Genomic DNA, 72089 nt, shown 5'->3' with positions numbered 1-72089 from the left:
GTAGTAACCAGCTAGTCCTAAAAACTGGCGTATGTGTTTCGGAGTTTTCGGGGTTTCCCACTTTTCAACAGTTTCTATCTTTGCCGGATCCACCTTAATACCTTCTTTGTTCACTATGTGACCGAGGAATTGAACTTCTTCCAACCAAAATGCACACTTTGAAAACTTAGCGTACAATTCTTCCTTCCTCAATACTTCTAACACCTTTCTCAAATGTTCACCGTGTTCTTGGTCATTCTTTGAGTAAATAAGTATGTCATCAATGAAAACAATGGCAAACTTGTCAAGGTATGGTCCACACACTCGGTTCATAAGGTCCATGAACACAGCTGGTGCATTAGTTAAACCAAATGGCATGACCATAAACTCGTAATGACCGTAACGTGTTCTGAAAGCAGTCTTTGGAATATCATCTTCTTTCACCCGCATTTGATGATACCCGAAACGTAAGTCAATCTTTGAATAAATAGACGAGCCTTGTAGTTGATCAAATAAGTCGTCGATTTTCGGTAGTGGGTAGCGGTTCTTGATGGTAAGTTTGTTCAACTCTCAGTAGTCGATACACAACCTGAATGTACCATCTTTCTTCTTGACAAACAAAACAGGAGCTCCCCACGGTGATGTGCTTGGTCGAATGAAACCACGCTCTAAAAGTTCTTGTAATTGGCTTTGCAGTTCTTTCATCTCGCTGGGTGCGAGTCTGTAAGGAGCACGAGCTATTGGTGCAGCTCCTGGTACAAGATCTATTTGAAATTCAACGGATCGATGTGGGGGTAATCCCGGTAATTCTTTCGGAAATACATCGGGAAATTCTTTTGCAATGGGAACATCATTGATGCTCTTTTCTTCAGTTTGTACTTTCTCGACGTGTGCTAGAACAGCATAGCAACCTTTTCTTATTAGTTTTTGTGCCTTCAAATTACTAATAAGATGTAGCTTCGTGTTGCCCTTTTCTCCGTACACCATTAAGGGTTTTCCTTTTTCTCGTATAATGCGAATTGCATTTTTGTAACAAACGATCTCTGCTTTCACTTCTTTCAACCAGTCCATACCGATTATCACATCAAAACTCCCTAACTCTACTGGTATCAAATCAATCTTAAATGTTTCGCTAACCAGTTTAATTTCTCGATTTCGACATATATTATCTGCTGAAATTAATTTACCATTTGCTAATTCGAGTAAAAATTTACTATCCAAAGGCTTCAATGGACAACTTAATTTAGCACAAAAATCTCTACTCATATAGCTTCTATCCGCACCCGAATCAAATAAAACGTAAGCAGATTTATTGTCAATAAGAAACGTACCCGTGACAAGCTCCGGGTCTTCCTGTGCCTCTGCCGCATTAATATTGAAAACTCTTCCGCGGCCTTGTCCATTCGTGTTCTCCTGGTTCGGGCAATTTCTAATAATGTGGCCCGGTTTTCCACATTTATAACAAACTACATTGGCATAACTTGCTCCGACACTACTTACTCCGCCATTACTCGTTCCGACACCATTTGTTCCTTTCGTTCTATTAACCCCTGGTCCGTAGACCTCACACTTCGCCGCGCTATGACCATTTCTTTTACACTTGTTGCAAAATTTGGTGTAGAACCCCGAGTGATACTTTTCACACCTTTGGCATAGCTGCTTCTGATTGTTGTTGTTGTTGTTGCGGTTATTATTGTTGTTGGGATGATTGTTGTAGTTGCTGTTGTTGTTGTTGTTGTTGTTGTTGTTGTTGTTGTTGTTGTTGTTGTTGTTGTTGGCCGTTTGTTGTAGTTGCGATTGATGTTGCGATTGTTGGGATAATTGTTGCGATTATTGTTGTAATTGTTGTTGTTGTTGTATTGGTGATTCTTATCACCGTTTTCCTCCCACTTTCTTTTGACTTGCTTCACATTGGCCTCTTCAGCAGTCTGTTCTTTAATTCTTACTTCAATCTGGTTCACTAGTTTGTGAGCGATTCTACATGCCTGTTGTATGGAAGCGGGCTCGTGTGAACTTATATCTTCTTAGATTCTTTCCGGTAATCCTTTCACAAACGCGTCGATCTTCTCTTCCTCATCTTCGAATGCTCCCGGACACAATAGGCACAATTCTGTGAATCGTCTTTCGTACGTGGTAATATCAAATCCTTGGGTTCGTAACCCTCTAAGTTCTGTCTTGAGCTTATTGACCTCGGTTCTGGGACGGTACTTCTCGTTCATCAAGTGCTTGAATGCTGACCACGGTAGTGCGTACGCATCGTCTTGTCCCACTTGCTCTAGATAGGTATTCCACCATGTTAACGCAGAACCTGTGAAGGTATGTGTAGCGTACTTTACTCTGTCCTCTTCAGTACACTTACTTATGGAAAACACCGATTCGACCTTCTCGGTCCACCGTTTCAATCCGATCGGTCCTTCGGTTCCATCAAATTCCAAAGGTTTGCAGGCAGTGAATTCTTTGTAGGTGCATCCTACACGATTTCCTGTACTGCTAGATCCAAGGTTATTGTTGGTATGTAGCGCAGCCTGTACTGTGGCTATGTTTGAAGCTAGAAAAGTACAGAATTCCTCTTCATTCATATTCACGGTGTGTCGAGTAGTCGGTGCCATTTCCTTCAAAATAGTCAAATGGAACAAGTTAATCATACAGAATATTAAGAGTAGTTAATAGTATTTCGTAGCATAATATGAACTCATTTATAAAAGCTTTTTCTTCATATTAGCGTTTTATAAGTTTAAATTCGGGTAGTACCTACCTGTTAAGTTCATACTTAGTAGCTAATATACAATTCAACTACTACAATTCTATATGAAAAACTGATTATAATAATATTTCGCGTTCAAACTTTTATACAATATTTTACAAACTTACAATACCGCTTATTTTACATAAAGCATGAAATATAGCACACAATAACTTTGATACAAGATAGTTGTGAAGATAATTCTAGCTAGTACACAAGTCGTTCAGTAAAGGCAATAAAGACACGTAATTCATACGTCCAGAAACAAGTCATGCATTCTGGTTTTACTAGGACTACTTCCCATCCTTGGTCTTGTGGAACATAACCGTTATGGCCGTTGATAAGACAGCGTGTTGTAACGTCGTCAAAGGGACGAGGGTTACGTAATGTCCAACAGTCCCGTAATAATCTAAAAACCTCATTTCTTACCCCAATAACCGACTCCGTCACTTGTGGGAACGTTTTGTTTAACAGTTGTAGCCCGATGTTCTTGTTCTCACTTTGGTGAGAAGCGAACATTACTAATCCGTAAGCATAACATGCTTCTTTATGTTGCATGTTAGCCGCTTTTTCTAAATCACGAAGTCCAATATTCAGATATATTGAGTCAAAATAATTTCTTAACCCATTGCGTAAAATAGCATTTGGGTTCCCCGCAATATATGCGTCAAAGTAAACACATCGTAACTTATGGATTTCCCAATGTGATATCCCCCATCTTTCGAACGAAAGCCTTTTATAAACCAAGGCATTCTTGGAACGTTCTTCGAATGTCTTACAAACTGATCTCGCCTTAAATAGTTGTGCCGAAGAATTCTGACCGACTCTAGACAAGATTTCATCAATCATGTCTCTGGGTAGGTCTCTTAAAATATTGGGTTGTCTATCCATTTTGTGTTTTTATACTGTAAAATAGACAAGAGTTAGATTCATAAAAAAAATTACTTATTAATACAAGCAATTTTTACATATATCATAAAGCATAAGCACACTATATTACATATATTACACCACACGAATACAACTATCTTATTCCGACTCGCTTGTTTCTTCTTCTTCGGTTTTGGTTCGTTTTGCCAAGTTTCTAGGGATATATGATGTTCCCCTAATACGAGCCGTCGTTTTCCACATTGGTTTAGAAAAACCTGGTGGTTTAGAGGTTCCCGGGTCATTGTTACAACTTAAGGACTTCGAGGGTTGACGATACATATAAAGTTCATCGGGGTTGGAATTAGATTTCTCTATTTTTATGCCCTTTCCCTTATTATTTTCTTTTGCCTTTTTAAATTCAGTTGGGGTAATTTCTATAACATCATCGGAATTCTCGTCAGAATCCGATTCAACGGAGAATTGGTAATCCTCCCAATATTTTGCTTCCTTAGCGGAAACACCATTGACCATAATTAACCTTGGTCGGTTGGTTGAGAATTTTCTTTTACTTAACCGTTTTATTATTTCCCCCACCGGTTCTATTTCTTCATCCGGTTCCGATTCTTCTTCCGGTTCCGATTCTTCTTCCGGTTCCGACTCTTCTTCGGGTTCCTCTTCGGGAACTTGTGAATCAGTCCACGAATCATTCCAATTTACATTTGACTCTTCATTATTATTAGGTGAGTCAATGGGACTTGTTCTGGAGGTAGACATCTATCACATAATATCAAACGCGTTAAGAGATTAATATATCACATAATATTCACATGTTAAAAATATATAGTTTCCAACAAAATTTGTTAAGCAATCATTTTTCAAGTAAACATGGTCGAAGTCCAGACTCACTAATGCATCCTAACAAACTCGATAAGACACACTAATGCAAAATTCTGGTTCTCTAAGACCAACGCTCGGATACCAACTGAAATGTCCCGTTCTTATTGATTAAAAACGTTCCATATTAATTGATTTCGTTGCGAGGTTTTGACCTCTATATGAAACGTTTTTCAAAGACTGCATTCATTTTTAAAACAAATTATAACCTTTGTTTCATAGATAAAGGTTTTAAAAAGCTTTACGTAGATTATCAAATAATGATAATCTAAAATATCCTGTTTACACACGACCATTACATAATGGTTTACAATACAAATATGTTACAACAAAATAAGTTTCTTGAATGCAGTTTTTACACATTATCATACAAGCATGGACTCCAAATCTCGTCCTTATTTAAGTATGCGACAGCGGAAGCTCTTAATAATCACCTGAGAATAAACATGCTTAAAACGTCAACAAAAATGTTGGTGAGTTATAAGTTTAACCTATATATATCAAATCATAATAATAGACCACAAGATTTCATATTTCAATACACATCCCATACATAGAGATAAAAATTATTCATATGGTGAACACCTGGTAACCGACATTAACAAGATGCATATATAAGAATATCCCCATCATTCCGGGACACCCTTCGGATATGATATAAATTTCGAAGTACTAAAGCATCTGGTACTTTGGATGGGGTTTGTTAGGCCCAATAGATCTATCTTTAGGATTCGCGTCAATTAGGGTGTCTGTTCCCTAATTCTTAGATTACCAGACTTAATAAAAAGGGGCATATTCGATTTCGATAATTCAACCATAGAATTTAGTTTCACGTACTTGTGTCTATTTTGTAAATCATTTATAAAACCTGCATGTATTCTCATCCCAAAAATATTAGATTTTAAAAGTGGGACTATAACTCACTTTCACAGATTTTTACTTCGTCGGGAAGTAAGACTTGGCCACTGGTTGATTCACGAACCTATAACAATATATACATATATATCAAAGTATGTTCAAAATATATTTACAACACTTTTAATATATCTTGATGTTTTAAGTTTATTAAGTCAGCTGTCCTCGTTAGTAACCTTCAACTAGTTGTCCACAGTTAGATGTACAGAAATAAATCGATAAATATTATCTTGAATTAATCCACGACCCAGTGTATACGTATCTCAGTATTGATCACAACTCAAACTATATATATTTTGGAATCAACCTCAACCCTGTATAGCTAACTCCAACATTCACATATAGAGTGTCTATGGTTGTTCCGAAATATATATAGATGTGTCGACATGATAGGTCGAAACATTGTATACATGTCTATGGTATCTCAAGATTACATAATATACAATACAAGTTGATTAAGTTATGGTTGGAATAGATTTGTTACCAATTTTCACGTAGCTAAAATGAGAAAAATTATCCAACCTTGTTTTACCCATAACTTCTTCATTTTAAATCCGTTTTGAGTGAATCAAATTGCTATGGTTTCATATTGAACTCTATTTTATGAATCTAAATAGAAAAGTATAGATTTATAGTCGGAAAAATAAGTTACAAGTCGTTTTTGTAAAGGTAGTCATTTCAGTCAAAAGAACGACGTCTAGATGACCATTTTAGAAAACATACTTCCACTTTGAGTTTAACCATAATTTTTGGATAATTTTTGGATATAGTTTCATGTTCATAATAAAAATCATTTTCCCAGAATAACAACTTTTAAATCAAAGTTTATCATAGTTTTTAATTAACTAACCCAAAACAGTCTGCGGTGTTACTACGACGGCGTAAATTCGGTTTTACAGTGTTTTTCATGTTTCCAGGTTTTAAATCATTAAGTTAGCATATCATATAGATATAGAACATGTGTTTATTTGATTTTAAAAGTCAAGTTAGAAGGATTAACTTTTGTTTGCGAACAAGTTTAGAATTAACTAAACTATGTTCTAGTGATTACAAGTTTAAACCTTCGAATAAGATAGCTTTATATGTATGAATCGAATGATGTTATGAACATCATTACTACCTTAAGTTCCTTGGATAAACCTACTGGAAAAGAGAAAAATGGATCTAGCTTCAACGGATCCTTGGATGGCTCGAAGTTCTTGAAGCAGAATCATGACACGAAAACAAGTTCAAGTAAGATCATCACTTGAAATAAGATTGTTATAGTTATAGAAATTGAACCAAAGTTTGAATATGATTATTATCTTGTATTAGAATGATAACCTACTGTAAGAAACAAAGATTTCTTGAGGTTGGATGATCACCTTACAAGATTGGAAGTGAGCTAGCAAACTTGAAAGTATTCTTGATTTTATGTAACTAGAACTTGTAGAATTTATGAAGAACACTTAGAACTTGAAGATAGAACTTGAGAGAGATCAATTAGATGAAGAAAATTGAAGAATGAAAGTGTTTGTAGGTGTTTTTGGTCATTGGTGTATGGATTAGATATAAAGGATATGTAATTTTGTTTTCATGTAAATAAGTCATGAATGATTACTCATATTTTTGTAATTTTATGAGATATTTCATGCTAGTTGCCAAATGATGGTTTCCACATGTGTTAGGTGACTCACATGGGCTGCTAAGAGCTGATAATTGGAGTGTATATACCAATAGTACATACATCTAAAAGCTGTGTATTGTACGAGTACGAATACGGGTGCATACGAGTAGAATTGTTGATGAAACTGAACGAGGATGTAATTGTAAGCATTTTTGTTAAGTAGAAGTATTTTGATAAGTGTATTGAAGTCTTTAAAAAGTGTATAAATACATATTAAAACACTACATGTATATACATTTTAACTGAGTCGTTAAGTCATCGTTAGTCGTTACATGTAAGTGTTGTTTTGAAACCTTTAGGTTAACGATCTTGTTAAATGTTGTTAACCCAATGTTTATAATATCAAATGAGATTTTAAATTATTATATTATCATGATATTATCATGTATGAATATCTCTTAATATGATATATATACATTAAATGCCTTTACAACGATAATCGTTACATATATGTCTCGTTTAAAAATCATTAAGTTAGTAGTCTTGTTTTTACATATGTAGTTCATTGTTAATATACTTAATGATATGTTTACTTATCATAATATCATGTTAACTATATATATATATCCATATATATGTCATCATATAGTTTTTACAAGTTTTAACGTTCGTGAATCACCGGTCAACTTGGTTGGTCAATTGTTTATATGAAACATAATTTAATTAATCAAGTCTTAACAAGTTTGATTGCTTAACATGTTGGAAACATTTAATCATGTAAATATCAATCTCAATTAATATATATAAACATGGAAAAGTTCGGGTCACTACACTGTAGATACCAAAAAATACCAACAACAACAAACGATGAAGTATTAATTCATGACTTAATCGAAGAAATATTCTGCAGAGAATATGTAGTTTCTAAAAGTTTTATAGATTATATATTCTAGTGCAAATTGTAAATTAGATGAGTGGGCGGATAGAAATAATGAAGTGAAACCCTGACAGGAATAGTGCGCGATTTACAAGCTAGACTTGTTATACAAGCAGCATCAACAGTGCCGTCAGCATCACCAGCACGTCAGTACTATCAGCATCTTTAGCACTAGCAGCACCAATAACATCACAAGCTCTGCCAGTTCCATAATCACCAACATCATCACAAATCAACAACGCGTATATTGTATCAACGAGTTATGAAGTATTAACTCATTTCCCCTGAAGAAATTATATGTATATTATATATATATATATATATATATATATATATATATATATATATATATATATATATATGAATTTTGAAATCAAAATAAATCTTTTCGTACTAATGTAACAACCCTGATTTTTCCGTTACTTCCGTTAACCTTCCGTTAGGTTATTTAACGGCAATTATTTAACTTTTATGTGTTTATGTATAATAAATGCATACTTGACCTTTGGAGGGTGATAATAATTAATATGGGTTGATATTAATTCAAATAAATATTTCGGATGATGAAATACGATTAAAACGATACGATTTTGATAATAACTTTTTGAGCAACGAAACGCTCGGGTTTATTTTAATAATTAATTTTATTAATTATTAACTTTTTAAAATATTTAATTTATTGGGTTTTTAATAAATTAAGCGATTGGTTGCGTTTAACGATCGGGTTAGCGTTCCGGGACTTCAGTACGACTAAATGACACTTAAAATGGACCACGATTACACGGAATTGCAAAACGAGAGCCCGGGCACTCCCCTTGGGCCCCATTCAGCCGACCCCCTCCCCACCCCCTTTTATTTTAATTTTTGTAACTTTAGGGACTTATGTGTTAATTGTGGATTTTAGGGCTTGATATAAATTAGAAGGTAAACCTAATTTTGGCATAACCCTCACAAGAAAAAAACTGCAGTCGATCTCCTCTCCCTCCTCTGCTGCCTTCGACCATCACCCACACACACACACACTCAATTTTAATTTTTTGATAAAACCTTGAACACGAACGTTGCAATTCTCGATCTCCTCTACGCGTTGGTATAATTCTTTTAGAGATCTAAGGTATATTTACATGAACCTTAATTTGTAAAATCTGATTTTTATGAGAGTTTCATAGTTATGTTGTCAATTGCTCAAGTCTATACGCGTACGTGTTAATCGTTATCGTTATTTTGATTGTTTGATGCGCTAGGGTTTAAAAACGAATTTGTTTTTGCTTGATCAGAAAAATTAAGTTTTTCAAATATTAATTATTATGTTATAATCAGATTCCTTACAAAAAAAATATTGAGTTTAGGCTTTGGATTCGCTTGATTTCGTTTCCGTATGATTAAGTTATGTCAATTTGAATTATCGTTATGTTTTTGTTGCTTGATCGGAAATCTGGAATTGTTAGACAACGAATTGGCATGTGAAACTTATACCAATAGAAATATAATTTAAAAACACTCAATTTAGACTAGGATATCATGTCGTTTGCTTATGTATAACCCGAGATATGCTTGAATTAGTGTAAAAGTAGTTTTATACAGCACTTGCATGAAAATAACCTTTTGTGATAAAATGTGTTAACTTCTGTGATTAAAGCTTTGCATATTTGAAAAGTATACAAAAATTAATTCAATTTTCATGTGGATATCATAGGCTAATTGTATCTAGATCTTCGGATAATCGCGTGCGAATGTGACTAGCTAAATGAGAATCGAATCTTCAAATTGCTCACTTTTTTGTACTCTGTGGATTGTGTTTACTGATTGAGCATGTATGCTTTTGGAAAACGAAACTTAACATGATATGTGACTTATTTTTAGTTTATGTCAATATCTAAAACCTTATGCATTGGGCACAATAGAGCCATACTTTATGTGGATTCTGATTTGAGCTGAAAACTGAATGTTCAACTTGCACGAATAAACTGTACAAATTGGCTAAAGAAAAGTTGCTGGATTTTGATATGTGTTACTTTGATTTGTCTTTGAACTATGTCCACTGGTCTTGTATCAATTTCATGTTCCTAACTCTGGTTATAATCAAAACAAAATCAGTGCGCGGTCAGAAACTGACTTGGCAAACCCCAAATGTATCCCTTCTGATTCCTGACTTGTAATTGTTGTATGAGACCCTGGCCGGACTTTATGGAATCGATTTTAAGTATATTTTTGATCTGGAGTTTTTCATATTTACTTGAATTTCTTACTATGAGATAATTTGCTAAGTATGCTACGTGTTCATGAACTTTGTGCATAACGATAAACTGAAATTGTGAAAATGATCATTCATGACCTAAAACGTATTGTTTGACTTAGGTTTGACATGTTGACCAATATTTGACATGAACCTACTGATGTTGACTTTAGTTGACCACATTGACCAAGTTTGACTTTCGGTTTGACTTCGGTTGACTTTGTTTGACTTGCATGATATAGTTGACTTTTACTTTGAAACGCGTCGAGTCGAGCAATAAGACAACCTACACTATGAAACCACACTTATTTAAGATAAATATATTGACCAACCTAAATACGTATACTTAGGTTGCATTACTCGACTATAAACCGTACAAGTTAATTGTCCACTTTTCAATCCGAGCTTTATTCAAAGGTGAGTCTACAGTCCCACTTTTTACATGTTTTCAGGGATGAGAATACACGCTGTTATACTTACATTTTCAAATGCTTTTGTATTGACATGAGTATTATATATGCATATTGAGTTTGTTCAAAAAGCCTCTAGCTTGAATACTTTTAATACCATCGGTGTAAGCACAATTTAGATGGACGGATCCGTTAGGTTGACAACCTCACCCACTATAAAAACTGTGGTGCATTTACTTTGAACATTAAATACATTTGAACAAGTGTATAACATTTTAGGAGGTAAAGGCGGGTATAGTGGCTTCTATACTCAGGTCATTGCTAGTATTCAGGTGCTCATATTATGCAAATGTTTTACGACTTTGTGTTGTACTTGTAAAATCTCGTGGTCAAGGAAATTAAACTATTTTTTTGATAACTGCTTTTCAGATACTGTTATACTTTTAAACCTGTAGATTCACCAACACTATTTGTTGACCTATTTTTGCGTGTTGTTATTCTCAGGTCCTTAAGAGGTATGCTTCCGCTGTGTTTGCTGCATGACTGGCCGTGGAGTTAGCATTTGATTTTAAAGAACATTATTTACTTTCGCATTTAAAACTTTTATACTGTTTAAATACTGTTGGCTTGGGTTACGATCACAACAGTGTTTCTATTTTAGGATTATTGACTTGTGCTTTTGAAAGTTAATTTTTCATAAAATTAAATGCGATTGATTTAAACGTCTCATATAGAGGGCGTAACTGTTAACTGTGGGACCTGGATTAACACGCCATCAGATGGTAATTTGGCGGGGTGTTATAGTTTGTCACGACCCGGAAAATTTCGACTAATTTCGAACCAAACTCTCGATACGATTTAATATTTTTAACACGATAAGTAAAGTCTGTTAGGTTGAGTCTCAAAAATTGTGAACTGTTTCATATATTCAATTACCCTTTGACTGCTCTCGACGATTCACGAACAATTACTTGCAAATAAATATGTATATGTATATATATATGTGTATATGATAATTTGAAATAAAATATGATTTAATTATTAGAATTAAAGATGTAAAATATTATATGAAATAATAAAATTGTTAATAAAATGGGTCTATATATATAATGTATATTAAATGAAATTATTAAATGATTGTAACCCTCGTTGATCATTCGATTATTATTTAGGTAAACTTAATTCCAACTTATGTGATTTTAAAAAGATAAACGATGATCCATAAGTAAGATATATAAAGTTTGGGATCATTAAAAATATTTTTTACTTTGAAGAGTTGAGTTTTAGTACTCCGTATATATTACTTGGAACTAAAAATAAATTATAGACGAACATTTTTGATCAGGTTTCAAACAGTTAATGAGTGAAATAAATAAATATATTTAATCTAAAAATTTGGGATTTTTAGGAACAACTTTATACATTAACTGTTTAGCAATGGACACGATATAACACCCCTAATAGGACAAAGCTCCAGCTGCTGAACTGCTTATTGTTTATTACTGTATCTTACTGTTTCCTTGTGACTTCCTTTACAATTATAATAATAAAATATCTATCATCTATCTATTGTCTATCTATATATAAATTCATATGCATATATATATATATATACATATATGTAGACATGCTCGATCAACCAACCTTGATCACCATGGTACACCACCACCGTATACACCACTGCCACAGTCCACTGCCACCACCGAACCTCCATCAACAACAATCACAATCGCCATTAACCACCACAAACGGCCACTACCTCCCATCATCGACCAAACCACCACCACCTTCATCACCTTCGTTGAAATACCACCGAATCCATAACCACCGTGAGAACCTAGTACCATCCTTACACCACCACGCACACTCATCGACACCCCGTCTCTTTTCTCTCTCTCTCTATTATTATTTTTTTCTCTCTCACTACAACCATGAAACACCACCGCTGCTTGTTACTGTTTACGGTCGCTGCTACCACCTTAGTGTTTCCGTTTTAACCGCCGTCGAGCAACCATTTAAAACCTAAAGAAGATCCACTTGCAACTCGCTACTGTTGCTACAACCATTCAAGGGGTCTGTTTGATTTTCACTATGATCAACCGAGAGCAACCGGAAAACCACTCCACACCATTACCCAATTCAATCATCAAGTTGTTAGAAGAACACCAGCGATTAATATTGTTTATATTTTGAGTCTGGATGATGAAGAGTGTAAGATCACGTTTTCAAAGCTCAACATTTTGGTCCAATAAAGAACGATAATAGAACCAATATATATATTTTTGGGCTTTATTTCTTTTTATATATTTGGATTACCGGGTTAGGTTATAATTGGGCTTAGATAATTATGGCCCAATATCTTCTTGTTACAACAAAAATCGAGTTACCTCAATTTTGTGCTGAGCTTGAAAACCTGAAAGGTTAACAAAGAGGATGTCGACAAAGATGAGGAAGATCACGATGTATGATTATGATGATCCGTAATGTTTATGATAATGATGAAGTTTTGAGAAAAATGATAACTGTTCGTATATATTAAGTAGTTAAAAACGAGAATGATCACAAGAACTCACGAGTGCTTCAGTGGTTAGAAGTGTTGTGTTTAAGCGAGAGGTCTTGGGTTCGATCCCGGCAGTGGTGGTTATTTTTTTCTTTTAAGAACTCATTACATGGAGGTAGTATTATTATGCTATTTATTATTGTTGTTATAATTATTATTAGTGGTATCATTAAAATTATCATTCCTATAAAAATTATCATTTTTTTATTGCTATTAACAAAAGTATTTTTATTAAAATTCGCATTTTTATTATTATTATAAGTATTATCATTTTCATTATTATTAATATTATTTTACATTATTATTATTATTATTATTATTATTATTATTATTATTATTATTATTAAAAGTATCATTAAAATTATCATATTTATTAAAAGTATCATAGTAATACAAATTATCATTCTTATTAAAATTAACACTTTTATTAAAAATTATTAATATTATTATTATCATTATTTGTAGTATCATTATTTTTACTATTATAAGTATTATTATTTTTATTATTATTATTATTAGAGTATCGTAACAAATAAACCTTTCTATGAATATATATATTATAAGATATTAGTATAATTATGTATAAAAACACGAATACATTGTAGTGTATAACATATAAAAGTAAATATATTCAAATTAACAATTAATATAACATAAAATTTGTCGTTCGATTACAAGTATATGTGTTAATATATATATACTTAATATAGGTTCGTGAATCCGAGGTCAACCCTACACTTATTAAATGACGTCATATGTATTTTTACTACAAAATACAGTATGGTGAGTTTCATTTGCTCCCTTTTTAATTGCTTTTGCAATATATATTTTTGGGCTGAGAATACATGCGCTGTTTTTATAAATGTTTACGAAATAGACACAAGTACTTAAAAATAAATTCTACGTTGAGTTGTACCACTGGCATATTTTCCTGTAGCTTGGTAACTACTATTTACATGGGTATTGTAAACGCGAATCCTGTTGATAGATCTATCGGGCCTGACAACCCCAACCGGACTGGACGACCAGTATTCAACGGTTGCACAGTTCTTCATTTTGTAGGCTACACTTGGTACAATGTAGTGAGATTTCATAATAAAGGGAATATGCGACGTTGATTAATAGTTAAGTATGGTTACCAATTGCTCAACCACTTAAAATGCTTTACATACACTTGCGAGTGTATTATGTTTATGATTATGAAATCTTGTGGTCTATTAATATATTGAAATAATTGTTATGATAAACCTATGAACTCACCAACCTTTTGGTTGACTCTTTTAAGCATGTTTATTCTCAGGTACGAATTAAGTCTTCCGCTGTGCATTTGCTCAATTGAAAGATATTATTTGGAGTCATTCATGGCATATTTAGGTCAGTACCTCGCAATGGGACCAAATGTTGATGACTTCGTCCAGGGGGATAAGGACGGGTCCTCACAGGTGGTATCAGAGCGGTGGTCATAGCGAACCAGGTCTTGCATTAGTGTGTCTAACTAGGAGTTGTTAGGATGCATTAATGAGTCTGTACTTCGACCTAGTAGTTGTTAGGTTATATTAATGTGTCTAGACTAGAACCTGGTCTGCATGTTAAAAGTGTTTGCTTACCACCAATTGTCAAAAAATATCTACTTGTCATTTTCAGTCTCGACGCGTCTTATTGCAATTATTGTATAGACGGTGTACAGACAAATTCACATCTCATCACATTAAGTCTTGTTTGACACGTTTCCAAAATTCTCTTCGTAATCTACGAGATCTTCTGTACTACACATAGATATTCTATGTAATTAGAATATCATCCGATATTCGAAATTCATTTCATACCAAAAACTCTTTATCTAACCGAGCAAAATGGAACTCACCATTAGTTCAAGCCTCTCGGATTCCGATATGAAGTCCCACTCAAGCTCCGAAAGCAGTATGACCGGAATGGACCAACCAATTCATCTGATGGGTTCGTAGTCGACAGAATCATTGGAGGTAAGAAGAAGGTGATCCTTTCCACCAACCGAATTCACATCTTGGCTAAGAACCTGAAGCACTTACCGGCAAATCAGTTCGAAACATCATTTTCACCCTCATTTCCTGAATATCTCGTCATGATTATATTCTATCTAAAATTCTAAACCTTATTCATCCGTACGTTTCGACCGATAATCATCCCGGAATAATAGAAGAAGTCAACGAACTTCGCGCTCGAGTAATCAATTTGAGAAATATGGTGCAAAACCTACCAGCTTCAGCAACATCACCGGCACCAACAACACCACCAACATCAACACCAGTACCACCAACAACCTAAGTTTCAACACCACGTGCCTCAACATCTCATTCTGTACCTCGAGCATAATCATCGCTCTACGTATCGTTCTACCTACTTTATCTTCGTTCTACATATCGTTTTACATCGATTATCTTCGCTCGACATGGCGATTATGTAATTTCTAAAGTTTTAGAGATTATGTAATCTAGTACTAACGATAAATCAAATGAGTTTAATATCTTATTGACTCATTAAATCCATGATTACATCTGAAGAAAATATATATGTATGTATATTTTCATAAAGATTGTAATTAAAAATTCTTTTGTACAAACTGTTAATGATGAGAATATTTTAACGGGTAGGTAATACCCGAGGAATATTTGGGTTTCACATTAATAAGTTACACTGTACATTCTTCAAATCTGATTCAACAGTCATTTACTATCCTACTTACATTCACCGATATACAAATCCATTCACCACGGAATAACCATTTTCATCCAATTTCATATTTGGATTTTGATTTATCAGAATCCAACAAGTGGCATAATGAAGAAAACATTTGACAAAATAAAATTTGTTAGAAACAAACAAATTAACTATGAGAAATTTTGTTAAGAATCCACGCTAACTGTTCCTAGCTAATTGTTCCTAGCTAACTGATTACATTTTATTTATCACAATTTAATTATCGCAATTTACATTCTCGCGATTTTATTTATCGTCATTTAATTTCTGTTATTTACTTTACGCACTTTATTTATCGTTATTTAATTTCTGTTATTTATTTTACGCACTTTAAATATCGGGACAAGTATACAAGGTTTTGACATATCATATCGACGCATTTATATATATTATTTAGAATAACCATAGACACTCTATATGCAGTAATGATCGAGTTCTCTATACAGGGTTGAGGTTGATTCTATAATAATATATATAATTTGAGTTGTGATCGAGTCTGAGACATGTACACGGGTCACGATACGTATTAATTAATTCGAATATTATAAATTAAATTATATATGAATTATTGGACTGTTAACTGTGGACTATCGATTGTGGACTATCAAGATTGGACAGTCATAAATGAATTAAAATATTGATTATAACATATGAAACTAAACAATTATTCAAGTTTGCCACTTGATTTCATCTTAAACATCCTTTGTATCTTGGCGATCACAAGCAGCGTTTAATCATCTAAAAACCTTCGATATTCTTGAAAACCCTCAGTTTGATAACCGATGATCCAGATCCGTTAACTTTGAAAATGTTGATAAAGCAGCATGTTGTAGGTGACCTAAATGGCCAAAAGTTTGATAATAAAGAATGGAATTTTGGGAACGCTCGATAGAAAAAAAAATTGGTACTGAAAAACGGATTGAGCAAACCATGAAGGAGATCAAGGACAAATACAAGGACCATACCCTATATTCAAAGAACCCAGATAATTCTGAATCCGATGAAATCTTTAGAGAATACCTTGCTCCAAAGTCATGTTAAAATCTTGCGGAAAATCTTTCTTCATCAACCATCGAACTTAGAAATCCCAAAATATCATCATAAATATCTTCGATATTTCGAAAGATATTTTCATAAATATTCTCGTCTAAAACTATATACCTCCTCGCGCTATCTGTAACACATTATATTGGAAATTTCTGTAAAACAGTTGAGTTTAAAATATGAATGATTTTGAAGTAGTGTTGGAAGCTGATGCATGAGTTAGTATAATATAATGACACTTGATCAACGTGATTATATTACAGTAAGTCATGCTGAGTTTCTAATGGAACGTGATGATTCACAATACCGTCATCATGTGCCATGTTACACGACTCTTGTATTCTATTTAACCTCTAAACATTTCAAGAAAATATTTTCTTGATGATTCAGTCTTTTTCCGGATATTCTGGTAATTTGACAAGTCAAATTGTGCTATTACCGTTTTTTTCTTAGAACATTAACAATGTTCATTCTAAAACTTATATCTACGAATTTTGGACCATTACAAGAGATGCCAATTGCAAGAAGAAGAAACGAAGGGACAAAGCTCCGAAATAGAAATTGGAGTATAAATCACAGCAAATAGGGGGAGTATTAACTCGGGATGACAATGATTATAGGAAATAGAAATAGGGACATTGAAATATAAGAGAAAATATAAAGCCCAATAACAACACGGAGGTTACAAACCGTGAATATTAGTACGAATAGCAATATAAAGACACGGTATAATTAAGAATAGTATCATCCAAGGTAAAAGTAGAAGTAAATAGATTTTTCTGATGGAAGAGAAGGATGACAGAATTAATAATTAGAAAAAAAAATATCAAGGATTAGAATGGGATTAAGCATTTTTGCAATCTTTTGGATGTATGAACTAAGAAAGAAAGTATGGGAGTGGTGGGAAGTAATGAAACAGAAGAAGTCCATTTATAGTGAAAATACTAGACAAAGAAATCAAGACAGATTTTCGCATTTAATTACAGAGATCTTAATTTCCTTATTCACCGAAAAATCAAATCTTCTGGATTTCGAAGATTTTCCCTAAATCCCTGGAATTCCGGAATTCAACCGTTACCACGTCAAAAGTTAAGACGAATCTTTGATTCCTAATTTCACTCTTTTGTGATAGCTTCATTTGTACTCTTCGAGTAATCGAATTATTTTATCCATATTACTCAATGACGAGAAAATTCTATTTATCAACTCATATTAGTCATGAAAACATTTTTATTGTTAGCCATGCCGACCTAACTCAAATTTCGGGACGAAATTTCTTTAACGGGTAGATACTGTCACGACCCGGAAAATTTCGACTAATTTCGAACCAAACTCTCGATACGATTTAATATTTTTAACACGATAAGTAAAGTCTGTTAGGTTGAGTCTCAAAAATTATGAACTATTTTATATATTCAATTACCCTTTGACTACTCTCGACGATTCTCGAACAATTACTTGCAAATAAATATGTATATATATATATATATATATATATATATATATATATATATATATATATATATATATATATATATATATATATATATATATATATATGTGTATATGATAATTTGAAATAAAATATTATTTAATTATTAGAATTAAAGATGTAAAATATTATATGAAATAATAAAATTGTTAATAAAATGGGTCTATATATATAATGTATATTAAATGAAATTATTAAATGATTGTACCCCTCGTTGATCATTCGATTATTATTTAGGTAAACTTAATTCCAACTTATGTGATTTTAAAAAGATAAACGATGATCCATAAGTAAGATATATAAAGTTTGGGATCATTAAAAATATTTTTTACTTTGAAGAGTTGAGTTTTAGTACTCCGTATATATTACTTGGAACTAAAAAAAAATTATAGACGAACCTTTTTGATCAGGTTTCAAATAGTTAATGAGTGAAATAAAAAAATATATTTAATCTAAAAATTTGAGATTTTTAGGAACAACTTTATACATTAACTGTTTAGCAATGGACACGATATAACACCCCTAATAGGACAAAGCTCCGGCTGCTGAACTGTTTATTGTTTATTACTGTATCTTACTGTTTCCTTGTGACTTCCTTTACAATTATAATAATAAAATATCTATCATCTATCTATTATCTATCTATATATAAATTCATATGCATATATATATATATATACATATATGTAGACATGCTCGATCAACCAACCTTGATCACCATGGTAGTACACCACCGTATACACCACCGCCACAGTCCACTGCCACCACCGGACCTCCATCAACAACAATCACAATCGCCATTAACCACCACAAACGGCCACCACCTCCCATCATCGACCAAACCACCACCACCTTCATCACCTTCGTTGAAATACCACCGAAGCCATAACCAGCGTGAGCACCTAGTACCATCCTTACACCACCACGCACACTCATTGACACCCCTTCTCTTTTCTCTCTCTCTATTTTTTTTTCTCTCTCACTACAACCATGAAACACCACCGCTGCTTGTTACTGTTTACGGTCGCTGCTGCCACCTTAGTGTTTCCATTTTAACCACCGTCGAGCAACCATTTAAAACCTAAAGAAGATCCACTTGCAACTCGCTACTGTTGCTGCAACCATTCGAGGGGTCTGTTTAATTTTCATGATGATCAACCGAGAGCAACCGGAAAACCACTCCACACCATTACCCAATTCAATTATCAAGTTGTTAGACGAACACCAGCGATTAATATTGTTTCTGTTTTGAGTCCGGATGATGAAGAGTGTAAGATCACATTTTCAAAGCTCAACATTTTGGTCCAATAAAGAACGATAATAGAACCAATATATATATTTTTGGGCTTTATTTTTTTTTTTATATATTTGGATTACCGGGTTAGGTTATAATTAGGCTTAGATAATTATGGCCCAATATCTTCTTGTTACAACAAAAATCGAGTTACCTCAATTTTGTGCTGAGCTTGAAAACCTGAAAGGTTAACAAAGAGGATGTCGACAAAGATGAGGAAGATCACGATGTATGATTATGATGATCCGTAATGTTTATGATAATGATGAAGTTTTGAGAAAAATGATAACTGTTCGTATATATTAAGTACTTAAAAACGAGAATGATCACAAGAACTCACGAGCGCTTCAGTGGTTAGAAGTGTTGTGTTTAAGCGAGAGGTCTTGGGTTCGATCCCGGCAGTGGTGGTTATTTTTTTTCTTTTAAGAACTCATTACATGGAGGTAGTATTATTATGCTATTTATTATTATTGTTATAATTATTATTAGTGGTATCATTAAAATTATCATTCCTATAAAAGTTATCATTTTTTATTGCTATTAACAAAAGTATTTTTATTAAAATTCGCATTTTTATTATTATTATAAGTATTATCATTTTCATTATTATTAATATTATTTTACATTATTATTATTAAAAGTATCATTAAAATTATCATATTTATTAAAAGTATCATAGTAATACAAATTATCATTCTTATTAAAACTAACACTTTTATTAAAAAATTATTAATATTATTATTATCATTATTTGTAGTATCATTATTTTTACTATTATAAGTATTATTATTTTTATTATTATTATTATTATTAGATTATCGTAACAAATAAACCTTTCTATGAATATATATATATTATAAGATATTAGTATAATTATGTATAAAAACATGAATACATTGTAGTGTATAACATATAAAAGTAAATATATTCAAATTAACAATTAATATAACATAAAATTTGTCGTTCGATTACAAGTATATGTGTTAATATATATATACTTAATATAGGTTCGTGAATTCGAGGTCAACCCTACACTTATTAAATGACGTCATATGTATTTTTACTACAAAATACAGTATGGTGAGTTTCATTTGCTCCCTTTTTAATTGCTTTTGCAATATATATTTTTGGGCTGAGAATACATGCGCTGTTTTTATAAATATTTACGAAATAGACACAAGTACTTAAAAATACATTCTACGTTGAGTTGTACCACTGGCATATTTTCCTGTAGCTTGGTAACTACTATTTACATGGATATTGTAAACGCGAATCCTGTTGATAGATCTATCGGGCCTGACAACCCCAACAGGACTGGACGACCAGTATTCAACGGTTGAACAGTACTTCGTTTTGTAGGCTACACTTGGTACAGTGTAGTGAGATTTCATAATAAAGGGAATATGCGACGTTGATTAATAGTTAAGTATGGTTACCAAGTGCTCAACCACTTAGAATGCTTTACATACACTTGCGAGTGTATTATGTTTATGATTATGAAATCTTGTGGTCTATTAATATATTGAAATGATTGTTATGATAAACCTATGAACTCACCAACCTTTTGATTGACACTTTTAAGCATGTTTATTCTCAGGTACGAATTAAGTCTTCCGCTGTGCATTTGCTCAATTAAAAGATATTATTTGGAGTCATTCATGGCATATTTAGGTCAGTACCTCGCAATGGGACCAAATGTTGATGACTTCGTCCAGGGGGATAAGGACGGGTCCTCACATAGTTGGTATCAGAGCTAACGGTTCGTAGGGAAACTAGGACTTGCATTATTGTGTCTGATTTGGTCATTAGGACACCTTGATGAGTCTAGACTATGACCGGGACTTAGTCATTACATGAGTACTTTGTGACTAATGTTATTTACTTGACTAATCTGTTTCGTATGTGTTTTTATACTATGAGTTAGATGTCACAGGATTCAGGAAACAGTGGCAGCGACTCCAGTGTGGCTAAGGTGAATGCTCCTGCCCCAGCACCAGCACCTGCTCCGCATCAGATACCTAACCATCCCGTGAACCTTTATGCATTAGATTTGGTTCATACTAACCGTAACAGGGATATTGTTGATCGTGTTAAGGCTTTGAGCGATATTTCTAGGACATATCCGCACCCCGATGATCTTGATAGGTTGGACGAAAGGGTCACATGTATAAATACTTATACGTACGAGGCTGAAGCGAGGTTCGTTGAGATGGCGGGATTGATAGCAGCCTTGACTGCCAGGGTTGATGCGTTGGAGGCGGAACGTAATAGGCCGAGGAATGATGGACCTGCCTCCCGTACTCGACAGAAGAGGAAGTGAAGGGTCATTGACCATAAGCTTCTTTTCCTTTTTCATCCGCCAAACTTTCTTTAATTGATTATATAAGACTTACCGGGTGTTATAAACCGGGCTACTAGCACATTATGTTTATTGTTTGGGTTACTACTTTGGAATTTGGTTTATCACTTTCGGATTTTATTTATAATAATGGTGGTTTATGCTATTAATAACTATTATCTTTTATTGCATGCGGTAATATTCTATATTTAGTAACTTTGTATGATCATAATACTTGTGTTATGTTATACTACTACTATTGCCATTAATGTTACTACCTAGTGCCACTACCACTACTACCACTACATAACACTAGTACCACTAATACTACCACTAGTGTTACTACTAACACTACTATCACTACTATCACTACTTACACTACTTCTCACTACTAACGAATCTTTTCGTACTATTATTATTTACTAGTCTTCAACACTCGTTGCTACTATATTTTTAATAACTCTGTTTTCATTGATCTTACTTCGATTTATCATTTGTGTAGAGGGAGACCATGTTTACTTCAGAAATGCTCGAGGCTCAAGTTGAAGAACTCGTTAACCAACGTGTGACGGAAGCTCTTATAGCTGCAAGTTTTGATTGCACGATTGAGAAATACTGTCCCAGACGAGAGCGGATAAGGTGGGAAAATGAACTTCTGAACTTATGGGTCATTGGAACAGACATTGCTAGTTACACTAACCGATTCCGGGAGCTATCGTTGCTTTGCCCACATTTGGTCCCATTAGCGGAAAGAGCAATCGAGAGGTACATGTTGAGATTGTCGATGGAAGTGTTTGGTTTTGTCCTTTCCCATCAACCAAAGACAATACTCGGAGTCATCAACATGGCAATTAACAGGATGAAGCAAGTTAGCCGGTTGGAAGGAAAAGAGATGCATGTTATAGGAAATGAAGTTAATGGGAAAAGGAAATGATGTGAGAATTATGTTGGAAGTCTCGCACTGAACCGAGGTGAGAAGCAAGAGATGCCCCGTAACTTCGAGAAAGGATCTTCATCCAACACGAATTACAAGGGAAAACTACCATTGTGTGGAAAATGTGGAAAGCACCACCGTGGGGGATGCAAAATGCTGGTTTGCATTAAGTGTCAAAAGAAGGGTCACCTGGCCCTAGATTGTAAGGTCAACACCAATAAGAATAGGTGTTTTATGTATGGCGAAGCGAGCCATTACGCGAAGGACTTCCCTATAAAGAGGAAAGATGGATCCACTCAGGGAACTGCAACCACCGAACACCCCGGTGGGACATGCAATGGCATTAACTCAGTTAAAGGTATGTTTTTCGCCCAGCTATCTTAATATTTACATTTTGTTTGATACTGGCACCGATAGAAGTTTTATATCTAAGGATATTTGTCACCATGTTAAGAATCCTGTTTCTTCCTTAGATAACGTGTATTCTATAGAACTAGGAAATGGTAACTTGATGAGAGCTGATAAGATTTATCGTGATTGTACTTTGATGTTAGAGGGTAAGCCTTTTAGCATTGGTGTGATAACTATTAAACTAGGAAGTTTTGACCTCATGATTGGAATGGACTTGTTAGCTGATAACAAAGCCGAGGTGGTCTGTGACCAAAAGGCTATTCGTATTCCTGTTGCTAACGGTGAACCTATGATGATTTATGGTGAAAAGAATGGTTCACAATTACATCTCATTAACTGCTTGAAAGTCCAGAAGTATGTGAGAAAGGGATGTATCGCGTTCTTGGCTCATGTAAGTCAAATTGTACCAGAAGAAAGGAGACCCGAAGACGTTCCTATAGTTAAGGAATTTCTTGAAGTTTTTCCGGAGGAATTACCTGGTCTCCCACTGCACCAAGAAATTGAGTTTCAGATAGACTTAGTGCCATGAGCGACATCGGTGGCTCGCGCACCGTACAGACTCGCACCCCCAGAGCTTCAAGAGTTGTCTAGTCAATTGCAAGAGTTGTTAGACAAGGGATTTATTCGACCGAGTTCTTTGCCTTGGGGAGCTCCGGTTGTGACAACCCGGAAATTTTCAACCAAATTTAAACTTTATCTTTATATTATTCCGACACGATAAGCAAAGTTTGTTAAGTTAAATCTCAAGAATTTTAAATTGTGTTCATACATTCATTATAACCTCGACCAAATTCCGACGATTCACGAACCGTTATATATAAATAAATATGTATATATATGTATATATATATACATATTATTACTTGAGAATATTAATAAAGTATTAAACGTATAATACTTTACATGAACGTATTTGTTTCAATATGTTTATCGATGGAATTAGAAGATAATATCAAATGAATGATTTATCAGATACATTGTGATATGATTACGGGTCTATGTTATGAGGTTCACTGTGATTTAAGAAATCTATTCTTTTTGACAACATTCGGAAAATGGTAAAGTGATTTATAAGTAAGAACATGGAGTGTAAATAACTTAGATGTTGGATATCGACAAGTTAAGTAACTCGACATTTTTTATTAAAATAATTTCATACATTTATTTAACATTTAAACTTTATCGCATGCTTCACCAACAGACTGTAATTTAAAAACTTGAAATCTATTATGAATATATATGATTCTACTTTTCTAAAACGTTTTATGATATAACGATTTCCATTATTTTAACCTTTAAACAAAATGATTCTTAAATATATTTAGTTTTGGAAAACAAAATTATCATATTTATTTGATTTAGTTTCAAACGTACAAAAATATTTTCAGTTTAAAAAGAACATTATTATTAAAACATATATAACTTTTATAAATATCTAGAACCACTTTTGACAACTCATTACTTAACCAGTATGATAAAGATAATGATATTTATATTAAATATATATAACGATTTAAATTAATATTATATATATTTATACGCGTATTATACGTACATAGTTTTATACTTTTACTATACTTAAACTTTACCTTTACTTTATTTTTACTTTACTTTAACTTTAATAATTCACTTTAATAATTCATACTTTAATAATTCACTTTAATAATTCATACTTTAATAATTCACTTTAATAATTCATACTTTAATAATTTACTTTAATAATTCATACTTTAATAATTCACTTTAATAATTCAAAAATCTATTATAAATAGAATTCAATAGGTTTCATTATTTCATAGAAACTTGAAAATATTTTTCTCTAAACTCTCTCAATCGATTTACATATATATATATTTACTCCGTATTGTTTCAAGATATTATTAGTATACATAAAATATTGCGACGGAGTGATGTCCGAGTGATTTCGAAATTGTTTTTCGAGCGGGATAGAGCTAAGGAAATTATGGGTTATAGCTATGAAGGTTATGGGTATGGTTCGGGAGTATTGCTCGTGAGTCAAACTAGTGTTTATCATCTCCGTTGCGTCTACGTACCTTTCCTGCAATATTGAATCTCAATATTGATACGTGAGTACTCATAATTTAATTTTTACATACTAATAGTGTATCCCTGACTAGTGCTCGAGTATATAGGATTATGCATGTTTGTACTTTTAATATTGCCTTTAGTTAGGTTATGTTAAATCCTGAATTAGTTATATATGCGACTGAGATAAGGTATAAGATATGCATGTCGTTGGAAAGTTAGCGAAAAATTAAGAACTTTTCATTTACATATCGAATGATTTCGATGAACGGATTTGAAGTTATAGTCCATCGAATTTTTGTATTATTATTAAAAATGATTATTATTATCGTCGTTATTATCGCCGTTCTAGTTTTATCTTATTATTATTATTATTATTATTATTATTATTATTATTATTATTATTATTATTATTATTATTATTATTATTATTATCTTTATCAATAAAAGAATTTATCATTAAAAATTGTTATTTTTATTATTATTACTATCGTTATTATCGTTAAAGTTATAATTAGTATTATTATTATTATCCAATTATTATTATTATTATTGGTATTATTATTATTATTATTATTATTATTATTATTATTATTATTATTATTATTATCATTATTAATATATATATCATTATTTAAAAATGGTTATTGTTATTGTTATTGTTATTATTATTATTACTATATTATCATTAAGATAATTATTAGTATTATCGTTAATAATGTTATAGTAACTATCATTATTAATATTAGTGTAATTAAAACAAATATTTGTAACACCTAATTATTTTGATTACTATTATTATCATTATTATGAACACGATATAAAAGACGATTAAAAGCTATTAAACGAAATGATTAGAAAATAATGAGTAAGAGTATCATGATGAAATTAAAATATTATAAGATATTGATTTAGATAAAATTATCGTTCTTATTATTTTTATCATTACTATTATTATTAAAAGTATCGTTAGTATTAAAACTATCATTTTAACAAAAATTGTTATTTTAATAGAAATATCATTGTTACTATAAAATATCATTATTATTATTATTTTAAATAGAATTATTATTTTAAAGATAATATTAAAAATTATCGTAAATATTAAAGTTATCATAATTAGAATTATCGTTTTATCATAATGTCATCTTAGTAATTATAAATATTGATATTTTTATAATAATAATTATTATTACAAAATAATACAACTTTTACTTACTATCATTATAGATATTATTTAATCAAATAAATATGTAATACAAACATATTTTACTACGTGTAATAACTTACTTTAATAATACATATCATATTATCTTTATGATATTAAATGAACCCTATAAATTTTATTACTTAATATATATAAAAGTATATTTTATTATATAAATTTAATATAAAATTTTATTTATTAATAAATAAATTATATTAGTTACTCTAATAAATCTTTTAAAAATATTTAAAAATATAAAATGACGATATTTAAACTATATATTAATCATGTATAGACTTTTGAAAATTATTTTGAGTCAAATTTACTTTTGTTGACTTTTGCATACTAGTCTCGAGCATTAGGATTGTGGTACACTATGACTTGACCTAATTTGTTAGACAAATATTGACCAACACATAAATATATATAATTAATTTAGGTTCGTGAATCCGAGGCCAACCTTGCACTTGCTCAATGACGTTATATGTATTTTTACTACGAAATACAGTATGGTGAGTTTCATTGATCCCCTTTTACTCTTTACATTTTTGGGGCTGAGAATACATGCAAATGCTTTAGTAACTGTTTTACAATAATTATATGCGTGAGTTTCATTTGCCTTTTTACCCTTTATATTTTTGGGACTGAGAATACATGCGCTTTTATAAATGTTTGGCGAAATAGACACAAGTAATTGAAACTACATTCTATGGTTGAATTATCGAAATCGAATATGCCCCTTTTTATTAAAGTCTGGTAATCTAAGAATTAGGGAACAGACACCCTAATTGACGCGAATCCTAAAGATAGATCTATTGGGCCTAACAAACCCCATCCAAAGTACCGGATGCTTTAGTACTTCGAAATTTATATCATGTCCGAAGGAGGATCCCGGAATGATAGGGGATATTCTTATATGTATCTAGTTAATGTCGGTTACCAGGTGTTCACCATATGAATGATTATTTTTGTCTCTATGCATGGGACGTATATTTACGAGAACTGGAAATGAAATTCTTGTGGTCTATTAAAATGATGGAAATAAATGATTATGATAAACTAATGAACTCACCAACCTTTTGGTTGACACTTTAAAGCATGTTTATTCTCAGGTGTTAAAGAAATCTTTCGCTGTGCATTTGCTCATTTTAAAGATATTACTTGGAGTCTTTCATAGCATATTTCGAAGAACGTTGCATTCGAGTCATTGAGTTCATCAAAGATTATTATTAAATCAATTTATAGTTGGATAGTGGATATTATGAAATGGTATGCATGCCTGTCAATTTTCGATGTAAAGAAAGATTGTCTTTTAAAAACGAATGCAATGTTTGTAAAATGTATCATATAGAGGTCAAATACCTCGCAATGTAATCAACTATTGTGAATCGTTTATAATGTATATGAACGGGTCCTTTCAGTTGGTATCAGAGCAGTGGTCTTAGTGAACCAGGTCTGCATTAGTGTGTCTAACTGATAAGTTGATAGGATGCATTAGTGAGTCTGGACTTCGACCGTGTCTGCATGTCAAAAGTTTTGCTTATCATTTTGTGTCGAAAATTAACTACTTATCATCCTCAGGAAATTACCTGCTTATCATTTTTAGTCTAAGACACGTCTTGCTGCATTGATTGCATGAATAGTGTATAGACAAAAATTCATATCTTAGCATATCTGCTAAATCATATCTTATCGTATCTGTTACTTTAAACTTTGCCTGACATATCCCGCAAAGTCCTCCGTAATCTACGAAATCTTTTGATCTATATATATATATATATATATATATATATATATATATATATATATATATATATATATATATATATATATTTATATATATATATATATATATATTATGTAATTAGAATACCATCCGTTAGCCAAAATCATTTCATATCGAAAAAAAAATCCTTTATCCAATCGTACGAAATGGAATTCATCATCAGTTCAAGTCACTCAGATTCCGAAATGGAATCCCATTCAAGCTCCGAATGCAGTGTGACCGGAATAGATCAACCAATCAGTCATCACCTATTCTGGATGAATTCGGGATGGGTTCGTAGCCTCCTTAATCATTGGAGACAAAAAGAAGGTGATCCCTTCCATCCACCACATTGCCCTCTTGACGAAGAACCTGAAGCACTTACCAGCGAACCTGTCCGAAACACCATTTTCTCGCTCATTTCCAGAGTATCTCGTCATGATTATATATTACATCAAATTCTAGATTTTATTTATCCGCTCGTCCGAACCGACAACCACCCCGGTGTAATAGAAGAAGTCAACGAGCTTCGCGCTCGGGTAGTGGCTTTGGAGAATATAGTGCAGAGATTACAAACACCAGCAGCAGCACCAGCAGCATAACCAGTACCACCATCATCAACGCCAACAGTACCATTACCACCTCCAACCACAACCACGTCGTAAACCTCAACTTCACAATCTGTCCCACGAGCATCAACGTCATACGCACCATGGATACCAAGGAGTACCAACAACAATAACTGGCGAAGTATTAATTCATAACTTCATTGGAGAAACATTCCGCGGCGATTATGTAATCTCTAAAGTTTTAGAGATTATCTAATCTAGCCCTAACCATAAATCAGTTAAGCAAACCAAAATGATAGAAGGAAGAGTAGAAACCCTGACAAAAATAGTGTGTGATTAATAAGCTAAACTTGTTTTACCAACAGCATCAACAGTATCGTCAGCGTCATTAGCATCGTCAGTACAGTCAACATAAGAATCAAGAACACCTATAATATCACAAACTCCGTCAGTTCAAGAATCACTGTGGACATCACTACAAATCAATAACGCGTATATTGCATCAACGAGTTACGAAGAGTTAACTCATTCCCTCTGAAGAAATTATATGTATATTTTATATATATATATATATATATATATATATATATATATATATATATATATATATATATATATATATATATATATTTTGAAATAAAAATAAATCTTTCCATGCTAAGCTATTGTGTGTGAATCTTAACTACTCGGTTAATTCATATTACAAATATGTAATAATGTACGTCCTTCGCCCGCAACTTAACAATCGTTAACTACAATCTCTGTTTTAATTCAATAAATTCCATCTCATAATAAATCAAGTATATTATTCAAATATATGTTTGATTTTACACTTTCATCATCGATGTACTCGAAACTTTTTAAATAACATCATTCGTACTTTACGAAATTCACAAGAATTCCATGAACCGAACATCATACATCAACAAATAACGAAGTATTGATTAATAATTTCAATATCATTAAAGAAATACTCCTTAAAAGTTATGTAATTTTTTAAAGCCTTTAGGGATTATTCAATTGTAGTTTCAACCGTAAATCAAATGAGTTTAATTTAACATTAACTCATTAAATCTATGTTACATCTAAAGAAAATATACATATATATATTTTCATAAAGACTGTAATAAAATTCTTTTATACAAAATATTAATTGTGAAATTTTTTTAACGGGTAGGTAATACCCGAGAGATATATAAATTCACAATTAATATGTTACATTCTTCGAATCTGATTCAGCAAATCATCCATTATACTCCCTACTTTCACAACAATATACATTCTTTTATAGAAATCAAAACAACCATACTCATTCAAAATTTAATTACATATTTTGATTTTGAAATCTCAGAATTCAACTCGAGATATGACCAAAATCATCACTCTTAGATCGTTACATCTTTCACAAGCTATACTTTGACTTCAAAACTGTGTTAGAACATCATATGTATATTAACGATTACAATCTGTGTTCAAAACCCTTTGAAATTCCTGAAGACACTTCAAATAATGAAAAATTGAGATGATGATCCAACCACATATTAACCACAGTCTTGCATCTGAAAAGCTCTCGAAATCAGAGTCATAATTTAACACGTATTCATGTCAGACCCTTTGGCATTTATTAGCAAAAATAACTTTGCGATTCCTTTTCAAATTAGTCAGTTTTGTCACAGCTCCAACAAGTCAACTTCGACTTTTTAGTTGAAACGGTCTTATTATAATCTTGATATAGACGTTGCCCTTTCGTCATCGTGACCGGAGAACCTTTTATGTCTCACCACATTAGAAATGAACTTACCAACAACTTCACTGATCTTTGACTTTCCGAGTCATTATATTTATCGAAACCCCATCATTTACTCATCCGCATCTTGTAACAAGAATTGTCATGCCAATTACTAGGAATCAACAATCAGTATTTTGAAATCTTACAGCATGTCTCCGCCAACGATTATAGGTGTATATATAACGTCTATCTCCTAGACTTATATACTTTGAATGTGAAGTTTCTGAAAAACACCCTAAACTGCGAACTAGTTCTCCGATGTTTGGAAAATGCTGATGAAGCAGCAAAAACTGTAAACGACCTTAATAGTCAAAAGTTTGATAATAAAGGATAGTGTGTTGGAAAAGCTCAGAAAAAGAGAAGGTTTGGAACTGGAAAACGGATTAAGCAAACCATGAAGGAGGCTATGGACAAATCACAAAGACTAAACCTGCCTTCAAAGAATCCAAATGATTCAGTGTCTGCTGAAATTATTATCAAATACCTTTCTCCTGACTCTAAACTCTTGTGCATAATATTCTTCATAATTTTCTGATCTTAGATATTCTAAGATATCATCATATCTTTCATTATAAATATCTTCAATGTTTCTGAAGATATCTTCATAACTATTGTTATTCGAAATCATTTATCTCTTTGCGCTATCTGTGTTACATCATAAAAGAAACTATTTTAGTTTCTAAATTCTGAAAAATTCGAATTTAAAATATGTATACTATTGAAGTAGTGTTGGGAACTGAAGCATGAGTTAGTATAATATAATGATACTTGATCAACGTGATTATATTACAGTAAGTCATGCTGAGTTTTTAAATGGAACGTGATGATTCACAGATCATAACATCATCATGTGCCATGTTACACAACTCTTGTATTCTATTTAACCTCTAAAATATTAAGAAAATATTTCTTGATGATTCGGTCTTTTCCAGGGTATTCTGGTAATTTAACAAATCAAGACCGTGCCATTACCATTTCCTTCTTAGAACATTAACAATGTTCATTCTGAAATTTATATCTATGAATTATGGACCATTACAAGCGATGCTTAATCGTAAAAAGAAGAAACGAAAGGACAAAGCTCCAAAATAGAAATCGGAGTATAAATCGCAGCAAATAAGAGGGAGTATTAACTGTGGATGACAATGATTATAGAAGATAGAAGCACGGACTTTGAAGTATAAGGGAAGATATAAAACCCAACAACAACCCAGAAATTACAAACCATATATATCGATGCATATAGCAATATAAAGACACGGGAGAACTAAAAACACAATAAAACCAAGAGTATAGTAGAAGTAAATAGATTCTTCTGGCGGTAGATGAAAAAGAAGAATGACAGATATGAAAGTTAGGAGTATATCAAGAATCAGAACTGGATGGAGCATATTAGCGAGTGCTATAAAGTATGAATTGAGGGAGAAAGAATAAAAGGTGTGAGTTGTGGAAATAAGGAAACGAAGGGGGTGGATATATAGTAAAATATCCGACAGAGAAATCAAAACAGATTATCGCATTTAATCAAAGCAGATCTTAAGTTCCTTAATTAACGAAGAACCAAATCTTATTACGAAGATTTTCTCTAAATTCCTTGAATTCCGGAAATCAACCGTGACTATGTCATTGGTTAAAAAGAACGTGCATTTACTCATTTCATTCTTTTGTGATAACTTCACTCGTACTCTTCACAAAAATCAAATTGCTTTATCTATATTACTTGATGATAATAAAACTCTAAATTCCAACTCGTATACGTCATGAAAACATACTTATTGTCAGCCATGACCATCCCATTCAAATTTCGGGACGAAATTTCTTTAACGGGTAGGTACTGTGACAACCCGGAAATTTTCAACCAAATTTAAACTTTATCTTTATATTATTCCGACACGATAAGCAAAGTTTGTTAAGTTAAATCTCAAGAATTTTAAATTGTGTTCATACATTCATTATAACCTCGACCAAATTCTGACGATTCACGAACCGTTATATATAAATAAATATGTATATATATGTATATATATATATACATATTATTACTTGAGAATATTAATAAAGTATTAAACGTATAATACTTTACATGAACGTATTTGTTTCAATATGTTTATCGATGGAATTAGAAGATAATATCAAATGAATGATTTATCAGATACATTGTGATATGATTACGGGTCTATGTTATGAGGTCCACTGTGATTTAAGAAATCTATTCTTTTTGACAACATTCGGAAAATGGTAAAGTGATTTATAAGTAAGAACGTGGAGTGTAAATAACTTAGATGTTGGATATCGACAAGTTAAGTAACTCGACATTTTTTATTAAAATAATTTCATACATTTATTTAACCTTTAAACTTTATCGCATGCTTCACCAACAGACTGTAATTTAAAAACTTGAAATCTATTATGAATATATATGATTCTACTTTTCTAAAACGTTTTATGATATAACGATTTCCATTATTTTAACCTTTAAACAAAATGATTCTTAAATATATTTAGTTTTGGAAAACAAAATTATCATATTTATTTGATTTAGTTTCAAACGTACAAAAATATTTTCAGTTTAAAAAGAACATTATTATTAAAACATATATAACTTTTATAAATATCTAGAACCACTTTTGATAACTCATTACTTAACCAGTATGATAAAGATAACGATATTTATATTAAATATATATAACGATTTAAATTAATATTATATATATTTATACGCGTATTATACGTACATAGTTTTATACTTTTACTATACTTAAACTTTACCTTTACTTTATTTTTACTTTACTTTAACTTTAATAATTCACTTTAATAATTCATACTTTAATAATTCACTTTAATAATTCATACTTTAATAATTCATACTTTAATAATTCACTTTAATAATTCATACTTTAATAATTTACTTTAATAATTCATACTTTAATAATTCACTTTAATAATTCAAAAATCTATTATAAATAGAATTCAATAGGTTTCATTATTTCATAGAAACTTGAAAATATTTTTCTCTAAACTCTCTCAATCGATTTACATATATATATTTACTCCGTATTGTTTCAAGATATTATTAGTATACATAAAATATTGCGACGGAGTGATGTCCGAGTGATTTCGAAATTGTTTTTCGAGCGGGATAGAGCTAAGGAAATTATGGGTTATAGCTATGAAGGTTATGGGTATGGTTCGGGAGTATTGCTCGTGAGTCAAACTAGTGTTTATCATCTCTGTTGCGTCTACGTACCTTTCCTGCAATATTGAATCTCAATATTGATACGTGAGTACTCATAATTTAACTTTTACATACTAATAGTGTATCCCTGACTAGTGCTCGAGTATATAGGATTATGCATGTTTGTACTTTTAATATTGCCTTTAGTTAGGTTATGTTAAATCCTGAATTAGTTATATATGCAACTGAGATAAGGTATAAGATATGCATGTCGTTGGAAAGCTAGCAAAAAATTAAGAACTTTTCATTTACATATCGAATGATTTCGATGAACGGATTTGAAGTTATAGTCCATCGAATTTTTGTATTATTATTAAAAATGATTATTATTATCGTCGTTATTATCGCCGATCTAGTTTTATCTTATTATTATTATTATTATTATTATTATTATTTTTATTATTATTATTATTATTATTATTATTATTATTATTATTATTATTATTATCTTTATCAATAAAAGAATTTATCATTAAAAATTGTTATTTTTATTATTATTACTATCGTTATTATCGTTAAAGTTATAATTAGTATTATTATTATTATCCAATTATTATTATTATTATTATTGGTATTATTATTATTATTATTATTATTATAATTATTATTATTATTATTATTATTATTATCATTATTAATATATATATCATTATTTAAAAATGGTTATTGTTATTGTTATTGTTATTATTATTATTACTATATTATCATTAAGATAATTATTAGTATTATCGTTAATAATGTTATAGTAACTATCATTATTAATATTAGTGTAATTAAAACAAATATTTGTAACACCTAATTATTTTGATTACTATTATTATCATTATTATGAACACGATATAAAAGACGATTAAAAGCTATTAAACGAAATGATTAGAAAATAATGAGTAAGAGTATCATGATGAAATTAAAATATTATAAGATATTGATTTAGATAAAATTATCGTTCTTATTATTTTTATCATTACTATTATTATTAAAAGTATCGTTAGTATTAAAACTATCATTTTAACAAAAATTGTTATTTTAATAGAAATATCATTGTTACTATAAAATATCATTATTATTATTATTTTAAATAGAATTATTATTTTAAAGATAATATTAAAAATTATCGTAAATATTAAAGTTATCATAATTAGAATTATCGTTTTATCATAATGTCATCTTAGTAATTATAAATATTGATATTTTTATAATAATTATTATTATTACAAAATAATACAACTTTTACTTACTATCATTATAGATATTATTTAATCAAATAAATATGTAATACAAACATATTTTACTACGTGTAATAACTTACTTTAATAATACATATCATATTATCTTTATGATATTAAATGAACCCTATAAATTTTATTACTTAATATATATATAAAAGTATATTTTATTATATAAATTTAATATAAAATTTTATTTATTAATAAATAAATTATATTAGTTACTCTAATAAATCTTTTAAAAATATTTAAAAATATAAAATGACGATATTTAAACTATATATTAATCATGTATAGACTTTTGAAAATTATTTTGAGTCAAATTTACTTTTGTTGACTTTTGCATACTAGTCTCGAGCATTAGGATTGTGGTACACTATGACTTGACCTAATTTGTTAGACAAATATTGACCAACACATAAATATATATAATTAATTTAGGTTCGTGAATCCGAGGCCAACCGTGCACTTGCTCAATGACGTTATATGTATTTTTACTACGAAATACAGTATGGTGAGTTTCATTGATCCCCTTTTACTCTTTACATTTTTGGGGCTGAGAATACATGCAAATGCTTTAGTAACTGTTTTACAATAATTATATGCGTGAGTTTCATTTGCCTTTTTACCCTTTATATTTTTGGGACTGAGAATACATGCGCTTTTATAAATGTTTGACGAAATAGACACAAGTAATTGAAACTACATTCTATGGTTGAATTATCGAAATCGAATATGCCCCTTTTTATTAAAGTCTGGTAATCTAAGAATTAGGGAACAGGCACCCTAATTGACGCGAATCCTAAAGATAGATCTATTTGGCCTAACAAACCCCATCCAAAGTACCGGATGCTTTAGTACTTCGAAATTTATATCATGTCCGAAGGAGGATCCCGGAATGATAGGGGATATTCTTATATGTATCTAGTTAATGTCGGTTACCAGGTGTTCACCATATGAATGATTATTTTTGTCTCTATGCATGGGACGTATATTTACGAGAACTGGAAATGAAATTCTTGTGGTCTATTAAAATGATGGAAATAAATGATTATGATAAACTAATGAACTCACCAACCTTTTGGTTGACACTTTAAAGCATGTTTATTCTCAGGTGTTAAAGAAATCTTCCGCTGTGCATTTTCTTATTTTAAAGATATTACTTGGAGTCTTTCATAGCATATTTCGAAGAACGTTGCATTCGAGTCATTGAGTTCATCAAAGATTATTATTAAATCAATTTATAGTTGGATAGTGGATATTATGAAATGGTATGCATGCCTGTCAATTTTCGATGTAAAGAAAGATTGTCTTTTAAAAACGAATGTAATGTTTGTAAAATGTATTATATAGAGGTCAAATACCTCGCAATGTAATCAACTATTGTGAATCGTTTATAATGTATATGAACGGGTCCTTTCACCGGTCCTGTTTGTTAAGAAGAAGGATGAGTCGATGAGATTGGGTATCGACTACAGAGAATTGAACAAGTTGACAATCAAGAATCGGTATCCGTTACCGAGGATTGATGACTTATTTGATCAGCTGCAGGGATCCAGTTGTTATTCGAAGATTGATTTGAGATCCGGGTATCACCAATTGAGAGTCAAAGAAGCTGATGTCCCGAAGATAGCGTTTAGAACACGTTATGGACATTATGAGTTTACAGTGATGTCGTTTGGTTTGACGAACGCACCAGCAGTGTTCATGGACCTCATGAACCGTGTGTGTAAGCCATACCTAGATAAATTCTTCATTGTGTTTATTGATGATATATTGGTGTACTCCAAGAACAGAGAAGAGCACGAGCAACATCTACGTTCGATATTGACTATGCTTAGAGAAGAGCAGTTGTATGCAAAGTTCTCTAAGTGTGACTTTTGGTTACTAGAAGTACAATTTCTTGGCCATGTTGTAGGGGCCAATGGAATACAGGTCGATCCAGCAAAGATTGAGTCAGTTAAGAATTGGGAAACTCCAAAGACGCCAACGCAGATTAGGCAATTTTTGGGTCTAGCTGGTTACTACAGAAGATTCATTGAAGGATTCTCAAAGATCGCCCGACCATTAACCGCGTTGACTCATAAGGGCAAGAAGTTTGAGTGGTCAGAACCGCAAGAGACTGCATTTCAGTTGTTGAAAGAGAAGTTAACAACTGCACCAGTATTGTCTCTACCCGAGGGAAGTGAAGATTTTGTTGTTTATTGTGATGCCTCACGTCAAGGAATGGGTTGCGTGCTTATGCAATGAAACAAGGTTATTGCTTATGGATCGCGTCAGTTAAAGATTCACGAGCAGAACTACACTACGCACGACCTTGAGTTAGGGGCTGTTGTCTTTGCACTTAAAATGTGGAGACACTATCTTCACTGACCATAAGAGTTTACAGCACATATTCGATCAGAAACAGCTCAACATGAGACAACAACGTTGGATGGAACTACTTAACAATTATAACTGCGAACTTCAATACCATCCGGGCAAGGCGAATGTTGTGGTGGATGCCTTAAGTAGAAAGGAGCGAGAGAAACCTCTTAGGGTTAAAGCTCTTAACATAGTTGTCCGTACAAATCTCACATTACAAATCCGTGAAGCACAACAAGAAGCCATGAAACAAGAAAATGTCGATGTTGAGTTTCTTAGAGGAATGGATAAGAAATTTGACATCAAAGAGAACGGAACACGGTACTTTGCTAACCAAATTTGGGTACCAAAGTTTGGTGGATTGAGAGAACTAGTGTTGGAGGAAGCACACAAGTCGAGATACTCAATTCATCCGGGATCAGATAAAATGTACCAAGATTTAAAGGCGTTTTATTGGTGGCCAAATTTGAAAGCTGACATTGCTACCTATGTCAGAAAGTGCTTGACTTGCGCTAAAGTCAAGGCTGAACATCAGAAGCCATCAGGATTATTAACTCAACCAGAGATTCCCCAGTGGAAGTGAGAAGGTATTTCCATGGACTTCATTACGAAACTACCAAGAACGGCGATAGGTCACGATACTATTTGGGTTATCGTGGATCGTCTCACTAAGTTCGCATACTTCTTACGGATAAGGGAAACTGATAAAATGGAGAAGTTGGCTCAGATCTACATTAAGGAAGTCGTCTCTAGGCATGGAGTGCCTATATCTATTATATCTGACCGCGACAGCAGATTTACTTCCAGATTTTGGCAGTCATTACAGAAAGCAATGGGAACCCGTCTAGATATGAGTACAGCATATCACCCCCAGACGGATGGCCAGAGCGAACGAACTATTCAGACTTTTGAGGACATGTTGAGAGCGTGTGTCATTGATTTCGAAAACGGATGGGATAAGTATTTACCACTGGCTGAGTTCTCATACAATAAAAGCTACCATGCGAGCATTAAAGCTGCACCTTTCGAAGCGTTGTATGGAAGGAAGTGTAGATCTCCCGTTTGTTGGAGCGAATTGGGAGATAGTCAATTGACAGGTCCTGAGATTATTCAGGAGACAACTGAGAAAGTCCTACAGATTCAGGAATGACTGAGAATGGCTTGAAGTCGTCAAAAGAGTTACGTCGATGTTAGACGGAAGGACATAGAGTTCCAAGTTGGTGATAAGGTTATGCTTAAGGTATCACCATGGAAGGGTGTTGTACGATTTGGGAAACGAGGTAAACTGAGTCCTAGATATGTTGGACCGTTTGAGATAGCTGAAAGAGTTGGACCGGTAGCTTACAGATTGGAATTGCCACAAGCACTCAGCGGTATTCATGACGTTTTCCATGTATCCAATCTAAAGAAGTGCCTAGCCGATGATAATTTGATTATTCCTTTAGAGGAACTACGTATCGATGACAAACTTCATTTCATTGAGGAACCTGTTAAGATCTTGGGCCGTGAGGTCAAACAGTTGAAGCAAAGCAGAATTCCTATCGTTAAAGTTCGGTGGAACGCGAGAAGAGGACCAGAGTTCACGTGGGAGCATGAAGACCAAATGAGGCTGAAATATCCGCAATTATTTCCCGAGGAAACTACTTCAGTGGACGATCACTAAAATTTCGGGACGAAATTTTCAATAACAGGTGGGTAATGTAACAACCCTGATTTTTCCGTTACTTCCGTTAACCTTCCGTTAGTTTATTTAACGGAAATTATTTAAATTTTATGTGTTTATGTGTAATAAATGCATACTTGACCTTTAAAGGGTGATAATAATTAATATGGGTTGATATTAATTCAAATAAATATTTCGGATGATGAAATACGATTAAAACGATACGATTTTGATAATAACTTTTTGAGCAACGAAATGCTCGGGTTTATTTTAATAATTAATTTTATTAATTATTAACTTTTTAAAATATTTAATTTATTGGGTTTTTAATAAATTAAGCGATTGGTTGCGTTTAACGATCGGGTTAGCGTTCCAGGCCTTCGGTACGACTAAACGACACTTATAATGGACCACGATTACACGGAATTGCAAAACGAGAGCCCGGACACTCCCCTTGGGCCCCATTCGGCTGACCCCCTCCCCACCCCCTTTTATTTTAATTTTTGTAACTTTAGGGACTTATGTGTTAATTGTGGATTTTAGGGCTTGATATAAATTAGAAGGTAAACCTAATTTTGGCATAACCCTCACAAGAAAAAAACTGCAGTCGATCTCCTCTCCCTCCTCTGCTACCATCGACCATCACCCACACACACACACACACACTCAATTTTAATATTTTGATAAAACCTTGAACACGAACGTTGCAATTCTCGATCTCCTCTACGCGTTGGTATAATTCTTTTAGCGATCTAAGGTATATTTACATGAACCCTAATTTGTAAAATCTGATTTTTATGAGAGTTTCATAGTTATGTTGTCAATTGCTCAAGTCTATACGCGTACGTGTTAATCGTTATCGTTATTTTGATTGTTTGATGCGCTAGGGTTTAAAAACGAATTTGTTTTTGCTTGATTAGAAAAATTAAGTTTTTCAAATGTTAATTATTATGTTATAATTAGATTCCTTGCAAAAAAACTATTGAGTTTAGGCTTTGGATTCGCTTGATTTCGTTTCCGTATGATTAAGTTATGTCAATTTGAATTATCGTTGTGTTTTTGTTGCTTGATCAGAAATCTGGAATTGTTAGACAACGAATTGGCATGTGAAACTTATACCACTGGAAAGATAATTTAAAAACACTCAATTTAGACTAGGATATCATGTCGTTTGCTTATGTATAACCCGAGATATGCTTAAATTAGTGTAAAAGTAGTTTTATACAGCGCACTTGCATGAAAATAACCTTGTGTGATAAAATGTGTTAACTTATGTGATTAAATATTTGCATATATGAAAAGTATACAAAAATTACTTCAATTTTCATGTGGATATCATAGGCTAATTGTATCTAGATCTTCGGATAATCGCGTGCGAATGTGACTAGCTAAATGAGAATCGAATCTTCAAATTGCTCACTTTTTTGTACTCTGTGGATTGTGTTTATTGATTGAGTATGTATGCTTTTGGAAAATGAAACTTAACATGATATGTGACTTATTTTTAGTTTATTTCAATATCTGAAACCTTATGCATTGGGCACAATAGAGCCATACTTTATGTGGATTCTGATTTGAGCTGAAAACTGAATGTTCAACTTGCACGAATAAACTGTACAAATTGGCTAAAGAAAAGTTGCTGGATTTTTGATATGTGTTACTTTGATTTGTCTTTGAACTATGTCCACTGGTCTTGTATCAATTTCATGTTCCTAACTCTGGTTATAGTCAAAACGAAATCAGTGCGCGGTCAGAAACTGACTTGGCAAACCCCAAATGTATCCCTTCTGATTCCTGACTTGTAATTGTTGTATGAGACCCTGGCCGGACTTTTTGGAATCGATTTTAAGTATATTTTTGATCTGGAGTTTTTCATGTTTACTTGAATTTCTTACTATGAGATAATGTGCTAAGTATGCTACGTGTTCATGAACTTTGTGCATAACGATAAACTGAAATTGTGAAAATGATCATTCATGACCTAAAACGTATTGTTTGACTTAGGTTTGACATGTTGACCAATATTTGACATGAACCTACTGATGTTGACTTTAGTTGACCACATTGACCAAGTTTGACTGTCGGTTTGACTTCGGTTGACTTTGTTTGACTTGCATGATATAGTTGACTTTTACTTTGAAACGCGTCGATTCGAGCAATAAGACAACGTACACTATGAAACCACACTTATTTAAGATAAATATATTGACCAACCTAAATACGTATACTTAGGTTGCATTACTCGGCTATAAACCGTACAAGTTAATTGTCCACTTTTCAATCCGAGCTTTATTCAAAGGTGAGTCTACAGTCCCACTTTTTACATGTTTTCAGGGATGAGAATACACGCTGTTATACTTACATTTTCAAATGCTTTTGTATTGACATGTGTACTATATATGCATATTGAGTTTGTTCAAAAAGCCTCTAGCTTGAATACTTTTAATACCATCTGTGTAAGCACAATTTAGATGGAGGATCCGTTAGGTTGACAACCTCACCCACTATAAAAACTGTGGTGCATTTACTTTTAACATTAAATACATTTGAACAAGTGTATAACATTTTAGGAGATAAAGGCGGGTATAATGGCTTCTATACTCGAGTTATTGCTAGTATTCAGGTGCTCATATTATGCAAACGTTTTACGACTTTGTGTTCTACTTGTAAAATCTCGTGGTCAAGGAAATTAAACTATTTTTCTGATAACTGCTTTTCAGATACTGTTATACTTTTAAACCTGTAGATTCACCAACATTATTTGTTGACCTGTTTTTGCGTGTTGTTATTCTCAGGTCCTTAAGAGGTATGCTTCCGCTGTGTTTGCTGCATGACTGGCCGTGGAGTCAGCATTTGATTTTAAAGAACATTATTTACTTTCGCATTTAAAACTTTTATACTGTTTAAATACTGTTGGCTTGTGGTTACGATCACAACAGTGTTTCTATTTTGGGATTATTGACTTGTGCTTTTGAAAGTTAATTTTTAATAAAATTAAATGCGATTGCTTTAAACGTCTCATATAGAGGGTGTAACTGTTAACTATGGGACCTGGATTAACACGCCGTCAGATGGTAATTTGGCGGGGTGTTATAACTAAGCTATTACGTATGAATCTTAACTGGTAGGTACTACTCGGTTAATTCATGTTACTAATATGCCATGATGTACATCCTTCGTTAATGACTTAACAATCGTTAACTATAGTCTCTGCTTCGACCTAATAGATTCCATTTCATAATAAATCAAGTGTATTATTCAAATACATGTTTGATTTTACACTTTCATTTTCTATGTACTTGAAACTTTCCAGAAAACATCATTCGTACCTTGCGAAACTCACAAGAATTCCACGAGCACCAACATCATTCACCGAGGAATATCAATAAGAATAGATAATGAAGTATCGATTACATTAATGAAATACTCCGCGAAGATTATGTAACTCTAATGTTTTAGATATTATTTATTTCTAGTTCCAGCCAAAAAATCAAATGAGTTTAATAGTATATTAACTCATTAAATCCGTATTACATCCGAAGAAAATATACATATATATTTTCATAAAGACTGTAGTAAAATTCTTCTGTACAAAATATTACTTGTGAAATTTTTAACGGGCAGGTAATACCCGGGAAATATATAAGTTCACAATTAATATGTTACACTGTACATTCTTCAATTTTGATTCAAGAATCATTAACTATACTCGCTACATTCACAATGATATACATTCTTCCATAAGAATCATAACAACCATTTTCATACAAATTCGATTACACATTCTGATTTTTGACAGATCAGAATCTGAGTCAAGATTTAACAGAAGATATCACTATTAGATTTTCACATCTTACAAAACCATACTTTGAATTCAAAACTGTGTTAGATCCTTTGATATTATTATTACCGAAAATAACTTTGCAACTCCTTTTCAAAGTAGCCAGTTTTGTCACACCTCCAGCAAATCAATTTTGATTTTTCATTCGAATAAGCCTCATTATAAATTTGACATACACATTTGCTCGTTCGTCGTCGTTACCGAGGAACCATTTATATTCCACCACATTATCAACAGATGTACCAGCAACTTTGTTACTCTTTGGCGTAAACCTCTCTGAAAAATCATTATATGTACTCATTGAAAACCCATCATCTACTCATCTGCATCTTGTAACGATAATTGCCATACCAATTACTGAGAATCAGCAATTAATATTTCAAATCTCGCAGCATTTCTACATCAACAGTTATATGTATACATATAACATTTATCTCCTAGAATCATGATCTTCAATTCTGAAATTCTGAAAAGCACCCAATCTACGAATCAATACCCTGAATTTTGAAAAATGCTGATGAAGCAGCAAAAACTATAAACGACCTTAACAGCAAAAAGTTTAATGATAAAGAATAGTGTGTTGGCAAAGCTCGAAAAAAGAGAAGGTTTGGTATTGGAAAACGGATTGAGCAAACTATGAAAGAGGCTGTGGACAAATCACAAAGACTAAGCCTGCCTTCAAAGAATCCAAATGATTCAGTGTTGAAGTCATTAACAAATACCTTACTTCTGCTTTACGGACAAAACTTCTTCATCATTCTTCGATATTAGAAATTCTAAGATATCATCGTATCTTTCATTATAAATATCCTCGATATTTCTGAAGATATTTTATAACTATTCTTATCTGGAATCATTTATCTCTTCGCGATATCTGTGTTATATCATAAAGGAAACTGTTTTAGTTTCTAAAATCTGAAAAATTTAAATTTAAAATATGAATGTTTTTGAAGTAGTGTTGGGAATTGAAGCATGGGTTAGTATAATATAATGACACTTGATCAACGTGATTATATTACAATAAGTCATGCTGAGTTTCTAATGGAACGTGATAAAGGTTCACAGATCATACCCTCATCATGAATCATGTTACATAACTCTTTCATTCTATTTAACCTCTAAACTATCAAGAAAATATTTTTCTTGATGATTCGGTCTTTTTTGGATATTCTGGTAATTTGACAAATCAAATCGTGCTACTACCTTTCCTTTCTACTTTGTATATTATGATAATTCGAAACTCCATACCTACGAATTTTGGACCATTACTTGCGAAAAGAAAATAAAAGCATGAAGCTCCGAAATAGAAAGGGGGTATAAATCGCAGCAAACGGAAAAGGTCATTAACCGTAGATGTCAATAATTATGGAAAGACAAATATAAGGAAGGATTAAGAAAATCACCACCCCAAGAGCGAAATAGAAGTAAACAAATTCCTTCGGAGGAAGTTGGAAAAGAAGGATAATTGTTCCGATAGTTAGGAACATATCAAGGATCAGAACTGGATCAAGCATATTGACAAATGTTTTAGAAGTATGAATTGGAGAAGAAAGTATAGAAGATGGGAGATGTGGAAGTAAGGAAATAAAAGGGGTGGATTTATAATGAAATATCCGACAGAGCAATCGAAATAGATCATTGCATTTAACTAAAGAAGATCCTAATTTCCTTAATTACCGAAGAACCAAATCTAATTACGAAGATTTCCTCTAAAATCCCTTAAATTCCGGAAATCATCCGTGACTACTTTAAGAACCATTTTTCCTCAGTTGTTTGGGAAGCCGTCCAGAAGGATGGGGCGCCGTCCCAGTGTGAAGGGCTGGACGCCGTCCAGACTCTTTGAACGCCGTCCAAATGGTCTGGCGGGCCAGCTGGTTTGTTTTAGATATTTAAATTGGTATTTTGGTCTTTTCACTTGTTGAACAAATTTAAGGCCACTAGATCAGATTGGAGTAAGTCATTACTCCTTTTTCAACCACTACCTCCTATCCACTTGAATTCTAGAGAGAGAGAAAGGTTTTAGTGTGAGAAAGCTCAATCCAAAGAAGAAGAAGCTAGTTTCGGGCCAAAGTACGTGTTTTAAATTTTTTTATCTACTTCCTAGCTACGTTGTGATAGTGGTGGTACGTTACATTGAAGTTGTAAGCTCGGTTATCTTTCACAAAAGGCTCTAAGGTGAGTGGAATAATTATATGCGTAGATATATAATGTATTTATTTGTGTAGTGTGAGATGTGAAGTGTTGATGTACTAAGACACCAAGTTCACGTGACGAGTGAAGTGTCGATGTGTTAAGACGCCACCTGGGGTAAAGTGTCGATGTGTTAAGACGCCACCCGGAGTGAAGTATCGATGTGCTAAGATGCCACTCCAAGAAAGTAAAGGATGAAGTGTCGACGTGTTAAGACGCCATCCGGGGTGAAGTATCGATGTGTTAAGATGCCACCCCAAGCAATATGAAGAGTGAAGTGTCGACGTGTTAAGACACCACTCGGAGTGAAGTATCAATGTGTTAAGATGTCACTCCAAAAACTATCACGGGTGAAGTGTCGATGTGTTAAGACGCCACCCGGGGTGAAGCATCGACGTGTTAAGATGCCACCCGTGAGATTAGTGTACGATGTGTTAAGTACTCTAATGGTTGTTATGAACACCGATGAGAAATTTGAGTACCATTCCTTGTACGAATGGTTTACCATGGTTATTGTGTTGTAGTGTAGCGTATTATATTGTTCGGAATAAATATATATGCTATTGTTGTGCTAGCTTGCGGTATTGGAGGTTAATAGCTTTGTATTTGAGATTATAAGCTAATTGTGTTGCTAGCATGTATGCGATATGTGAGTAAGTGATTGCAAGTAGGTATATTATATATGTATGTGTATAATTATTGCATTCACTAAGCGAACTTACCCTCTCGTTGTTTACCTTTTTAGGCTCCGGCGTGGACAAAGGCAAAGGTATTCGGTTGGATTAGTGGTCTCCCGCTTGTTTTGATAGGGGATGCTTTTGGGTGTTTAGCTTTTTATGTATGACCGAGATTGGGTAGTTTAACCCCAAACACCGTGCTCTAGGTGTCGTTTGGAACTTAAACTATGATGGTCGAAACTTGTATTTTGAACGAATTTCGTAAAACGGGACATTGTGAGCCCGGTGTTGTAAAACTCGTTTTGATGATGAAAATCTCTTAGTTTTACTTATTATAACATGTTGTGAAAAGGTTTTCGTTTAAAAGTATCGGGAAACGGGATTTCCGCTCGTGTAATTTGGAACCCGAGATCAGAACCTGACAGTTCATTGGGACGCCGTCCCAATTGTTTGGACGCCGTCTAAGTCTTCAGTACTAGACGCCGTCCAGGAATCTGGACGCCGTCCAGATGTACTAGTCCAGATTTTTTTTTTTTTGGTGTGTTTTTGGTATAACGAGGTCGGGTTGTTACAAGTGGTATCAGAGCATGGTCTGAGGGATTTAGGCGACTTGAGATAGGTGCCTAGACTTAGACTTAAATGTGTATGCGTTTAATGCGGGACTTGTAGGAGACGGGTCGGATCGGGAGTTGACTAGTGTTTAGGTTTATGTGAACTAACCTTGCGCTAATTGTTTGTGTTGTGTTAGCAATCATCAAGCGAGATAGACGTTGTACTAGCAAGTTAATGCGACGTGCTCGCGTAACAATGATTAGCTACCATTGTTACGGGTTCAAATCTTGTCAAGCAAGAGATGTACGACGATTGTTGAGCAAGATGGGGTAGTGTGGTGTAAATGTATATACGTATGTGTTAAGTCCTTTTGTTTCGTTGCTTAATATTTTCCGTTTTATAGAATGAAGACGAGGAATGGACCCGAACATGATAATGGAGGTACGAGCGAGGACTCCGAGTTTACGGCCAAAGTTGAGGCCATCTTTAAATGTCAAAAGGCGGAGTTTCTTGAAGATGTTAAGAAGATGTTCCTAGATACGATTGAAGAGCAACTAGTCAATGTGGTAAAGGAGCAAGTTAAGGTCGTTCTTCACGAAGATAATGTGGGAAGACGGGACTTTTTCTATAAGAATTTCAAGGATTCTCAACTTCCCACCTTTGAAGGTGAACGAGACCCTCTCAAGAGTGCCCGTTGGATCTCCGATATGGAGGGGGCCTTCCGTACTTGTGAATGTCCTCTCGATAAGAAGACAAGGTACGGGTGTAGTATGTTGAGGGGCGATGCCAAGTTGTGGTGGGATGCAAAGCTCCAAGTTTATGGTGAAGAGCAATGCATGGAATTCACGTGGGATGAATTCAAGTCTGAATTTTTCAAAGAATGCCGAACTTCGGCTGATCTTACTAGGCTTAAGGACGAGTTATGTTCCTTGAGGCAAGGGTCGATGGATTTGAACACTCTCAAATCCGTGTTTTTGTCCAAGACCCAATTTTGCCTGGAGTATGTCGGGAACGATAAGATGTTGAAGGAAGACTTCTATCGAATTTTAAATGACAATTATCAAGAGAAGATTAGCGTAACGATGGTAAAGACTTTTGATGAGTTGTTTGATATGGCCAAAGGCTTTGAGGCGCTCGTGTTGAAGAAGAGTGGCTTCACTTTTGGCAAGATAAAGAGTGAAGGTTCGAGCCATTCGAACTTTTCAAACAAAAAGAACAAGAAGGGTTTAGGTAATGTTAGTAGTGGGAAGAAGGGTGCTTCCGGGGATTTTTCTTATTCGTGCTACAATTGTGGACAAAAGGGTCACATGGCTCGTGAATGTCCGAGTCTATCCTCCGCAAGCAAAATCACTTGTTTTAATTGTGGTAAAGAAGGGCACAAGAGGCCGGAATGTCCCGACTTGTGCAATGATAATGTTAAGAGGTTAGAGAAGGCGGTGGGTACGGCTAGGGGTCACAACTATTTGATGACGAATGAAGAAGCCAAGTAATCCAATGAAGTTGTCTCAGGTACTTTCATGGTTAATTCTAATACGGCGAGGATACTTTTTTATAGTAGTGCTAATTTGTCGTTTGTGCCTCCAAGATTTGTGCCTAAGCTAAATAAACCGCTAGCTAAGTTAAGTCATCCAGTAGAAGTCGAAATAGCGGATGGCAAGACGGTGCTAGTGGTTGACGTGTGTAAAAATTGTAGTGTTGTGTTTGGTGCCGAAAACTTTAAAATTGATCTCATCCCGATGACTTTGGGTGATTTTGATGTTGTCATTGGTATGGATTGGCTCGATCGTTATAGAGCCGATATTGCATGCCATGAAAAATCTATTCGTGTGAAGACCCCTAGTGGGTGAGAGCTAATTATTTATAGTGATAAGCGAAGAAGACTTGTGCCGATATGCACTTTTGCTCGGGCACGTCGTTTCCTTGTTAGTGGTGGCATGACTTTTCTTGCCCATGTTGTTGATACTCGTGATGAGCCACTGTGAAGATCGCTCCAAATCCATATGGACGAACACGTCAATCATCGATTTCATTGCGAGGTATTTGACCTCTATATGATACGTTTTGTAAACATTGCAGTCTTTTGAAAAGGCACACCATAAATGAATATTCAAATCAAAGGTTTTCGACATCTGATGATTTCTACATATAGACAATCACCGTAAATAATAGTTTATAATAGTACTTCCGTTGACAATGCAGTCAAAATAAGATAGATGGTGATGATTTGTGAATGCAACGTTTTCTCGAATAAAGCATGTATGACTCCATGCACATATCTTGTATAACATATAAGCAAACAGCAAAAGACTTCTAGGGAACCTGAGAATAAACATGCTAACAAGTGTCAACACAAAGGTTGGTGAGTTCATAGTTTTAATGTTGCGCATAATCTGTATATAAAGGTGGATCACAAGATTTCAGTTGTTTCATCCAGAAACGTTTATCAAAATATTCTACAAAATTGAGCACCCTGGTAACTAAACTTAACGTATATATAATTTATACCCTTTGTATAATCATCTTAATAATACACGCAAACCAACGTGTACGCTTCTCAAATAGCATACGTCCGTTAAAAGGCTAGTGCTCTAGCTCGGACGGGGATATCAAGCCCTATGGATCCATATACTACTACTCGCGCCCACCAGTTCTTATAACTGACAGTTACTAGTTAACAAAATCGGACGTGTACGCTTCATTATAGAATTTAGTATGTACTTGTGTACATTGTTTTCAAAATAAAGTGCATGTATTCTCAGCCCAAAAATATATATTGCAAAATCATTTAAAAAGGGAGCAAATGCAACTCACCTTAGCAGCATATAAAGTCGTTCACCAAAATGTGACCGAAGCTCGGATTACCAAATAACCGTAGATCTCAATCTAGAGAACATATTGAAAGGACCCGTTCATATACATTATAAACGATTCACAATAGTTGATTACATCGCGAGATATTTGACCTCTATATGATACGTTTTACAAACATTGCATTCGTTTTTAAAAGACAAACTTTCTTTACATCTAAAATTGACGGCATGCATACCATTTCATATTACATCCAACTATAATTGACTTAATATTAATCTTGATGAACTCAATGACTCGAATGCAACGTCTTTCAAAGTATGTCATGAATGACTCCAAGTAATATCCTTAAAATGAGCTAATGCACAGCGGAAGATTTCTTTAATACCTGAGAATAAACATGCTTTAAAGTGTCAACCAAAAGGTTGGTGAGTTCATTAGTTTATCATAATCAATCATTTTCGTAATAGTAATAGACCACAAGATTTCTGTTTATAAATATATGTACACTCGCAAGTGTATAAAAGTATTCTATAAGTTGTAGGCACCCGGTAACAAGCCTTAACGTTCATGTTTTACCCTCTGAAGTACACCAGATCAGGTGTGTTTAATATAACCTCGAAGTACTAAAGCATCCCATAGTCAGGATGGGGTTTGTCAGGCCCAATAGATCTATCTTTAGGATTCGCGCCTACCGTACATAGACAAGTAGTTTAATGTTACCAAGCTAAGGGTATATTTCTGGTTTAAACCCACGTAGAATTAGTTTTAGTACTTGTGTCTATTTCGTAAAACATTTATAAAACAACGCATGTAATCTCAGCCCAAAAATATATATTGCAAAAGCAATTAAAAAGGGAGCAAATGAAACTCACAATACTGTATTTCGTAGCAATTATGTATATGACGAAACTGAACAAGTGCAGGGTTTGTCTCGGATTCACGAACCTATATTAAGTATATATATTTATATGTTGGTCAATATCTGTCTAACAATTTAGGTCAAGTCGTAGTGTATCGCAATCCTAATGCTCGAGACCGACATGCAAAAGTCAACAAAAGTCAACTTAACCCAAAATGACTTCCAAAATCTATACATGTTTATTATATAACTTATATATAGTCGTTTTATATATTTAAATATATTTATCAGATCTTATTATACTAAATAATACAAGTCATTTATTAATAAATAAAAATTTATATTTAAATTCATATATGATAAAAAATATACTTTTATATATCTCAAGTAATAAAATTTATAAAATTCACTTGATATCATAAAAATATAGTGGTATGTATTATTAATGTAATTATATTACGTGTGTTAAAAATATCTTTGTACGCATATTTATTTGATTAAATAATATTGATAATAATAATAATAATGATACAAATAATAAAATGATAGTTTCAATAAAAATATTAATTTTTAGTAATAAAGATAATTTTAGTAATAACATCAACTGATAACAATTATAATAATAGTTTTAATAATAATATTAAAATTAATAATAATTCAGTTGGCCATATCTTTTAATCCGTTCATCGAACCGACACGATTTCTAAATGAAAAGTTATTAATTTTTCTTTAGCTTTTTAACGACATGCATATCATATACCTTATCTCAGTAGCATATGTATCAAATTCGTGATTTATCATAAACTATTTAACGACGAAACTAAGCATACAAACATGCATAATCATATATACTCGAGCACTAGTCAGGGATACACTATGAATATAAAAAAAATAAGATATGAATGCTCAGGTATCAATATTGTGATTCAATATTGCAGGAAAGTACGTAGACGCAACGAAAATGATAAACGTTAGGTTGACCTCACGAGCAATACCCTCGAACAATACCCATAACCTCCATAGCTATAACTCATAATTTCCTTAGCTCTATCCTGTTTGAAAACTTATTTTGAAATCGTCTGAATATAACTCCGTCGTAGTATTTTATGTATACTAATAATATCTTGAAATAATACTAAGTAAATATATATATGTAATTCGATTGAGAGAGTTTAGAGAAATATATTTTCAAGTTTCTATGAAATAATGAAACCTATTGAATTCTATTTATAATAGATTTTTGAATTATTAAAGTGAATTATTAAAGTATGAATTATTAAAGTGAATTATTAAAGTATGAATTATTAAAGTGAATTATTAAAGTATGAATTATTAAAGTATGAATTATTAAAGTGAATTAATAAAATATAAATTATTAAAGTATGAATTATTAAAGTGAATTATTAAAGTATGAATTATTAAAGTATGAATTATTAAAGTGAATTATTAAAGTGAATTATTGAAGTTAAAGTAAAGTAAAAGTAAAGTAAAAGTAAAGTAAAGGTAAAGTTAAAGTATAGTAAAAGTATAAAACTATGTACATATAATACGCGTATAAATATATTTAATATTAATTTAAATCGTTATATCATAAAACATTTTAGAAAAGTAGAATTATATATATTCATAATAGGTTTCAAGTTTTTAAATTACAGTCTGTTGGTGAAGCATGGGATAAAGTCCAAAGGTTTAATAAACGTATGAAATCATCTTAATGAAAAATGTCGAGTTACTTAACTTGTCGATATCCAACATCTAAGTTATTTATACTCCACATTCTTACTTATAGATCACTTTACCATTTTCCGAATATTGTCAAAAAGAATAGATTTCTTAAATCACAGTGGACCTCATAACATTGGCCCATAATCATATCATCATGTATCTGATAATTCAATCATTTGATATTATCTCTTAATTCTGTCGATAAATATATCGAAACAAATACGTTCATGTAAAGTATTATATATATCAAATACTTTGTTAATGTTTTCAGTTATTATATATTATATATACATATCTATATACACATAATTGTTCGTGAATCGTCAAACACGGTCAAAGGGTAATTGATTACATGAATGTAGTTCCAAAATTTTTGAGATTCAACATTACAAATTCTGCTTATCGTGTCGGAAACATATAAAGGTTAGGTTTAAATTTGGTCGGAAATTTCCGGGTCATCACAGTACCTACCCGTTAAAGAAATTTCGTCCCGAAATTTGATCGAGGTCGTCATGGCTAACTTTAAAAATGTTTTCATGACGAATATGAGTTGATAAATAGACTTTTATCATCATTGAGTAATATAGATAAAACAATTTGATTACGCGAATAGTATAAGTGAAGCTATCGCAAGAGAGTGAAATGAGTAAACGTATATTCGTTTTAACCGATGACGTAGTTATGATTGATTTCCAGAATTCATGGAATTTAAGGAAAATCTTTGCTATAAGATTTGGTTCTTTGGCGATTAAGGAAATCATGATCTTATTTGATTAAATGCGATAATCTGACTCGATTTCTCTGTCTGATATTTTACTATAAATCCACCCCCTTCGTTTCTTTATTTCCACAGCTCACACCTTCTAGTCTTTCTCCCCAATTCATACTTTAAAGCATTCGTTAATATGCTTCATCCAGTATTGATTCTTGATATACTCTTAACTTTCATATCTGTCATTCTTCTTTTTCATCTACCACCGAAGGAAGTTATTTTCTTCTACCATTACCTTGGGGTTATTGTGTTTTTCATTCTCCCGTATCTTTATATTGCTATACGCATTGATATACAAGGTTTATAATTTCGGGGTTGTTATCGGGCTTTATATTCTCCATTATATTTCGGAGCTTCATGCTTTCGTTTTCTCTTCCCGACCTTAAGTCAAGCAGATAATGGTCCAGAATTTGTAGATATGAATTTTTGGATGAACATAGTTAATGTTCCAAGAAGAAAATCGTAATGGCACGATCTTGATTTGGCAAATTACCAGAATATCTAAAAATATAGAGCTATCAAGATGATATGTTCTTAATATGTTTGGAAATTGGGTAGAATGTAAGAGTCGTGTAAATAGTATATGATGACGGTATGTTTTGTGAATCATCACGTTCCATTAGAAACTCAGTATGACTTACTGTAATATAATCACATTGATCAAGTGTCATTATATTATACTAACTCATGTTTCAGTTCCCAACACTACTTCAAAAACATTCCTATTTTAAATTCGAATTTTTTTTTCTTCAGAATTTAGAAACTAACACAGTTTCTTTTTATGTTATAACGCAGATATTGCGAATAGATAGAAGATTTCGAATAAGAATAGTTGTGAAAATATCTTCAGGAATATCGAAGATATTTATAATAAAAGATACGATGATATCTTAGAATTCTTAACATAGATGGATGATGAAGAAGATTTGTCTGTGAAGGTTTAGAATAAGAAGTAAGGTGTTTGCTAACGATTTCAGTAGACACTGAATCTGGATCCTTTGAAGGCAGGTTTAGTCTTTGTGATTTGTCCACAGCCTCCTTCATGGTCTGCTCAATCCGTTTTCCAGTTTCAAACCTTCTCTTTTTCTCAGCTTTACCACCATACTATTCTTTATCATCAAACGTTTGACTGTTAAAGTCGTTTACAGTTTTTGCTGCTTCATCAGCATTTTTTCAATTTCGGAGAACTAGTTCATAGTTTGGGATGTTTTTCAGAAAATTCACATTCGAAGTATGTAACTCTAGGAGATAGACGTTATATGTATACATATAACTTTTGACGTAAAATTGTAGCGAAATTCAAAATACTGATTGCTAATTCTCAGTAGTTGGTGTGACAATTATTGTTACAGGATGTAGGTAAGTACATGATGGGGTTTTAATGAATAAGTATAGTGGCTTTTCAGAGAGGCTTAAGTCGAAGGTTAATGAAGTTGTTGATAAGTTTACTGCTAATGTGGCGAGATATGAAAGGTTCCCCGGTAACAATGATGAAGGGGTAATTGTTATAATAAGGTTTATTCGTATAAACAAATGAAGGTGATTTGTTGAAGCTATGACAAAATTGTCTATTTTGGAAAGAGATTGAAAAATTATATTTGGTAATAAATATCAAAGGATCTGACACGGATACGTGTTAAACTATAACTTTGGTTTCGAGAGCTTTTCAGGTGCATGACAGTGGGTAATGTGTGGTTGGATCATCATCTCGCATGTCTTTAAGAATTTCGAAGTGTTTGAACACATATTGTAATTGTTAATTTACATATGATGTTCTAAGATTTTGAATGATACAAATATTTTTGTGAGTTTCATGAATAGAAATGAGGTTCTAGGACAGTTTTGAAGTCAAAGTATAGTTTTGAAAGATGTAGAAATCTAAGAGTGATGATTTCAGTTATATCTTGAATCGAATTCTGAGATTTCAAAATCAGAATATGTAATTAGATTTTGAATGAGTATGGTTGTTTTGATTTCTATAAAAGAATGTATATTGTTGTGAAAGTAGGGAGTATAATGGATGATTTGCTGAATCAGATTCGAAGAATGTAACATATTAATTGTGAATTTATGTATCTCTCGGGTATTACCTACCCGTTAAAAAAAATTCACAATTAATATTTTGTACAAAAGAATTTTATTACAGTCTTTATGGAAATATATATGTGTATATTTCTTCAGATGTAATATAGATTTAATGAGTTAATATTAAATTAAACTCATTTGATTTATGGTTAAGGCTAGGATAGATAATTTCTAAACTTTAGAAATTACATAATTGTCGTAGAATGTTTCTCCAATGAAGTTATGAATCAATAATTCATCGTTGTGGTATTCCTTGGTATCTACATGGCATATGACGTCGATGCTCGTGGGACAGATTGTGAAGTTGAGGTTTGCGAAGCGGTTGTTGTTGGTGGTGGTAATGGTACTGTTGATGTTGTTGATGGTGGTACTGGTTATGCTGCTGGTGTTTGTAACCTTTGCACCATATTCTCCAAAGCCACTACCCGAGCGCGAAGCTCGTTGACTTCTTCTATTACACCGGGGTGATTGTCGGTTCGGATGAGCAGATAGATAAGATCTAGAATTTAGTGTAGTATATAATCATGACGAGATACTCAGGAAATGAAGAGAAAATGGTGTTTCGGACAGGTTCGCCGGTAAATGCTTCAGGTTCATTGCCAAGAGGGCAATGTGGTGGATGAAAGGGATCACCTTCTTCTTGTCTCCAATGGTTAAGTAGATTACGAACTCATCCCCAATTCATCCAAAATAGATGATGGCTAATTGGTTGATCCATTTCGGTCACGCTGCTTTCGGAGCTCATGTAAAAATCCATATCGGCATAGCTGTCGGAATCCGAGGAACTCGAACTGGTTGAGGGATCCATCTTGTATGATCAGGGAAAGAATTTTTGGTATGAAATAGATTGTACAATTTAGATTTGGTATTCTTCAATACATAATTTACATATGTATATATAATACCAAAATCCCATAAATTACGGAGGAATCTTTGAAAGATGTCAATCAAAGTTCACAGTAACAGATATGCTAAGATAAGAATTCGTCTATACATTATTATGCAATAAATCTAGGAAAACGCGTCTAGACTTAAGAATGATAAGCAGGTAATTTCCTAAGGATGGTAAGTAGATGATTTCCGACTAAAAATGATAAGCAAAACTTTTGACATGCACACACGGTCGAAGTCCAGACTCACTAATGCATCTTAACAACTATCAGTTAGACACACTAATGCAAGACCTGGTTCGCTAAGACCACCGCTCTGATACCAACTGAAAGGACCCGTTCATACACATTATAAACGATTCACAATAGTTGATTACATCGCGAGATATTTGACCTCTATATGATACGTTTTACAAACATTGCATTCGTTTTTAAAAGAAAAACTTTCTTTACATCTAAAATTGACGGCATGCATACCATTTCATATTACATCCAACTATAATTGACTTAATATTAATCTTGATGAACTCAATGACTCGAATGCAACGTCTTTCAAAGTATGTCATGAATGACTCCAAGTAATATCCTTAAAATGAGCTAATGCACAGCGGAAGATTTCTTTAATACCTGAGAATAAACATGCTTTAAAGTGTCAACCAAAAGGTTGGTGAGTTCATTAGTTTATCATAATCAATCATTTTCGTAATAGTAATAGACCACAAGATTTCTGTTTATAAATATATGTACACTCGCAAGTGTATAAAAGTATTCTATAAGTTGTAGGCACTCGGTAACAAGCCTTAACGTTCATGTTTTACCCTCTGAAGTACACCAGATCAGGCGTGTTTAATATAACCTCGAAGTACTAAAGCATCCCATAGTCAGGATGGGGTTTGTCAGGCCCAATAGATCTATCTTTAGGATTCGCGCCTACCGTACATAGACAAGTAGTTTAATGTTACCAAGCTAAGGGTATATTTCTGGTTTAAACCCACGTAGAATTAGTTTTAGTACTTGTGTCTATTTCGTAAAACATTTATAAAACAACGCATGTAATCTCAGCCCAAAAATATATATTGCAAAAGCAATTAAAAAGGGAGCAAATGAAACTCACAATACTGTATTTCGTAGCAATTATGTATATGATGAAACTGAACAAGTGAAGGGTTTGTCTCGGATTCACGAACCTATATTAAGTATATATATTTATATGTTGGTCAATATCTGTCTAACAATTTAGGTCAAGTCGTAGTGTATCGCAATCCTAATGCTCGAGACCGACATGCAAAAGTCAACAAAAGTCAACTTGACCCAAAATGACTTCCAAAATCTATACATGTTTATTATATAACTTATATATAGTCGTTTTATATATTTAAATATATTTATCAGATCTTATTATACTAAATAATACAAGTCATTTATTAATAAATAAAAATTTATATTTAAATTCATATATGATAAAAAATATACTTTTATATATCTCAAGTAATAAAATTTATAAAATTCACTTGATATCATAAAAATATAGTGGTATGTATTATTAATGTAATTATATTACGTGTGTTAAAAATATCTTTGTACGCATATTTATTTGATTAAATAATATTGATAATAATAATAATAATGATACAAATAATAAAATGATAGTTTCAATAAAAATATTAATTTTTAGTAATAAAGATAATTTTAGTAATAACATCAACTGATAACAATTATAATAATAGTTTTAATAATAATATTAAAATTAATAATAATTCAGTTGGCCATATCTTTTAATCTGTTCATCGAACCGACACGATTTCTAAATGAAAAGTTATTAATTTTTCTTTAGCTTTTTAACGACATGCATATCATATACCTTATCTCAGTAGCATATGTATCAAATTCGTGATTTATCATAAACTATTTAACGACGAAACTAAGCATACAAACATGCATAATCATATATACTCGAGCACTAGTCAGGGATACACTATGAATATAAAAAAAAATAAGATATGAATGCTCACGTATCAATATTGTGATTCAATATTGCAGGAAAGTACGTAGACGCAACGAAAATGATAAACGTTAGGTTGACCTCACGAGCAATACCCTCGAACAATACCCATAACCTCCATAGCTATAACCCATAATTTCCTTAGCTCTATCCCGTTTGAAAACTTATTTTGAAATCGTCTGAATATAACTCCGTCGTAGTATTTTATGTATACTAATAATATCTTGAAATAATACTAAGTAAATATATATATGTAATTCGATTGAGAGAGTTTAGAGAAATATATTTTCAAGTTTCTATGAAATAATGAAACCTATTGAATTCTATTTATAATAGATTTTTGAATTATTAAAGTGAATTATTAAAGTATGAATTATTAAAGTGAATTATTAAAGTATGAATTATTAAAGTGAATTATTAAAGTATGAATTATTAAAGTATGAATTATTAAAGTGAATTAATAAAATATGAATTATTAAAGTATGAATTATTAAAGTGAATTATTAAAGTATGAATTATTAAAGTATGAATTATTAAAGTGAATTATTAAAGTGAATTATTGAAGTTAAAGTAAAGTAAAAGTAAAGTAAAAGTAAAGTAAAGGTAAAGTTAAAGTATAGTAAAAGTATAAAACTATGTACATATAATACGCGTATAAATATATTTAATATTAATTTAAATCGTTATATCATAAAACATTTTAGAAAAGTAGAATTATATATATTCATAATAGGTTTCAAGTTTTTAAATTACAGTCTGTTGGTGAAGCATGGGATAAAGTCCAAAGGTTTAATAAACGTATGAAATCATCTTAATGAAAAATATCGAGTTACTTAACTTGTCGATATCCAACATCTAAGTTATTTATACTCCACATTCTTACTTATAGATCACTTTACCATTTTCCGAATATTGTCAAAAAGAATAGATTTCTTAAATCACAGTGGACCTCATAACATTGGCCCATAATCATATCATCATGTATCTGATAATTCAATCATTTGATATTATCTCTTAATTCTGTCGATAAATATATCGAAACAAATACGTTCATGTAAAGTATTATATATATCAAATACTTTGTTAATGTTTTCAGTTATTATATATTATATATACATATCTATATACACATAATTGTTCGTGAATCGTCAAACACGGTCAAAGGGTAATTGATTACATGAATGTAGTTCCAAAATTTTTGAGATTCAACATTACAAATTCTGCTTATCGTGTCGGAAACATATAAAGGTTAGGTTTAAATTTGGTCGGAAATTTCCGGGTCATCACAGTACCTACCCGTTAAAGAAATTTCGTCCCGAAATTTGATCGAGGTCGTCATGGCTAACTTTAAAAATGTTTTCATGACGAATATGAGTTGATAAATAGACTTTTATCATCATTGAGTAATATAGATAAAACAATTTGATTACGCGAATAGTATAAGTGAAGCTATCGCAAGAGAGTGAAATGAGTAAACGTATATTCGTTTTAACCGATGACGTAGTTATGATTGATTTCCAGAATTCATGGAATTTAAGGAAAATCTTTGCTATAAGATTTGGTTCTTCGGCGATTAAGGAAATCATGATCTTATTTGATTAAATGCGATAATCTGTCTCGATTTCTCTGTCTGATATTTTACTATAAATCCACCCCCTTCGTTTCTTTATTTCCACAGCTCACACCTTCTAATCTTTCTCCCCAATTCATACTTTAAAGCATTCGTTAATATGCTTCATCCAGTATTGATTCTTGATATACTCTTAACTTTCATATCTGTCATTCTTCTTTTTCATCTACCACCGGAGGAAGTTATTTTCTTCTACCATTACCTTGGGGTTATTGTGTTTTTCATTCTCCCGTATCTTTATATTTCTATACGCATTGATATACAAGGTTTATAATTTCGGGGTTGTTATCGGGCTTTATATTCTCCATTATATTTCGGAGCTTCATGCTTTCGTTTTCTCTTCCCGACCTTAAGTCAAGCGGATAATGGTCCAGAATTTGTAGATATGAATTTTTGGATGAACATAGTTAATGTTCCAAGAAGAAAATCGTAATGGCACGATCTTGATTTGGCAAATTACCAGAATATCCGAAAATATAGAGCTATCAAGATGATATGTTCTTAATATGTTTGGAAATTGGGTAGAATGTAAGAGTCGTGTAAATAGTATATGATGACGGTATGTTTTGTGAATCATCACGTTCCATTAGAAACTCAGTATGACTTACTGTAATATAATCACATTGATCAAGTGTCATTATATTATACTAACTCATGTTTCAGTTCCCAACACTGTAGTGACCCGAACTTTTCCATGTTTATATATATTAATTGAGATTGGTATTTACATGATTAAATGTTTCCAACATGTTAAGCAATCAAACTTGTTAAGACTTGATTAATTGAAATATGTTTCATATAGACAATTGACCACCCAAGTTGACCGGCGATTCACGAACGTTAAAACTTGTAAAAACGACATGACGATATATATATGGATATACATATGGTTAACATGAGATTATGATAAGTAAGTATCTCCATAAGTATATTAACAATGAGTTATATACATATAAACAAGACTACTAACTTAAGGATTTCGAAACGAGACATATATGTAACGATTATCGTTGTAACGACATTTAAATGTATATATATCATATTAAGATATATTAATATATCATAATATCATGATAATATAATAATTTAACATCTCATTAGATATAATAAATAATGGGTTAACAGCATTAATTGAGATCGTTAACTTAAAGGTTTCAAAACAACACTTACATGTAACGACTAACGATGACTTAACGACTCAGTTAAAATGTATATACATGTAGTTTATTTAGATGTATTAAAATACTTTTGGAAGACTTCAAGACATATATCAAAACACTCATACTTAATGAAAATGGTTACAGTTACTTTCACATTCTTTTCTTTCATCAAGAACTCTAGTCGTATTCTTACCCGTATTATACACAGCTTCAAAACGTACTTACTATGGGTATATACCAGTAGGAACTAGCATGGGATTCCACTCTTGATTATGTCATGTATGACTAATCAATTTTAACTTCTACCATGAGCTAGTCAACTAACTAGAACTCCTTTTAACCCCACTCACCACTCACCAATTACCACTCATCATTCCCTCCATTTCACTTCCAATTCTCTTTTTAATTCTCTCTCAACACACACACACTATTATGAACGTATTTTTCCAGTAGTTAATCATCATCTTCATCAAAAATCACTTCAAGAATCAAGCTATAATCATCATAGGAAGAACACTTCAAGAACACTTCAAAAATCCCTTCAAGTTTACTAATTTACTTCCAAGCTTTCTAATCCATTCCAAGTAATCATCTAAGATCAAGAAACCTTTGTTATATACAGTAGGTTATCTTTCTTATTCAAGGTAATATTCATATTCAAACTTTGATTCAATTTCTATAACTATAAACTATCTTAAATCGAGTAAAAATCTTACTTGAACTTGTTTTTGTGTCATGATCCTACTTCAAGAACTTTCAAGCCATCCAAGATCCTTTGAAGCTAGATCATTTCTTTTCACTTCCAGTAGGTTTACCTACTAAACTTGAGGTAGTAATGATGTTCATAACATCATTCGATTCATATATATAAAACTATCTTATTCGAAGGTTTAAACTCGTAATCACTAGAACATAGTTTAGTTAATTCTAAACTTGTTCGCAAACAAAAGTTAATCCTTCTAACTTGACTTTTAAAATTAACTAAACACATATTCTATATCTATATGATATGCTAACTTAATGATTTAAAACCTGGAAACACTAAAAACACCGTAAAATCGGATTTACGCCGTCGTAGTAACACCGCGGGCTATTTTGGGTTAGTTAATTAAAAACTATGATAAACTTTGATTTAAAAGTTGTTATTCTGAGAAAATGATTTTTATTATGAACATGAAACTATATCCAAAAATTATGGTTAAACTCAAAGTGGAAGTATGTTTTCTAAAATGGTCATCTAGACGTCGTTCTTTCGACTGAAATGACTACCTTTACAAAAACGACTTGTAACTTATTTTTCCGACTACAAACCTATACTTTTTCTGTTTAGATTCATAAAATAGAGTTCAATATGAAACCATAGCAATTTGATTCACTCAAAACGGATTTAAAATGAAGAAGTTATGGGTAAAACAAGATTAGATAATTTTTCTCATTTTAGCTACGTGAAAATTGGTAACAAATATATTCCAACCATAACTTAATCAACTTGTATTGTATATTATGTAATCTTGAGATACCATAGACACGTATACAATGTTTCAACCTATCATGTCGACACATCTATATATATTTCGGAACAACCATAGACACTCTATATGTGAATGTTGGAGTTAGCTATACAGGGTTGAGGTTGATTCCAAAATATGTATAGTTTGAGTTGTGATCAATACTGAGATACGTATACACTGGGTCGTGGATTGATTCAAGATAATATTTATCGATTTATTTCTGTATATCTAACTGTGGACAACTAGTTGTAGGTTACTAACGAGGACAGCTGACTTAATAAACTTAAAACATCAAAATATATTAAAAGTGTTGTAAATATATTTTGAACATACTTTGATATATATGTATATATTGTTATAGGTTCGTGAATCAACCAGTGGCCAAGTCTTACTTCCCGACGAAGTAAAAATCTGTGAAAGTGAGTTATAGTCCCACTTTTAAAATCTAATATTTTTGGGATGAGAATACATGCAGGTTTTATAAATGATTTACAAAATAGACACAAGTACGTGAAACTACATTCTATGGTTGAATTATCGAAATCGAATATGCCCCTTTTTATTAAGTCTGGTAATCTAAGAATTAGGGAACAGACACCCTAATTGACGCGAATCCTAAAGATAGATCTATTGGGCCTAACAAACCCCATCCAAAGTACCGGATGCTTTAGTACTTCGAAATTTATATCATATCCGAAGGGTGTCCCGGAATGATGGGGATATTCTTATATATGCATCTTGTTAATGTCGGTTACCAGGTGTTCACCATATGAATGATTTTTATCTCTATGTATGGGATGTGTATTGAAATATGAAATCTTGTGGTCTATTGTTACGATTTGATATATATAGGTTAAACCTATAACTCACCAACATTTTTGTTGACGTTTTAAGCATGTCTATTCTCAGGTGATTATTAAGAGCTTCCGCTGTCGCATACTTAAATAAGGACGAGATTTGGAGTCCATGCTTGTATGATATTGTGTAAAAACTGCATTCAAGAAACTTATTTTGTTGTAACATATTTGTATTGTAAACCATTATGTAATGGTCGTGTGTAAACAGGATATTTTAGATTATCATTATTTGATAATCTACGTAAAGCTTTTTAAACCTTTATTGATGAAATAAAGGTTATGGTTTGTTTTAAAATGAATGCAGTCTTTGAAAAACGTCTCATATAGAGGTCAAAACCTCGCAACGAAATCAATTAATGTGGAACGTTTTTAATCAATAAGAACGGGACATTTCAGTTGGTATCAGAGCGTTGGTCTTAGAGAACTAGAATTTTGTATTAGTGTGTCTTATCGAGTTTGTTAGGATGCATTAGTGAGTCTGGACTTCGACCGTGTTTACTTGAAAAATGATTGCTTAACAAATTTTGTTAGAAACTATATATTTTTAACATGTGAATATTATGTGATATATTAATCTCTTAACGCGTTTGATATTATGTGATAGATGTCTACCTCTAGAACAAGTCCCCTTGACTCACCTAATAATAATGAAGAGTCAAATGTAAATTGGAATGATTCGTGGACTGATTCACAAGTTCCCGAAGAGGAACCGGAAGAAGAGTCGGAACCGGAAGAAGAATCGGAACCGGAAGAAGAATCGGAACCGGATGAAGAAATAGAACCGGTGGGGGAAATAATAAAACGGTTAAGTAAAAGAAAATCCTCAACCAACTGACCAAGGTTAATTATGGTCAATGGTGTTTCCGCCAAGGAAGCAAAATATTGGGAGGATTACCAATTCTCCGATGAATCGGATTCTGACGAGAATTCCGATGATGTTATAGAAATTACCCCAACTGAATTTAAAAAGGCAAAAAAAAATAATAAGGGAAAGGGCATAAAAATAGAGAAATCTAATTCCAACCCCGATGAACTTTATATGTATTGTCAACCCCCGAAGTCCTTAAGTTGTAACAATGACCCGGGAACCTCTAAACCACCAGGTTTTTCTAAACCAATGTGGAAAATAACAGCTAGTATTAGGGGAACATCATATATCCCTAGAAACTTGGCAAAACGAACCAAAACCAAAGAAGAAGAAACAAGCGAGTCGGAATAAGATAGTTGTATTCGTGTGGTGTAATATATGTAATATAGTGTGCTTATGCTTTATGATATATGTAAAAATTGCTTGTATTAATAAGTATTTTTTTATGAATCTAACTCTTGTCTATTTTACAGTATAAAAACACAAAATGGATAGACAACCCAATATTTTAAGAGACCTACCCGGAGACATGATTGATGAAATCTTGTCTAGAGTCGGTCAGAATTCTTTGGCACAACTATTTAAGGCGAGATCAGTTTGTAAGACATTCGAAGAACGTTCCAAGAATGCCTTGGTTTATAAAAGGCTTTCGTTCGAAAGATGGAGGATATCACATTGGGAAATCCATAAGTTACGATGTGTTTACTTTGACGCATATATTGCGGGGAACCCAAATGCTATTTTACGCAATGGGTTAAGAAATTATTTTGACTCAATATATCCGAATATTGGACTTCGTGATTTAGAAAAAGCGGCTAACATGCAACATAAAGAAGCATGTTATGCTTACGGATTAGTAATGTTCGCTTCTCACCAAAGTGAGAACAAGAACATCGGCCTACAACTATTAAACAAAACGTTCCCACAAGTGACGGAGTCGGTAATTGGAGTAAGAAATGAGGTTTTTAGATTGTTACGGGACTGTTGGACATTACGTAACCCTCGTCCCTTTGACGACGTTACAACACGCTGTCTTATCAACGACCATAATGGTTATGTTCCACAAGACCAAGGATGGGAAGTAATCCTAGTAAAACCAGAATGCATGACTTGTTTCTGGACGTATGAATTACGTGTCTTTATTGCCTTTGCTGAACGACTTGTGTACTAGCTAGAATTATCTTCACAACCATCTTGTATCAAATTTATTGTGTGCTATATTTCACGCTATATGTAAAATAAGCGGTATTGTAAATTTGTAAAATATTGTGTAAAAGTTTGAACGCGAAATATTATTATAATCAGTTTTTCATATAGAATTGTAGTAGTTGAATTGTATATTAGCTACTAAGTATGAACTTAACGGGTAGGTACTACCCGAATTTAAACTTATAAAACGCTAATATGAAGAAAAAGCTTTTATAAATGAGTTCATATTATGCTACGAAATATTATTAACTACTCTTAATATTCTGTATGATTAACTTGTTCCATTTAACTATTTTGAAGGAAATGGCACCGACTACTCGACACACCGTGAATATGAATGAAGAGGAATTCCGTACTTTTCTAGCTTCAAACATAGCAGCAGTACAGGCTGCGCTACATACCAACAATAACCTTGGATCTAGCAGTACAGGAAATCGTGTAGGATGCACCTACAAAGAATTCACTGCCTGCAAACCTTTGGAATTTGATGGAACCGAAGGACCGATCGGATTGAAACGGTGGACCGAGAAGGTCGAATCGGTGTTTGCCATAAGTAAGTGTACTGAAGAGGACAAAGTGAAGTACGCTACGCATACCTTCACAGGTTCTGCGTTAACATGGTGGAATACCTATCTAGAGCAAGTGGGACAAGACGATGCGTACGCACTACCGTGGTCAGCATTCAAGCACTTGATGAACGAAAAGTACCGTCCCAGAACCGAGGTCAATAAGCTCAAGACAGAACTTAGAGGGTTACGAACCCAAGGATTTGATATTACCACGTATGAAAGACGATTCACAGAATTGTGCCTATTGTGTCCGGGAGCATTCGAAGATGAGGAAGAGAAGATCGACGCGTTTGTGAAAGGATTACCAGAAAGAATCCAAGAAGATATAAGTTCACACGAGCCCGCCTCCATACAACAGGCATGTAGAATGGCTCACAAACTAGTGAACCAGATTGAAGAAAGAATTAAAGAACAGACTGCTGAAGAGGCCAATGGGAAGCAAGTCAAAAGAAAGTGGGAGGAAAACGGTGATAAGAATCACCAATACAATAACAACAGCAATTATAACAATAATCGCAACAACTATCCTAACAATCGCAACATCAATCGCAACTACAACAAACGGCCCAACAACAACAACAACAACAACAGCAACCACAACAATCATCTTAACAACAATAATAACCGCAACAACAACAACAATCAGAAGCAGCTATGCCAAAGGTGTGAAAAGTATCACTCGGGGTTCTGCACCAAATTTTGCAACAAGTGTAAAAGAAATGGTCATAGTGCGGCGAAGTGTGATGTCTACGGACCAGGGGTTAACAGAACGAAAGGAACAAATGGTGTCGGAACGAGTAATGGCGGAGCAAGTAGTGTCGGAGCAAGTTATGCCAATGTAGTTTGTTATAAATGTGGAAAACCGGGCCACATTATTAGAAATTGCCCGAACCAAGAGAACACGAATGGACAAGGCCGCGGAAGAGTTTTCAATATTAATGCGGCAGAGGCACAGGAAGACCCGGAGCTTGTTACGGGTACGTTTCTTATTGACAATAAATCTGCTTACGTTTTATTTGATTCGGGTGCGGATAGAAGCTATATGAGTAGAGATTTTTGTGCTAAATTAAGTTGTCCATTGACGCCTTTGGATAGTAAATTTTTACTCGAATTAGCAAATGGTAAATTAATTTCAGCAGATAATATATGTCGGAATCGAGAAATTAAACTGGTTAGCGAAACATTTAAGATTGATTTGATACCAGTAGAGTTAGGGAGTTTTGATGTGATAATCGGTATGGACTGGTTGAAAGAAGTGAAAGCAGAGATCGTTTGTTACAAAAATGCAATTCGCATTATACGAGAAAAAGGAAAACCCTTAATGGTGTACGGAGAAAAGGGCAACATGAAGCTACATCTTATTAGTAATTTGAAGGCACAAAAACTAATAAGAAAAGGTTGCTATGCTGTTCTAGCACACGTCGAGAAAGTACAAACTGAAGAAAAGAGCATCAATGATGTTCCCGTCGCAAAAGAATTTCCCGATGTATTTCCGAAAGAATTACCGGGATTACCCCCACATCGATCCATTGAATTTCAAATAGATCTTGTACCAGGAGCTGCACCAATAGCTCGTGCTCCTTACAGACTCGCACCCAGCGAGATGAAAGAACTGCAAAGCCAATTACAAGAACTTTTAGAGCGTGGTTTCATTCGACCAAGCACATCACCGTGGGGAGCTCCTGTTTTGTTTGTCAAGAAGAAAGATGGTACATTCAGGTTGTGTATCGACTACCGAGAGTTGAACAAACTTACCATCAAGAACCGCTACCCACTACCGAGAATCGACGACTTATTTGATCAACTACAAGGCTCGTCTGTTTATTCAAAGATTGACTTACGTTCCGGGTATCATCAAATGCGGGTGAAAGAAGATGATATTCCAAAGACTGCTTTCAGAACACGTTACGGTCATTACGAGTTTATGGTCATGCCGTTTGGTTTAACTAATGCACCAGCTGTGTTCATGGACCTTATGAACCGAGTGTGTGGACCATACCTTGACAAGTTTGTCATTGTTTTCATTGATGACATACTTATTTACTCAAAGAATGACCAAGAACACGGTGAACATTTGAGAAAAGTGTTAGAAGTATTGAGGAAGGAAGAATTGTACGCTAAGTTTTCAAAGTGTGCATTTTGGTTGAAAGAAGTTCAATTCCTCGGTCACATAGTGAACAAAGAAGGTATTAAGGTGGATCCGGCAAAGATAGAAACTATTGAAAAGTGGAAAACCCCGAAAACTCCGAAACACATACGCCAATTTTTAGGACTAGCTGGTTACTACAGAAGGTTCATCCAAGACTTTTCCAGAATAGCAAAACCCTTGACTGCATTAACGCATAAAGGGAAGAAATTTGAATGGAATGATGAACAAGAGAAAGCGTTTCAGTTACTGAAGAAAAAGCTAACTACGGCACCTATATTGTCATTGCCTGAAGGGAATGATGATTTTGTGATTTATTGTGACGCATCAAAGCAAGGTCTTAGTTGTGTATTAATGCAACGAACGAAGGTGATTGCTTATGCGTCTAGACAATTGAAGATTCACGAACAAAATTATACGACGCATGATTTGGAATTAGGCGCGGTTGTTTTTGCATTAAAGACTTGGAGGCACTACTTATATGGGGTCAAAAGTATTATATATACCGACCACAAAAGTCTTCAACACATATTTAATCAGAAACAACTGAATATGAGGCAGCGTAGGTGGATTGAATTATTGAATGATTACGACTTTGAGATTCGTTACCACCCGGGGAAGGCAAATGTGGTAGCCGATGCCTTGAGCAGGAAGGACAGAGAACCCATTCGAGTAAAATCTATGAATATAATGATTCATAATAATATTACTACTCAAATAAAGGAGGCACAACAAGGAGTTTTAAAAGAGGGAAATTTAAAGGATGAAATACCCAAAGGATCGGAGAAGCATCTTAATATTCGGGAAGACGGAACCCGGTATAGGGCTGAAAGGATTTGGGTACCAAAATTTGGAGATATGAGAGAAATGGTACTTAGAGAAGCTCATAAAACCAGATACTCAATACATCCTGGAACGGGGAAGATGTACAAGGATCTCAAGAAACATTTTTGGTGGCCGGGTATGAAAGCCGATGTTGCTAAATACGTAGGAGAATGTTTGACGTGTTCTAAGGTCAAAGCTGAGCATCAGAAACAAATCAGGTCTACTTCAACAACCCGAAATCCCGGAATGGAAATGGGAAAACATTACCATGGATTTCATCACTAAATTGCCAAGGACTGCAAGTGGTTTTGATACTATTTGGGTAATAGTTGATCATCTCACCAAATCCGCACACTTCCTACCAATAAGAGAAGATGACAAGATGGAGAAGTTAGCACGACTGTATTTGAAGGAAGTCGTCTCCAGACATGGAATACCAATCTCTATTATCTCTGATAGGGATGGCAGATTTATTTCAAGATTCTGGCAGACATTACAGCAAGCATTAGGAACTCGTCTAGACATGAGTACTGCCTATCATCCACAAACTGATGGGCAGAGCGAAAGGACGATACAAACGCTTGAAGACATGCTACGAGCATGTGTTATTGATTTCGGAAACAGTTGGGATCGACATCTAGCGTTAGCAGAATTTTCTTACAACAACAGCTACCATTCAAGCATTGAGATGGCGCCGTTTGAAGCACTTTATGGTAGAAAGTGCAGGTCTCCGATTTGTTGGAGTGAAGTGGGGGATAGACAGATTACGGGTCCGGAGATTATACAAGAAACTACCGAGAAGATCATCCAAATTCAACAACGGTTGAAAACCGCCCAAAGTCGACAAAAGAGCTACGCTGACATTAAAAGAAAAGATATAGAATTTGAAATTGGAGAGATGGTCATGCTTAAAGTTGCACCTTGGAAAGGCGTTGTTCGATTTGGTAAACGAGGGAAATTAAATCCAAGGTATATTGGACCATTCAAGATTATTGATCGTGTCGGACCAGTAGCTTACCGACTTGAGTTACCTCAACAACTCGCGGCTGTACATAACACTTTCCACGTCTCGAATTTGAAGAAATGTTTTGCTAAAGAAGATCTCACTATTCCGTTAGATGAAATCCAAATCAACGAAAAACTTCATTTCATCGAAGAACCCATCGAAATAATGGATCGTGAGGTTAAAAGACTTAATCAAAATAAGATACCAATTGTTAAGGTTCGATGGAATGCTCGTAGAGGACCCGAGTTCACCTGGGAGCGTGAAGATCAGATGAAGAAGAAATACCCGCATCTATTTCCAGAAGATTCGTCAACACCTTCAACAGCTTAAAATTTCGGGACGAAATTTATTTAACGGGTAGGTACTGTAGTGACCCGAACTTTTCCATGTTTATATATATTAATTGAGATTGATATTTACATGATTAAATGTTTCCAACATGTTAATCAATCAAACTTGTTAAGACTTGATTAATTGAAATATGTTTCATATAGACAATTGACCACCCAAGTTGATCGGCGATTCACGAACGTTAAAACTTGTAAAAATGACATGACGATATATATATGGATATACATATGGTTAACATGAGATTATGATAAGTAAGTATCTCCATAAGTATATTAACAATGAGTTATATACATATAAACAAGACTACTAACTTAAGGATTTCGAAACGAGACATATATGTAACGATTATCGTTGTAACGACATTTAAATGTATATATATCATATTAAGATATATTAATATATCATAATATCATGATAATATAATAATTTAACATCTCATTAGATATAATAAATAATGGGTTAACAGCATTAATTGAGATCGTTAACTTAAAGGTTTCAAAACAACACTTACATGTAACGACTAACGATGACTTAACGACTCAGTTAAAATGTATATACATGTAGTGTATTTAGATGTATTAAAATACTTTTGGAAGACTTCAAGACATATATCAAAACACTCATACTTAACGAAAATGGTTACAGTTACTTTCACATTCTTTTCTTTCATCAAGAACTCTAGTCGTATTCTTACCCGTATTATACACAGCTTCAAAACGTACTTACTGTGGGTATATACCAATAGGAACTAGCATGGGATTCCACTCTTGATTATGTCATGTATGACTAATCAATTTTAACTTCTACCATGAGCTAGTCAACTAACTAGAACTCCTTTTAACCCCACTCACCACTCACCAATTATCACTCATCATTCCCTCCATTTCACTTCCAATTCTCTTTCTAATTCTCTCTCAACACACACACACTATTATGAACGTATTTTTCCAGTAGTTAATCATCATCTTCATCAAAAATCACTTCAAGAATCAAGCTATAATCATCATAGGAAGAACACTTCAAGAACACTTCAAAAATCCCTTCAAGTTTACTAATTTACTTCCAAGCTTTCTAATCCATTCCAAGTAATCATCTAAGATCAAGAAACCTTTGTTATATACAGTAGGTTATCTTTCTTATTCAAGGTAATATTCATATTCAAACTTTGATTCAATTTCTATAACTATAAACTATCTTAAATCGAGTAAAAATCTTACTTGAACTTGTTTTTGTGTCATGATCCTACTTCAAGAACTTTCAAGCCATCCAAGATCCTTTGAAGCTAGATCATTTCTTTTCACTTCCAGTAGGTTTACCTACTAAACTTTAGGTAGTAATGATGTTCATAACATCATTCGATTCATATATATAAAACTATCTTATTCGAAGGTTTAAACTCGTAATCACTAGAACATAGTTTAGTTAATTCTAAACTTGTTCGCAAACAAAAGTTAATCCTTCTAACTTGACTTTTAAAATTAACTAAACACATGTTCTATATCTATATGATATGCTAACTTAATGATTTAAAACCTGGAAACACGAAAAACACCGTAAAACCGGATTTACGCCGTCGTAGTAACACCGCGGGCTATTTTGGGTTAGTTAATTAAAAACTATGATAAACTTTGATTTAAAAGTTGTTATTCTGAGAAAATAATTTTTATTATGAACATGAAACTATATCCAAAAATTGTGGTTAAACTCAAAGTGGAAGTATGTTTTCTAAAATGGTCATCTAGACGTCGTTCTTTCGACTGAAATGACTACCTTTACAAAAACGACTTGTAACTTATTTTTCCGACTACAAACCTACACTTTTTCTGTTTAGATTCATAAAATAGAGTTAAATATGAAACCATAGCAATTTGATTCACTCAAAACGGATTTAAAATGAAGAAGTTATGGGTAAAACAAGATTGGATAATTTTTCTCATTTTAGCTACGTGAAAATTGGTAACAAATATATTCCAACCATAACTTAATCAACTTGTATTGTATATTATGTAATCTTGAGATACCATAGACACGTATACAATGTTTCGACCTATCATGTCGACACATCTATATATATTTCGGAACAACCATAGACACTCTATATGTGAATGTTGGAGTTAGCTATACAGGGTTGAGGTTGATTCTAAAATATGTATAGTTTGAGTTGTGATCAATACTGAGATACGTATACACTGGGTCGTGGATTGATTCAAGATAATATTTATCGATTTATTTCTGTATATCTAACTGTGGACAACTAGTTGTAGGTTACTAACGAGGACAGCTGACTTAA

Source organism: Rutidosis leptorrhynchoides, chromosome 1 (genome assembly GCF_046630445.1).
Source record: "Rutidosis leptorrhynchoides isolate AG116_Rl617_1_P2 chromosome 1, CSIRO_AGI_Rlap_v1, whole genome shotgun sequence".
NCBI classification, from domain to species: Eukaryota; Viridiplantae; Streptophyta; class Magnoliopsida; order Asterales; family Asteraceae; genus Rutidosis; species Rutidosis leptorrhynchoides.
This window is presented reverse-complemented; position numbering follows the sequence as displayed.